Source organism: Pinus tabuliformis, chromosome 5_1, assembly GCF_031772625.1.
Source record: "Pinus tabuliformis cultivar Carrire ecotype Pingquan chromosome 5_1, CPIR1, whole genome shotgun sequence".
NCBI lineage: Eukaryota > Viridiplantae > Streptophyta > Pinopsida > Pinales > Pinaceae > Pinus > Pinus tabuliformis.
This window is the reverse complement of record NC_142305.1, coordinates 577379621-577443450: the sequence shown is the minus strand read 5'-3', so window position 1 is coordinate 577443450 and position 63830 is coordinate 577379621. Positions and strand designations below refer to the sequence as shown.

Genomic DNA, 63830 nt, shown 5'->3' with positions numbered 1-63830 from the left:
AGTTGAAGATAAAGTGACATAAAAATACTAATTCACCACCCCCCAGAATCTCAATATTTTTCCTAACATCCTCATCCTTCCTTGAGCCTCATAACAATATAACCAGTGATAGAAATATCAACATCATAAGTTTACTTCAAAGTTATGTCCCTTTCTCCTTGGTATGGTCTTCATTGTATATATGAGGGATAATCTAAAGGGGATGAGGTGATGAGCTTGAATTCTTAAGTAAGTTGGGCGAAGTTTGAGTTTGAAGGCTAATTCATGTTGATACATATGAGGTTTAAATCCTGTACCAAGTAGATTATCCTTAGGATTATAAAATTCGAGGGCTAGAAGGGTGTTCGCGGTTTGGAAGTAGTGCAACCAACAACCATTGTGTGCCACAATTGATGCAAATAGTGACTAGACACACTTTTATATGAAATATGGGCGTGGCCATACTAAAAACCAATTTGACAAGGGAAAAGTATGTAGTGTCTCAACATATAATATCAAGGGATCCTGAGGAACTCATGAGGGTGATTTTTAAGGCTATAATAGATGTATCTTAATATGTGAAGTCAAAAGAGTATATGATGGAAAAAACACATTATGAATCAAGTAATAAGAAGTAGCGCAAAGAAGGAGTTGAGTCGAAAACCAAAGACCACTAAAACCAATCATGAATCAATATAATATATCATCCCAAGGTAGGAAAACCCATACTCGAGGGAATAGTAAAGCATGGCTGCCAACAATATACTACACATACATGTAATGAAATTCAAGATCATGGCCACAAAGGAATACATGAGGGGTCCTTGTGTAACTTAATAGATCTTCACAACCAACAAATATAGTATGGATTGATGAGACACCATATATCAGTAATATGACTTGTATGCATGAGAATGCTTCTGTAGTCTTCATAATACAACTCCATCACGATTTGGGGCAGTATAAGACATAAGTTATGTGCTCTTGTGATGCCCTGAGGTCTTTGTTTCAACCCAATGGTATGATACCAATCCATATCAATACATGTGTTGAATTCAAATATGGGAGGATCCATGTGATTACCAGCTAATGAATTAAACCATTAACACATGCAAGGAAATACATCAATGAGAAAGATGAACCCCAGGGTACCAAGTAGAAATTAGCGATTTCAAATGGATGAGATGTTGTCAAACACTTGTAGAATCGACTGAACAAGAGCCAATGATGCAAGCTTGCATTCAATCGTTAGGAAGTCTGCCACTGAGGTTTTCAAGTCCCAAGTTGTTATTTGGTTTCTAGACACACTTCCTAAATAAGGAGATGACATCGATACGAAGAGGTCTATCGAAGGAAGGAATTCGTGTATCCTCCATGAATTGACATGAAACATGTATTCAAAGATCGTTTGATGTAGTAGAGTTGTAAATTCATACAAATATAGGGATGGCCAACATGGAAGGTCAATAAGACAAGAAAATGGATAACTCAAGTTTAAATTCCCTTGAACATATAATACAACATATGAATGACTTGGTAGAAAGAATCAAGAGAACGAATGACATAATGCAACAATGTAGGAGGCGAAAAATCACTCTCCATAGTGACAAGAATAATAACCAACGGCAGGGGTAAAAATATGCATGATGTGGTTCCTAAAAAAGCTATAACCCAACTGTAAGGCATCAACACAAATAGGTGCTATGTTCAGACGTAACATGGTTGACTTTTTTTTGTGAAATGAAACAAATGTTTATGATTTCCCTCAATTATTGTTGTAAGTATCCTTCATGGTTTTATGAGCATGAACAAGAGTTGGAAAGTAAACTTAGTAATGCTATTTTTCATTTAATTTTAAAGATCTTGAAAAAGAGATAAAAGTATACTCAATAGTGTCTTTTTCATAATTATTTACAAGCATGAAAAAGAGATAAAAGAAGGTTTGTTGTAAATAAACAAGTGGCATTAAAGGAAGATTTTGTCTCAAATTAATGAGACCAACCTATGTAAGAGGAGATGGAAACTAGTAATGGAAAGGCAAGGTCACTCGTAACAATGGTTCTCTCTAAGGGGTATAATGGAGGCAAGATGATGCATATGGAAAAATCCAAGGATGGCTATAAAGTCGGTAAGTAAATGATGAGTTAGTAGTAGGTGCCAAAATATGAGTTATAATATGCCCATGTGATCCAAAATAATATACAAATACACGAGGACCCACAAGGACATGGCCAAAATGATAGAAAAGAGAGACATGCAGTTCAATTCCAAGTCATGGTAGGTCTATAAAGGTTCTTGATCCTATGGAAAAATTACAACATGAAAACCAATAGATATAATGGGTGCTAATCTATAGTGCATGTGAGGCTAGGAACTACCATTAATTTATGATGTGCAAATAAGAATGGGTAATATCAGAAATTAATAGGATTAAAGCAAAGGAAAAATTTAGCAAGTGAAGGTTAATAATGCATATGATAGGGGAAAACCTGTTGCTATATTCCCATGAAGAAAAAATACCTCAAGGTTCAATAAAGACAATTTTTTTGCAAGTATGGTTGTCAATCATGCTAGCTCTTCCTTGATTTTGTATAGCTTTATGCTGGAATTTGGTTATGATATTTCAGTGGTTCAAGACATTACATTCCTAGTGAATCATGAAATGTAAATGTGTCTGGATATTGGGGGAATTTTGGAATTTTTTTATTTATAAAGAGATTGAAATTTTTGTATCATGAGAAAATTGCTTGAAGGTTTGGATTGAGCCTTTGTGCTTAATCTCATATTTGAAAACCTTTGATATCTATGAAAATGTAAATGGTTCTGGCCATGTATCCATTTGTTTTAATATGAATACTATATGTTATGTTTAAAAAAAAGGTGCAGTTTACCCTTGAATCAAAGTTATTTATATACAATTCATATTGTTTTTGTCAAAAACCAGTTTCTAAAATAGAAGCATTATCATCATTATTCCTATAATAAAATTATATCAATATAATATAATTGATGCATCATATAAATTATTTAAGGATAAAAAATACTATTAAATCAATAATAAATTACCATTATTGCTCGTCATTAAAAATATTGTTTTTGAATATTCTTCATCAACATTTCATATTTTGAAGGAACCCAAATAGGGGAGAGGATTATATTGTTGTGCAGGGGCCAGTAGTTGTTATAGTACTGGTCCCACACATCCATAAAAAAATCATCATAAACCGTAAAAAATTTATAAAAAAATGCACAAAAATAGTTTATATTAAGTTATATAAGTTATTAAATTATGTCCAAAATGGGACCATAGATTGATTGGACCAACAATTGTCAAACACCAAACCTTAACATCACAATATGACAGAACATACTATCCCGAATACCTCCAGCTATGAATTACCAATTAAGTCAAAATGCACTACAAAACATTCCATTGAATTCTATCCAGAAGTACACCTATCCCATCAAACACTCACTCGTTGACTTGCACTGGAGAAACACATCCCATTGCTGGGTAATACCTGCAAAAGAACAGGTGAAATGTGTGTCAGCCATATTTTCATGTGTGTTTAACCATTCAACTTAATGAAGGCAATAAATGACACCATTCAATTCAGGAATTAGTTCAGAGGATGCAATAAATGACACCAACCCTTTCAATTCAGGTATTAAACACACCATCCCTTTCAATTTAGGAATTAAACACAGGAAAGAACAAGGATCAACCATGAAAGATTATCAGCAATTGGATCATGTACAAATCAATCCAAAACATACATTTGAATTTGGGAGATGGAAGTCCATGCTAAACTTTCCTACCAATAAAATTCTACATCAAAAAACTATAAAACAACATCAACCCTGCTTATTTTCATTTGAAACATTCATTCTCCTGAATCTCCACAACATAGGTCGAGCATGATGTTTCTCCTCTATATACCTACTGGGCCTGTCTATTGTTGGGGTTCGGGTTCGGTTGAGTAGGTATTTGAGGTTGTCTTGGAGGAGCAGGAGGTAATGGTTGTGGTTAAGAAGGTGGTGGATGAAAAAGAGTGGGAGGAGCCTGTGCATAAGGGTGAAACGAATGAGCAACTGGAGGAGCCTGGTATTGAGAAGGATACAACTAAGGAGGGGGTGTGGACCAGGAAGGATGAGCAGGGGGACCCCAAGAAGGCATGGAAGTGGCTTGATTGGGGTTGTAATAGCTCTCGGATGTCCTTTGCATTCCCTGCTGGTAACGTCTGGGTCCATGTGGCCTCTTTTGGTTCATGAAATAGAGTGGTTCAGTGGCTCCTTCAGCCCCTTGATATGCAACTTTGATTCCGAGCAAGGAAGGGCACTGATTCATAGGATGGTCTTCTTCACAGACTAAACACACTTCTATAGAGTGAAATGGACATTCGTTCCTAGGATGATTTCCAGTGCACCTAGGACAAAAGATCGCCAAAGCCCTTTCGACTTCCTCTTGTTTCCTTTTGATATGCAAGGTATCCATTTGCATGGAAAGAGTCTGCCTCACCTCGCTCTTGAAATCTTCCAGCAGATTCTCAAGTTCGTTTCTAAGGGATGAACTAGATGAGGATGTACTGGCTAAAGGGTGACTTCCCCTGCCTCTCTTTCTAGCTGACCTAGAATGGTTTCCAAACACAATCTTTATGTTGTCATAAGGCAGTTGGTAGATGTCTCCCTCAGCCAGCAAATGGAGGGTATCTAGAAGGTCTTCAGGGACTCCTCTGAGCAGAACCAACTTTAGAGATTTGGGGTCAAGTGTGCACCTGTCCCTTTTATAACTGAGTTGAAACCTTTCTTCGTAGTCTTCTAAAGATTCATCACTTCCCATAGTCATTCGGAAGATTTCTTCCTTCGTATCCTTTGACCTACAGTAGTCCCGATATTTGTTGTTAAAGGCTTGCTGCATCTGAGCCCAAGTTGTGATACTATTCCTAGGTAAACCCATGAACCAGTGTAATGCTACATCCTTGAGGGTAGAAGGAAATAGTTTCAACTTCTGCTCGTCTTCTGCATAGTCATAGGTCCGGCAGAGAACAACAAATTCAAACAAGAAGGCATCAGGATCTTCGGTAGTTAATCCATGGAAGTGAGGTAAGGCTGAAGGGCTTATGATTTTCATTTTTGTGTCCCCATTGGTTTCTCAGATAGGAAAGGCACCTTCTATTCTTTTCCCATTTCCTCTAATGTTTCTGTTTTCAGCCATGGTCTCAGGAGGAATGGTTTCTTGCTCTTCTTTTGTTTTAGGATCTTCGTATATCTCTGGAGGTTCACCTATAGGTTCTTCTGTATCATTGCCACCAAAGAAGAGAGAAGGGTGACTCAGTGATGTGGTGGGGGTGTTGGGTAGGAATTTTCCTGAATTATCTATGTTCCTACGAGGCATGAAAGGAAATCTCTCCTTTTTTTTTTTTTTGCTTGTACCTACAAAAACTGAAATGGATTGGACAACAAATTGCAACTAATTGAAATACCTTGCTGAAATAAAAATTGTAGAACTGAAATGAAAGCAAGAAATGCCTAATCTACGCTTGTTGAAATGAAAGCAGGAAATTCCTAATCTACGCTTGCTGAAATGAAATTGCAGAATTGAAATGAAAGAAAAAAATGTCTAATCTATTTTTGCAGAATTGAAATTGCAGAATGGAAATGAAACAACTACTCTACTTTTGCTGAAATAAACTACTTAGCAGAATGTTGCAATAGAAAATAGAAGAAAAGCAGTAATCACAAAATACTCTGACGCTTCCCCAGCAACGGCGCCAAAAAGAGTGGTGAGCTCCAGTATTGCAACAATAATGCTGCAACTCCTAGGGCTTCCTTCATTACTTTTATCAACCTGGTAGTTCGTAACAAACTTGGCAGCAACAACGTTGTATGCACAAGTACTAGCTCTTACTGCAGGGTGTCACTTGATCAGCTGGTGCCAGTTCGCTAGGAGCTTAAGCCAACTTCTATGAGTTTGTTTAGTCAATTTAGTGTTGTCTAAATTGCTATCATAAATTGTCAACCCGGGGCTCGTAAGCTGATGAAGTGAAGGTGTACTATATGTACTTAAGCAACCTCTTAGGTCTTTTTTTCGTTTGGGGGTGTTGTTTATGGTCAATTTATCTTCCTAAGATGGAATGGAGGTTTTATAAACAGATGAGTGATAGTGTGTGTAAGGTGATTTCTAAATGAGTGAGTGTGTGTTATTGGTGGTTTCTAACTACCTTCTAAACTTGCAAAGAAAGTGCTTGAAAGAAATAACTTGAAATGAAACTGAAAGCAAAGAACCACTTTCTAATGGCACTAGTCACTACTCATGCTGCTGCAATAAAAAGATAAGAAAAATCACTTTAAATACCAATTATAATGTTCATCTCTTCCTAACACTCTGCTTCCAACATATAGTACTATGTGAAACACGATTAAGAAGTAGTTAGATATAAGTCTAAAAAGTAATCAAGCTCTAAGATGACAAATTATAACACCACTGTGCCTTTCTCCAACATTCTGCTTCCAACATACATTGTAATGTGTAACAAGTGAAGAAAGAGTTAGTGATATAAGTCAAAAACTACTCAAAGCAAGCTGTAATTTATTAGTATTCTGATCTCTTAAAGATGAACAATTTATGATAAGGAGACCATCAATATGTTAGCATACAACTTGAGAAACTAAACTAGAAATCAAGCTAGAAAACATAGTAAAGGCAGCAACTATGAATATGACAACTGAAAATACCATCAGAGATAAAGCAAATACAACAAAGACACACAATCCCGGGCTAACACCTGCAGAAAACAATCCTGATCAGTTTAAAGTAAATGCTAGAAATGAAATGACAGCAAAAGTAAATCAAAACTGTACATGTGTTAAAGAAAAGGAAAATTGCTGAATTCGAAAGAAGGAAATGGCAAGAACATAAAGGTAAATTTACTGTACAAAGGCTGTTATTAATGGGGGCCCTCCATCCACAAAACCCAAGGAAAGATCAGCTACTTGAAGTCAAAACAGCACAGTCTTCTATTAACTCATATGCAGAAATTACAATAAAAAGTGCTGAAACAGCAGCTCTAAAACAGAGTTTTGGTACGCACTAAAATTGCAGCAATTACATAAACACAGCAACTAAAAAACTAACTTTAAGCGTATGCAGACGCTGGATTTATAGGCGTATGAACAACTGCCTACTGCGTAAAACATGAAACGAGAAATTAACTAACAGTCATGCTAATTAAATGGTTCAGCAACACGTAAACAGGTTCGTGTGATTTTCTGGAGGGTACGGTCATCATGGAGGTTGAATCCAAGGTTGGATCCTATCTCCCATAACCTGCGTAGCGTGGAGGAATCGCCATCTGGAGTGACGTGACCTTTCAGCTTACGCAGCACCGTTTGAGCTGGCTTTGTTGACCGAAGTTTGTTCCACGTTGACCGGAGGTGTGCGTGGCATTGCTAGCCGAACCAATAGCATAGGAACCTTTAACACCTTCATTCCCATGTGCCCATGTGATTCATTTTTCAAAATGACACGTGGAACATAGAGATCAATGAAAAGGCTGCGGAATGACTAGATAGCTGCGGAATTGCTGAATGGCTGCGGAATTGCCAGACAGCTGCGGAATCTCTGTGCATATGTCAAAAATCTAGACAAATAGTCAAACATTAGCAAAGTTAACCAATCATGCTTAAAGACATCAAATGTAATGATCTGGGTAGGTTTATGAGGAAAATAGGTTAAAAGAGAGGGATAAGTGAGGAAAAGCTGTAGGTAATGATAGATAATTAGCTGCAAGTTAGAGGCTCTACATACCCCCACTACGAGGGTGTTGCATGTCCTCATGCAACGAAAACATTGTTTAATCTACCTGCTGAGATGCCTCTGCTAAGACATCTAGTCTTCTCCTCTTCCTCTGTGTAGCCACATTGACTCTTGGTTTCCTCACCAAGCATCTGAATTTTAGATTGACCAAAGCTCCGCTTAGCTTCCTGCATTTCTTCTTTAGCTTTCTGTTTTTCCTTTGCCAAAGGCCTAGATGAAGCATGGTATTATCGTGGATCATCTTGTCCACCTTAGCTTGCTCCTTCAATTTTTCATTCTCTTGTATGATGTGGCGATTTAAAACTTCAAGCTCAAAATTTTCCTGTTTGAGTGAGTGGATTTGCTGCTCAAGAGGTAGAACAGTGCTTGGACTAGCAGCAACTTGTTCTAATGTCTCCAAGTAATTATAAACCTTCTACTGATCTGGGTCAATCTCTGGTGACCTATTTGGGCTAGGCTCATGCTCAAATTCGGGTTCATGCTCAAAAGGACTTTCCTCACGTGGAGGACTAGTTTCAACCTGCTCAACATGTGGAGGGATTTTCTCAAAGTCAAGTCTTGTAGCAACCTTTTCAGGTGTGCTCAAGTCAATAATGAGTGACTTTTTATCCTTTCTGGTCCCCACTTTGCCTTGTAACCTGCTGCTCCTCCTCACGGTGGTGATGCTCTGTTTTTCTTTTTGTTGCTTTTGCTTTTGTTTTTGCATCTTCTTGGAAAGGGCAGCCTCATGAAGTTGGGCCAATCTATGTGCCAATGGCTGAGTGTCCTCTTCACTGGAATTTTCAGGAGTAAGGTAGGTTTCTTGGGCTATAGCTTTTCCTTTATCTTCCTTTTGTCTCTTCCTACTCTCCTTTTTCTTTTGAGCAGCTTCTTGGACAATTTCTTTCAGGGTTTCTGTAATGATTTCTTGGGCTGTTTGGTCAATATCTACAGCAGGCTCAGGGTCATTTTCTTCTTCAGAATGATGTGCAACAATTTCTTCTTGGACAACAATTTCTGGGGTAATTTCCTCTGTTCTTTTCCTTCTACTCTTTTTAGGCACTTGAGGTGAACCACCAGAAGCTTCCCCTATCTCTTGGAAATGATTCCTTACAAGAAATCTTTCCCATGTGTCTCTTTTTGCTTTCAATTGTTCTTCAACTAGTATCTTGACAAGCCCATGGTGGTACAAATGTGGCTCAATGTTTCTTGGGTTTCTTTGGACTATTGAGCACATTTTTCTAAGGCTTGAGAGTAAAAAGTATGGAAGGTTAATGTCATGCTCTCCTAAGAAATGCATCATAACTTTGGCATGATAGACATACAAAACTCCAAATCTTCCTTCACATGTAAAGAATTTCCGTACTAACAGAAGCAAAGTTGTCCATTCTTCTTTGACAAGACTAACAGGGATTCCCTTTGTAAAAATGCTAGTGTCCATACCTAGATTTTTCAGAATTTTCTTCCATTGCTGGTCTTGTACTGATCGGTTTTTGAACCATCTCTCCCCAGTTTGTGGTAGTGAAGTGGCCTGTGCCAAACTGCTTTCGGTGACTGTAAATTTCAGATCTCCTATCTCCACTTGGTTGTCTTTGTCTCTAAAAGAACGTGCAAAAGCCTTCGTGACCTCTCTATGATAACCCTTGAATTTTTGGATGCACTGGAGCCAATTTGCCTTCTGCAAAGCGTCTTTGACTTGGGGATATCCTTCCAGAAATTTAGAGCCCTCTGGCTCTGCCCTCAAAAGTTTACCCATGAACTCTCTGGCTTGCCTTACAGCTCTGTTTTAATACTTTGGAGAAAGGGTTATACGGCTTCAATAGTGGCTTCAACACAATAGATTTACGGCTTCAACACAACAGCCGTAATACACTCACAACAGTGGTCGAAGTTTAGCAGAGGAGAAAACAGAGTATGGTTACGGTGGCAGAGTAGTGAATAAGGCAGAGCAGTGGAAAACAAGGGAAATGCGGAAGTGAATCAACAGCGTGAATGAGATTATGCGTAGGAGGGTTATGAATAATGGGAAGAAACGGTTAAGTCCCTTAGACATCGGTCATGAGTGTACATTTGGCTGCGGAATCATAACGCAGAGAGCCGTAGTACAATTGTCTACGTCACTCAGGTACAGGAATTTAAATGGAAGAGCAGCCGTGCTTGAGTTTTAAAAATCGTGATGAATAGGGACTGTCAAGGTTGAGGGATACGTGGATTTCCGGTCGAGTAATGGAAAGGACTGGTAATCATTACATTAAATGGCTGAAAACACAATCCGTAAACCATGCAAAATGTTATAACCGTAAGTTTAGAAATTAGATCATACCTCATGTATCCGCGCTTTGATTACTTTTGCTCATCTGTGCTAACCTTTCATTGTTTATTGCTGCTACATGACCTTTTTTTCAATTTTTGCTGATGACTTTTGGACTGCAGATTCCTTCTTAAATAGACTGTGTTTTTTTTTTTTATACAGATGCAGAAAGTGTATCGGCTGCGGAATTGGGATGTTGGCTGCGGAATTGCTCCTCAGCTGCGGAAACTGCAGTGATACCCTTCTGTCTGCACAAAACAACTTTAGCTGTGTGAAATAAATCTGACAATGACTTTATTGGTGAGATGGAATGTAATGGATGGATGGATGGAAAGAAATGAGGTGGAGTGAGAATGATTGGATGAATGAGATGGTGAGTGAAATGGATGAAATAACGAAATGAGATGGAACAAGGAGGAGAGAGAGATTTTTTTTTTTTGGAAAATGTGAGGTGTCAGGTGACCCTGATTTTCACCTCAGATTTTCTGCATAGGACTGCCAATCAGAGAGTGGTTTTCAGGCCTATACTTTTATTCCTTTTTTTTTTTTTTTCAAAAACCAAAGATTAGGCTGATGGAGGAGAAGAATCCTTCTCCACCAACCTGATTGCAGAATCTTCTTTAAACAACTTGACAAATTCCTCTTTTGAGAGTGGCTTCTGGTAGATCTTCAAGCGATGGCCATTCACAATAAGAGGAGTATGAAATTCATCAATAGTTTTCACTCGAACTGCTCCATTGCTAAAGACTTCATCAATCTCATATGGCCCAAGCCAATGAGTTTGAAATTTTCCTTTGAAGTCTTTAAACTTTGAATCAAACAATAGAGCCCAATCTTCTTTCTGAAACTTTCTTTCTTTGATATGACGATCATGCCATTTAGATCTTTGGTGCTGAACTAGATCGGTCCTTAGAATTGCATCTTGTCTTATTTCATCTAGCTCATTTAGCTGGTCCATTCTGTGTTTTTGGGCTTCCGAGAGGCTCATCCCCAATTGGACTGCCACCTTGAAGGTCTTGATTTAGAACTCAATGGGGAGCAGGACTTCCTTCCCATAAACAAGTTCATAGGGAGAATGTCCTGTGGTGTTCCTCCATGTAGTTCTATAGGCCCATAAGGCTTCAGGAAGCCTTTCCGCCCAATCTCTTCTATGAAGATGAACAGTCTTGGTGATAATGCCTTCAAGAACTTTATTGGTAGATTCCACTTGGCCATTTGATTGCGGATGGTATGGAGTAGATGTTCTGTGCTTGATCTTATATTCCTCCATCAGCTTCTCCATCAATTTAGATGTAAATTGGCTTCCCTGATCTGTCACAATTTCCCTTGGGACACCAAAACGAGTGAAAATATCCTCAAAAAGAAATTGAACAACTGAATTTTCAGTGGCAGAAGGCAAAGCTTTTGCTTCTACCCACTTAGTAACATAGTCAGTACAAACCAATATATACTTCTTTTGCTTTGATGGTGGATTAATAGGTCCAACGAAATCTAGAGCCCATTTCTCAAAGGGTTCGATGCATACCTGTGGCTGTAGTGGCATTTCATTTGAAAGAGTTGGTCTCCCAAGTCTTTGGCAACTGTCACACCTTCTAACATACTTCTTTGCATCTTTAAAGAGAGAAGGCCAATAATATCCTAGAGAAAAGATTTTATAGGTTGTCCTCTTGTCAGCAAAGTACCCGCCGCATGGTTCATCATGACATGCCTTAAGGATGTCAGGCATTTCATCTTCTTGAACACATCTTCTGATTATACAATCTGGCCCTCTTTTGAACAATTCATTAGAAATCCAAGAATAATGTGAACTCTCCTGAATAATTTTCCTTTTCTCATTAGGAAATAAGTGTAGAGGTAGCTTCCCTGTAACTAGATAATTAGCAATATCTGCATACCAAGGAGTCTTGGTAGTTACTGCAAACAAGTATTCATCTGGAAACTTATCTTCTACTGGAGAATCTTCATTAGTGTTTTGGATTCTAGACAAGAAATCAACTACTATGTTTTGTTTTCCAGGTCTATCTAACACAGTAATGTTGAATTCTTGTAAAAGTAAAATCCATCTTGTAACTCTGCCATTAGTAACAAGTTTGTTCATTAAATATCTTATGGCAGAGTGATTAGTATGGACAAAGTTTTCATAGCCGGTTATGTAGTGTCTAAACTTATTGATCGCATGTACCACAGCTAAGAACTCTTTTTCTGTAACAGTATAATTTAACTCAGTGGGAGTCAAATTTTTATTGGTGTAATAAATGGCATAAGGGATCAAATCCTTTTGTCCCAAAACAGCTCCTAGAGCTGTATCTGAAGCATCAATAGAAATGTGGAAAGGGAGTTTCCAATTTGGCCCCCTTAAGATGGGTACTTCAGATATTCTAGTCTTTAAAGCTTCAAAGGCAGACTGACACTCAGGATCCCATTTGAACTCACAGTCTTTGGTAAGAAATTTGAAAAGAGGAGATGCTATCTTAGTGAAGTTTTCAATAAACCTTCTGTAATATCCAGTAAACCCAAGAAAACTTCTAACATCTTTCTGGCAATTTGGAACAGGTAACTTGGAGATGACTTCTACTTTGGATCTATCAACCTTAATCCCATCTCTTGAAATATGATGTCCTAAAACAATCCCTTCAGTAAACATCATAAAACACTTTTCATGACTTAAAGAAAGATTTGTTTCCTTACATCTTATCAGTACCTTTTCCAAATTTTCCAAAGCTTCTTCAAATGTATTACTGTAAACTGTAAAATCATCCATATAGACCTCTACACAATCATGGATCAGATCTGAAAAGATACCTAATACAGCCCTTTGAAAAGTAGCAGGTGCATTGCATAATCCAAAAGGGAGTACTCGGTAGGCAAAAGTTCCCCATGGATAGGTGAATGTGGTCTTATCTTGATCTTCAGGTGCTACCTGAATTTGATTATACCCACTAAAACCATCCAAGAATGAGAAATACTTTTTACCTGCTAAAGTGTCGAGTACCTAATCAATAAAAGGTAGAGGGAAATGATCCTTTAAGGTTGCCTTGTTCAATTCTCGATAATCAATGCAAACTCTCCATTTACCATTCTTTTTGGGTACTATAACCAAGGGAGAAACCCATTGGCTATCTGAAATGGGGTAAATGAAGTTTACCTTGAGTAATTTCTGGAGTTCTTCTTTCACGATTTCCCTAAGGTTTGGATTCATCCTTCTTTGTGGTTGCCTAATAGGTCTGCTGTTTTCTTCAATATAGATGTGATGAATACAAGTCTTGGGATCGATTCCTTTCATGTCAGTGTATTCCCATGCAAATGCAGTGGAATGTTTTTGCAAAAGTTTGGTTAATTATTCTTGTTGTGGTCTTTCCAAGTTTCTGTTAATGTTCAATGTTTTTCCTGGAAGGATTTCAACTGTAGAACTACCAAACTCTTCCATTGAGAAGAGAGACATCTGTCTAGAGGAGAGATATTCAATGTCCGCATCTAACTGAAACTGTGTAGAGTCATATTCTAAAGGTATTTCAAAATTTTCTAATGTATTTAGAATTTGACTGTCTTCACTGATCTCAGAGATGGTTAGAACAGGTTGTATAGTATCCTCATCATCGACCCACTCATCTTCACCTATTTCTGTTATTGCCTTTGCTGGAGGATACAAGTTGAATTTCTTGGTGGAATTACCATCTGATATATACATGTCCCCAGACCTACAACTGATAAAAGCATCAGATGTTGCTAGCCAAGGTCTTCCTAAGATAAGAGGATGTCCTCCTAGATTGTTCTTGGGAGTTAAAATCATAAAATAAACTGGATATTCCCAAGAGTCTAGGGAGACTGGAATGTCTTCCAATACACCATCAGGTTTGATGATTGATCGATCTGCAAGTTGCATTAGAGTAGGTGTAAAGAGAAGGTTAGGAAGCTTTAACTGATCCATGGTCTATCTACTCATGATGTTGATAGCGGCTCCTAAGTCAATCAAAGTATTTGGGATTTCAACCCCATTAATATGAGTTTTGACAATAGGGCTACCGGGATCTACATACTTTTGCATGGTAATCTTACCCATCATAATGTCTGCAATTTTTCCAACCAGATGTATCCTTTTGGTATCTCTGGTTCTCTTTCCTGTTTTCTTCAAACTCAACTCCTTTATTGTCCTTGCTAGAATGGGAATTTCCTTAATGGCTTGTAACAAGGGGATCTTGATACAGACATTCTTCAATTCATCTAGAAAACTATAGTCAGGCAACCAAATTTGCTTTTCCACTCCTTTGTCAATTTGTAATCTTTCAGGAAAAGGAGGTGTAGCTGAAGATGTAGGTTGCTCAACTATGGGAGTTGTAGAGGTTGATTCTTTTTCTTTTTCTTTTTGGATATTTTGGTTTTGAAGTGATACTTCAAAACCCTTATTGAATTTGAGAGATTCTTCCTCAGAAATTCTTGGTTGTTGAACACTTGTAGAAGGTTGATCTAGGATTCTACCTGATCTGAGTTGTACTTCATTGAGAGGAACAACCATATAGGTAGGGAATGGTTGACCTTCCATCATGTAAGCATTTTGAGGGTTCTTATTATTTGGATTTGGTAATGGCTGAGAGGGAAGTTGATTTGACTTCTGTTGGGATTGAAGCAAGAGTTGAGAATTTTGATTTTGTGGAGGAGGTTGTTGTTGTTGAGGGTATGGCAATGATAATTGTTGACCTTGATTTGGAAGCTGTGGAGCTTGCTGATTCTGAAAAGATGGAGGATATTGATAGAATTGAGCAAGTCTCCCATAAGGATTTTGCATGCTTTGCATCCATGCTTGAAAAGGATTTTGAGGTTGAGGCCAAGGTTGTTGCCAAGGATTCCAATTTGGTTGGGATTGAAAATTCATAGAGTTGTTAAACCCTTGATTCTGTTGCCTTTGCCAAGGTCTCCTTGCAACAAAACAGAGAGATTCAAGTGTATTTGGATCCTCTTGAAAGACTGCTTTGAGGCCAGGAATTGAAGGACAATCCTTGGTCTCATGAGTTTCTGAGCAAATTACGCATGTTTCTACAACGTGTGCATCCAAGGGACATTCCCTTAAAGCATGTTTCTTTCTACATTTCGGGAAAAAAATGGCCAAAGCCTCAGCTTCTGCTTTTTGTTTATTGTGAATCTTAAGGGTATCTAATTGTTCACTAAGACTCCCTAAGATGTCAGTTTTGAATTCATCAAGCATATTGCCGATTTCAGCCCTACTTACTGATCCCGTTGCAGATTTATTTGCTCTAAGGAGAGAAGGATCTCTAGGCCCTTTTTGAGTTATTGATTTGCCCCTTGAGAGATGGATACATAGTTCTGCTATATCATTGAGTGAAAGTTGAGATATATCCCCTTTCCCCATCATATTCAAGATATCTATCCATTCATCCCTAATGGCTTTTAATAGGAGGGCTTTTAAGGTCTCTTCATCCAAATTACTCATTTTTGCTCTTTTCAAGTTATATTGAAATCTTTCAAGTAAATCTTCTAAGCTCTCATCTTCTCTTTGTATCATTTTAAATACCTCATCCTTGTGATTAGTAGGCATACAATAGTCCAAATACCTATCCAAAAATGTTTGTTTCATCTCATCCCAAGACCTAATGGATTGAGTGAGTAACCCCATGAACCATTTCAAAGCTTGATCTTTCAGTGTTGAAGGGAACAATTTGAGTTTCTGAGAGTCATCCAGATAGTCATAAGTTCGACACACAACTTCAAACTCAAATAAAAATGTTTCAGGGTCCTCAGTCCTTAACCCATGGAAATTTGGGAGGACAGATGGCGATATGTTTTTCATAGTAGCTCGGGAATCCTCATTAACAATGGGAAACCCAAATGAGTTATCCCCATCTCTATTTCCTCCTCCAAGGGGACCTCTACCTCCTCCATTATTATTGTTGTTATTTCTCCTCCTCCTCTACCTCTACCTCTACCACCTCCTTCTTCCTCTGCCATGATGGTTCCCCTAGGGATTTCAAAATCTTCTGGTTCCTCTACAAAGGGTGAATGAGAAGAGATTTCTCCTTCTTCTTCAGATGATTCTACTTCCTCAATTACAATTGGTCTTTCTGTAGGAGAAAGAGAAGGGTCTCTTCCTGGTTCAAATTCAATAGAAGGTGTGGGAGAGTCAATTCTTGGCTCTTGAATTTCAGGAATTCTAGGGCTGGGAGTGTCGGTTGGAGATGAGGGAGGTGTCTCTTATCTATCCCTTGAAGCAGATGGACTTGTAAAAATTGAACTTCGAGCTCTAGCTAAAAACCTTCCCCTAGAATCTCTAGCTCTATGCATGTCATTTTTTATTATTATTTTTCTTCAAGTCAAGTTAATAGTTCTTTTTCTGATCTTCCAGGTCACTCTAGGTGCAAGAAGAGAGCATACTCAAGAAACTACTAAATCAATAACTTTCTCTTTTCTGATCCTCCAGATCACTTTGAAGTGCAAGAGGAGAGCATAATTTGATAGGTTATCAACTTCTTTTCCTTGAAATTTTATGTTTTTTTTTCCTCTAAGAATATGGCTACTTAATTTCACTTCCCCGGCAACGACGCCAAAATGTTTAGTCAATTTAGTGTTGTCTAAATTGCTATCATAAATTGTCAACCCGGGGCTCTTAAGCTGATGAAGTGAAGGTGTACTATATGTACTTAAGCAACCTCTTAGGTCTTTTTGTCGTTTGGGGGTGTTGTTTATGGTCAATTTATCTTCCTAAGATGGAATGGAGGTTTTATAAACATATGAGTGATAGTGTGTGTAAGGTGATTTCTAAATGAGTGAGTGTGTGTTACTGGTGGTTTCTAACTACCTTCTAAACTTGCAAAGAAAGTGCTTGAAAGAAATAACTTGAAATGAAACTGAAAGCAAAGAACCACTTTCTAATGGCACTAGTCACTACTCATGCTGCTGCAATAAAAAGATAAGAAAAATCACTTTAAAGACCAATTATAATGTTCATCTCTTCCTAACACTCTGCTTCCAACATATAGTACTATGTGAAACACGATTAAGAAGTAGTTAGATATAAGTCTAAAAAGTAATCAAGCTCTAAGATGACAAATTATAACACCACTGTGCCTTTCTCCAACATTCTGCTTCCAACATACATTGTAATGTGTAACAAGTGAAGAAAGAGTTAGTGATATAAGTCCAAAACTACTCAAAGCAAGCTGTAATTTATTAGTATTCTGATCTCTTAAAGATGAACAATTTATGATAAGGAGACCATCAATATGTTAGCATACAACTTGAGAAACTAAACTAGAAATCAAGCTAGAAAACAGAGTAAAGGCAGCAACTATGAATATGACAACTGAAAATACCATCAGAGATAAAGCAAATACAACAAAGACACACAATCCCGGGCTAACACCTGCAGAAAACAATCCTGATCAGTTTAAAGTAAATGCTGGAAATGAAATGACAACAAAAGTAAATCAAAACTGTACATGTGTTAAAGAAAAGGAAAATTGCTGAATTCGAAAGAAGGAAATGGCAAGAACATAAAGGTAAATTTACTGTACAAAGGCTGTTATGAATGGGGGCCCTCCATCCACAAAAACCAAGGAAAGATTAGCTACTTGAAGTCAAAACAGCACAGTCTTCTATTAACTCATATGCAGAAATTACAGTAAAAAGTGCTGAAACAGCAGCTCTAAAACAGAGTTTCTGTACGCACTAAAATTGCAGCAATTACATAAACACAACAACTAAAAAACTAACTTTAAGCGTACGCAGACACTGGATTTATAGGCGTATGAACAACTTCCTACTGCGTAAAACATGAAACGAGAAATTAACTAACAGTCATGCTAATTAAATGGTTCAGCAACACGTAAATAGGTCCGTGTGCTTTTCTGGAGGGTACGGTCGTCATGGAGGTTGAATCCAAGGTTGGATCCTGTCTCCCATAACCTGCGTAGCGTGGAGGAATCGCCATCTGGAGTGACGTGACCTTTCAGCTTACGCAACACCGTTTGAGCTGGCTTTGTTGACCAAAGTTTGTTCCACGTTGACCGGAGGTGTGCGTGGCATTGCTAGCCGAACCAATAGCATAGGAACCTTTAACACCTTCATTCCCACGTGCCCATATGATTCGTTTTTCAAAATGACACGTGGAACATAGAGATCAATGAAAAGGCTGCGGAATGACTAGATAGCTGCAGAATTGCTGAATGGCTGTGGAATTGCCAGACAGCTGCGGAATCTCTGTGCATATGTCAAAAATCTAGACAAACAGTCAAACATTAGCAAAGTTAACCAATCATGCTTAAAGACATCAAATGTAATGATCTGGGTAGGTTTATGAGGAAAATAGGGCAAAAGAGAGGGATAAGTGAAGAAAAGCTGTAGGTAATGATAGATAATTAGCTGCAAGTTAGAGGCTTTACAGAGTTCTCAGAAGAAGCTCTAACTGTGATGAAAGGAAACTAACTCTATAGGGGCTATTCTACTTGCAGAAAGAGAAGGAAAACTAAAATGAAACACAAAGCCTAGCAAACCCTAGCAAACCCTAGTTGTGCAAGAGAAGAGATGGAAACTATTGAAATGGATGCCATTGACTACTGAAAAGGTAAATTTCATTTATTCGAGCTACTTCCGAAGATATATGAGAAGAAATCATCTTTTTTTACTCTTGAGTATTTTTATGTGGAATTATTATGTTTGTGGTTTGACTGGTTGTGACTGTGCAGAGGTTTGGTGGCCAAGGAAGATGGAGTTGGTTTTTGTAGAAGGTGAGGAAGGTGTGGAGAGGTCCTAAGAAGTCCCTAGTACCCTTCTAGAGACTTCCATTGTGATCAGACTTCGAAAAATCACTCGCATGAACTTCTACAGGAGGCTGCAGGGGATCTACAGGAGGATCTACAAGAGGAGGCCGAAAGTGGTTTTTGGAGGTTTGAAGGTGGAAAAATGATGGGAAAAGGGAAATGAAGGCTGGATGAAGGTGTTGAGGGGTCTAGAACTTTGTCAATGAAGATCAGGAATGAAGGAGATGGTTGGATTTGTTCAAAGGGCAAGAAAGCAATTCTATGGAAAAACGCAGAAATTAGGGCAGATTGGCGAAATGTGGCAAATGAGTGGGGAAATATTGAGAGATGAACTGGTACAGGTTGTGTTATGGAGGAATGATAATCTGGAATGTTCTACAAGAGAACTGCACACTTACTTCTCAAACTGACCAAAGTAAGAACCGAAAAACATAGTTTTGTCTATTTTAACCTAAATTCTGACCTAAAACTAGAAAAATGTTGAACATAACTTTCTGAACAGAAGATTATGTCAAAAAACCATGGTAAATGAACATGAAATGATCTAAGCATGTGAATCCAAACTAATATCAACTTCTCCAATTCAAAATATCACACTAACAATTGCATTGGAGGATTAAAAACTGTGTTTTTGGTGGCAACAATAGTGCCTTGACCTCAATTCATGGTCCCAAGGAGGGAGAAAGGAGATCAAGACCTGTTGGTGGCCTTTCTAGATATTTTTATATTACTATAGCAAACTACTTAAGCAACTTGAAGCAAAAACAACTATTCTAACCATCAAAAGCAACCTATTTTAACAAAGCAAGATTAACCTAAACAACATAAATTATCTCATGAATGCAAGTAAAAGCATATAAATACATAGAGGAAGTGCTGGACAACTTGGTTTGGGCTCTAACCCAAGAGCTTCAGCCCTCTAGAAAAGATTAGTGCTGGTTCAAAACTGGATTCATCTTCATTGATTTAAAATAACAGTTACATCACAAAACTGTCTTCAAAAAGAGCTCGAAAATGATCTGGGTACAAAGCTGCACAAAAGTGCGAAAATATATTATGAAATGGATAACCTACTGAGGCTTGAAGCCTTCTTATTTATATAAGTGGGGACTCCCAATAGTCCTCCTAAACTTAAGGAACTCGGCTGCCTAGAACTGAAGATAACAACAACCCTACTTGACTTGCTCGGCTGCCCCTTGGAATCATCAATGTGGGCCTTTGTAGTCCGAGATGTTGATGAAGAATTTGAGGAATGGGGTCATTAATGAAGGCAACACCCCTCCTATAAGTCCTCATCCCTGTTTCCTCGAGTTTGGCTGTCATTTTGCTTATAAATTCCTGGTCCTTGTCCAAAATTGTCCAAACAATATGTAATAAACACTCATTAGACTACATGGCAAAGTGACCATCCCCATTCACTCTATTGACATAAATATATTCAAAAACATGCACAAAAATATTGAGAATGGTGGATTAAATTAAAATAATAGGCATAATGAGCCCATATAGTTACCCATTTCTGGGGCTCATCAATTAGCATTTTATTTATGAAAATAATGGAAATTAGGAGAAAATGAAGGTGAAAGGTCACAGGTTGCGAGTGAGGAGGAAAATTAAGGAAAATAATGGAAAATTGAATAAAATAAAGGCCTCATTAATAAAAAGGCTTCTGAGGATGAGTTGGTACCTTTTGTTAGTTCCGTTTTGTAGCTCTCTCTCTATTCTCTCTCTCACACTCGTGGACACTTAGAGTTTTCTTGGAGCACTTCAGCTTTGGATCAATGAAAGTAAAGAAGGCAAAGATGAAGTAAGGATCAAGCAAGGAAGAGCAAGATCAAGTATCTACAGCTGGATTATTTGCAGGTATCGATTTGCATGTGTGAATTCCTTGCTAGATTTGTAATCCATAGTACATGCATGTGTGTGTTTAGTTCTCTTGCTGTCATTGGCATGGGTTTTTCCAGGTGTGATGTTCTTTATCTTTTCCTTTGCCATTTCAGGATAGCCATGGTGTGATGGGTACTATTGTATTTAGTTGAGTTTGATTACTGGATGGTTTCGAAATTGAGTGAGGTGGTGTCTGAAAGAAAGAACATGTGGCGTAGGAATCCTTGAACTAGAATGGGATTGACGCAAAGCCGTATTTTTTATGCCTTGGTGGGCCTAGGAATCCCATACCGTTGTATGGCGGGATATACAATAGAGCCTAGAGATTTGTGCCCTTGATCAGGCCTAAGAATCCTTGACCGGTGAATGGCGAGATATACGATAGAGCCCAGAGGGTGGAGTCTTGATTAGGCCTATGAATCCTAGGTTGTTGTATGGCGGGATATACGGTAAAGCTTAGAGACTAGGAGACAAGCAAATTCCTCATGATGTAGGTAGATAAATATGGTGGTATCCATGTTTTTTTATGGCCTAGTGATCTGGTGAGGATTGCAGTAAAGCCTGAGGAAACTTGGTTTGGTTCGGTTTTGAGTCCTACATTCATGCTTGGAATATGGCACGGGGTGATTGGTTGAAAGAATGATTTGGTTCAACCAATATATGGTCAGGTGGTTCGTGGAAGTCCCATACTTGGTTGGCTTTTGCATTCCTTAATAAGATCTCTTTCTCTTTGGTATTTCATTAGTGAATATACACTTATATGTGGATTTTATGGATGTTATATCCTTTTTATTTATGCTGGTTATATGATGATTATGAGTATGTTTTATGGCGAACTTGATGTATGGATTTTATCATGTTTTGATTTGCAAATGAAAGTATAACGAATATATAACCTAATAAATGGTAATGCAACTATTGTGATATGGAAATACTGCTTCTTTATGAATCTCAGATGAGTAAGAGGCCACTATGCTCAGATATGTTGTTATGACCTGTAGATTGATTATTTGTGACATGTTTGATGAAATGCTTGCCATAGTTAGTAGGGTTCCATTCAAGTCATTGATCAAGTGTTTGCATTATTACTTTTATTCCAATGTCATTTATCATTTCTAAAGGTTTCATGAAGGTCTGGGTAGTGGCCTCAGTCCTTTCCTTTAAAAAGTGGCACATAATATGGGGTCATTGGCTCAAAACTAGCTGAAAAATTCCACAGTCACTAGAATTACCTTGCTGTGGGAGCAACTAGAAGGCCTCAGTCACATGCATGGCTTGTCATGGGAGCGGCTAGGGGTCCAGATTAGTGAAATGTCAATTTTCCAGATTGGTTTGGTTTTGTGCACTCCACTTCCTTAAATGTAATTTGGGAGTTGAATCACGTCATAATAGCCTCTCGTCACATATTTACCCCAACAGACTGGTTAACTTGGGTAAATATGGGAGGAGGGTGTTACATAGACCATTGGGAGGAGGCTTACATAATCAAGGATAAGGTTGTATTTCTCCTTCTTATTCAAGGTTAATACAAGCAGTTGTTTCTTTCCTATTTTCACTTGTTATGATGCTCTTTTCAAAGATCCTTGATCTTTTGCATAGTTTACAACTGAATACTAGATTATCATGGTATTCTATGCTATGTTTCAATTTCCATTGACTTTGTGTTTTACTCTTTATCTTTGTTGTGCTTTTATTCCTTGTTCATTTATGTTTATGCATATATATTTTTTGAGGCAATGAGGAAAGGATTTTGAAAGCATCAAAAGGACACCCACAAACATTTTGTAGAAAAGGTAAGAGGCTCTTACACATTTCATACATCATATTTCAGTTATAGATTAAGGAAATGTAGTAGTTATTTGTTTTTTTGTTTCTAGATTTGTCTTTGAATATATGGAGATCACTCTTGTCCGCAAGAGAGATTTATCCACCATAACAATTACACCACTCCATGCGATGATAGTAAGTAGTAAGATTTTCCAATGGGGGGAGAATTAGTAGAAGGATTTTGATGAGTTGAAAATAAATATCAGTTAGGCACCTACTCTCACCTTAAACTTGTAGAATCCTTTCAAAATAGAGACAGATGCAAGTGGGTATACCATGGGAGCAATTTTAATGCAAGGAGGAAGGCCTACATATTGTTTTTATGAAATATTTCATTGGGTATTTCTAAACTATCCTACTTATGACAATGATCTCTATTCCTTGTTATAATTTGTTAAAAAGTGGAAACATTATTTGATGGGCATGGAGGACCATCACCCACATAGATCACCGACTGCTACAGTAGTTGCAAGCCCAAAGTAGGCTATAAAAAAGAAACATTACAAGTGGATGGGGGTTTTATAATAATTTCATGTAGTCATTAAGAAAAAGTTGGGTATCACAAATAGGTTGGAAGACATGCTTTCAAGGCCATGCAAATAAAAAATTATAGTTTTGGGATGTCTGATGTACATGGATCCTTTCATAGATGATGCATTTAAAGAGACATACATAGAATAAGTATACTTCAAGGAGGTGTTTTAGTCGCTATAACACCATATTCATGTAGAATATGGTGACACAAAGCTTTGTGTTCTTAAAGTTAAGCTACAACAACTTATAAGAGAGGCCCACACCTATACAGTTGTAGGACATTTTGGAGTTAGAAAGACAATTGGAAACTTAGAGAAGTATGGGTACTTATCTAGAATGCAATAAGATGTAGTATACTATATTGAAGGATATGTGCTTTATTGTACCAACAAGCTCAACAATAGGAAGCAAGGTATATACCATGTCTTATTGGTATCAACTAGACATTGGGAAATAATTTCCGTGGATTTTGTGGATTTTTTTCCAATAACAAGGAAGGGACATGCCTATCTATTTGTGGTACTTAAAATTTTCAACTAGATGTGCATTCTCGTGCCATGTAAAATGACCATTAAAAGACAAGAAGTAGAAAACATGTTCTTTGAATGGGTTTAGGTGCACTTTGGGATACCAAGGAGCATACTTAGAAAGAGATAATATATTTCTCAATGCATTTTGGAATACAATGTAGGAGAATATGGACACCAAATTAAAGAGAATGGTACAACATTTCATACACATATAGGTGGGTAGATAGAAGTAGAAAAAAGATTTTGGTGTAGCTTTTGAGGTGTTTAATCCAAATTGGATCATTATGTTGTTTATCATCCATCTCAATGCATTTGGAGTGGAAAAAGTGGAGGAATCAGTTCACAGGACCATTTTTATTGGTGGGACACAGTTTGGTGAAACGAGGTTTGGAACCTTCCAGGAGCATTTTGAGGCATCAAACGATGTTTTTTGTGGGGTAAAACTTTGTTGCTTAAGTTTCGCACCTTTTCATGTTATTCTACACACAACGATTTCCAACATCAATCAGAGTCCGTATGCAAAAGGTATGCCACTTAGAAGTTGACCTTCATGTTTTCAAACCTATAGTTCTGGAGGATGCCGCGTTAGCCCCCGTTATTCATGGAAAAGGGGCTAGCCATGTGTTTGTAATGTAAAAGACTCTATAAGAGTTTATTTTATAACTCTAGTTAAGAGTTGATGTAGTTAAACTTAACCACTAGTAGGTTATTGGGTTGTGTTATAACCGGGCCACTAGGAGGAAGAGGCATTCCATTCTTTCGAGAGCATTTTGTTCCATAGTTGAGCAAAGATAGCCAGGAGAGATAGGAGGTAGAGAAAAAAGAGAGGATCTATGCTCTGTAGCAGCCCATGGGCCATAGGCATTACTTCTTTGTATCTGCAGCCATATTTCCAAACAGAGAAAGGGAGTGAAGCGGCCTCACCTTGCAGTTGGGTTTTCTCCCGAAAGGATTTCCAGAGATCATATCTTGTGTATTGTGTGTGTGAAAGATTATTTTGTCATTCTCTAATTTTCTGCTTGATTTACTTTTACATTCATGCACTAATTACAGTTAATTTTATAGATCTAGAAATTAAATAAAACTATAATAGTGTAGAATCTTATATTTTTATGATAATATTATTAGATCTATTGTGATGAACTGTCCAGTGGAATATCCACGGTAGTTTACGGATCATTTGGTATCAAAACACGTTTCTTTAGGTATTTTATGGAGATTGCAGGGATCTGTATCAGCGAGGCTGAAAATCGTAAAACCCTAATCATGGGCGATGAATATGTAAATGAACCTCGTGATCCTGCAGAGTTGAGATTTTGACGGCTTGAAGAACAAGTCGTGGATATAAACTACAATGTAAACCTCCTCATTGTGGACCTAAGCAATAAGTTGGGCATATTTGGAGAAGAAGGGGGTTCAAATGTGGAGGAAAAATCAGAAGGGGGATTGGGAAATCAGGAAGATGTAGAGAACCAGCCGAAGAAAGAACCCAAAAAATATCAACCCAGTTCGAGTGTCGTGAACCAATCCTTGTTTAAAGTGGAAGGAGAAGTCGATATCAAGACATATCATGACACGGTAGACGCTTTGAAGCTGAACCACTGGTTGCATCAACTGAAAGTTTACTTCAGTGTCCAAAAGATCGAGGAAGGGAAAAAGATCTCATTCGCGTGGCTAAAATTGGAGGGCCATGCACTGACTTGGTGGGAGAGCCACATAGAAACCTTGAGGTTGGAGGGAGAACCTCCAATGACTAAGTGGGAGGATTTCAAAACCCTCATTAAGTCACAGTTTTATCACATTGGGTACATGGAAGACTAGTGGATCCAGTGGCATTACTTAAGGAAAATACCGAGCCAAAGCATGCAGGAGTACACCACAAAATTCAGAAAGATGGTTATATGTTGGGTATCTCTCCAAAGAACCCAGATGTACTCCTCAAGTATTTGGGGGGTCTGCACCGCCATATGCGTGTGCAAGTGATGTTGTGCAAGCCCAAAACAGTGGACGAGGCTTGTATACAGGCACAATACTTGGAGAACATAGGCCTAAAAAGAGCGCAATCAAGTGGATGGAAGAAAAAGGAGAATCAAGATGCTTCTAAGGAGGGGATGAAGAAACAAAAAGGGGGAAAAGATAAAAAGATGACAGCCACAACAAACCAGTGCAAAGATCCTAGCAACCATTGTAATCGCTGCAACATTGATGGCCATACAGTGGAGAAGTTGCATGCAGAGCTAAAACCAAAGAACATGAAGAAAGATAATAAGAAGAAGAATCTCATGGCCACTAATTTGAGCAACCAAGTTGAAAGAAAATTAGACGTGGATGAGGAGATCATTTTTACATCAGTGCAGAAGGAGGTGAACCTCAGTAGCCTTCAACAATAAGAAGAGAAAGAAATGACCAGACTCTTCCATGTAAAGATACAGGTCAAGAAGATGAAGATTGATGCTCTATTTGACTCAGGGTCACAGGAAAATATCATTGAAGTAGATATAGTCAAGAAGTTGGGGTTGGAAGTTCGTGATAATCCAAACCCATATCAACTGGGATGGGTACATAAGGATGCAGAGTTGAAGGTAACAAAATAGTGTAAAATTAGATTTGTTATTAGTGTTGATTTGATTGATGAAGTAGATATGGATATGATTCCCCTTGATGTATGTGCAGTCGTGTTTGGGAGTCCATACATGTACATGCATGATGCAATATTCATGAAGAGAACTAACTAGTATCGGCTCATCAAGGATGGAAAATCACTCATCATCAACAAGCACAAAGGTAAGTCAAAAATTTCATTGGTAAGTGCCAACCAAGTCAAGAAATTGATCAGTTCCAGCAAGAATTATATTTTATTGTTTTTAAGAGAAAATCTATCTATACATGAGTCAATAAGAGGCAAGGCATCCGTAGAGGGGTGCACTAAGAAACAATTTTTTTTTGTAGGAGTTGTTATAGGAATACAAGGATGTGTTTCGAGAGCCTAAAGGGCTACTCCCTAAGAGAGAAGTGGAGCACAAGATCCAGCTATTTCCAGACTCCCCATTGCCAAATATTGGGTTGTACAGGTAGTTTGTTATAAAAGCAAGTGCGGTGAAGAAACAGTCGCAACAACTCCTAGAACAGGGTGTCATTCGACCGAGTACATAACCGTGTGGGTCACCCATCATCATTGTGCCAAAGAAGGATGGGACTTGGTGGATGTGTATAGATTACAGGGTGTTGAATGAAATCATGCTTAAGAACAGATACCCCTTGCCTAGCATGGAAAATTTTAGGGGCTAATATTCGCAAGTGGGCTAATTTTCCATGGTTTTTCCAAAAAAAGATTCGCCAATTTCCATTTTTTTCTAAAGATGATTTGCCCAAATTTTATAGTATAAAAATATTTTACCTTAATATTGGAAAAATTGTATAAAGGCTATATATAAAACTATTATAAATTTGCATTTTTTTACAAAGATATCAAAAAACAGTTTATATTTTTCAATTTGGGGACTAATAATATTTGTCAAAGTTTCTAAACTTGAAGAAAATTTTTCATCCTCAAAATTTTCCTTGCTGCCTAGGATAGACGATATGCTAGATCAGTTGCAGCAAGAAAGGTATTTCACCAAGCTGGACTTGAAGTATGGATATCACCAGGTTTGAGTCAAAGAAGAAGATACATGGAAGACTGCCTTCAAAACCAGGAAATGTTTGTATGAGTGGTAAGTTATGCCATTTGGCCTATGTAATGCACCAACTATATTTATGAGATTAATGAATGATGTACTATTCCATTTTATAGATTCATTTGTTATTGTCTATTTGGATGATTTACTGGTATATAGTGCTACCTGGGAGGAGAATATTTCACATTTGATGCAGGTCCTAGAAACATTGAAGAAGCACCAGTTTCTAGAAAATCTCAAGAAGTTTGAGTTTGCGCAATAGTCCTTGGTGCATTTGGGATATGTGATTGGTGGAGGAGAATTGAAGATAGATCCTTCAAAGATGGAGGCCATCATGAAATGGTCGGTGCGTACTAATGTTACTGAGGTTAGGAGTTTCATTGGAGCATCATAGTACCTGAGGAAATTCATAGCCTCGTTTTCAGTGGTAGCAGCACTGCTCCATGCCATAACAACAAGTGGCAAGAGTTTCCAGTGGGGAAAAGGGCAACAAAAGGCTTTCGATGAGATAAAGAACAAGATCAGTGAAGCACCAGTTTTTGCATTACCAAACTTGCAAAAACCCTTTGAAGTGGATATAGATGCGAGTGGGTATGCTATGGGAGTTATCTTGATGCAAGGAGGAAGGCATGCTTTCTACCATTCTGAAGTATTAATTGGGGCAATTCTTAACTACCCTACCTACAATAAGGAGCTCTATGCCATGGTGTAAGCTATGAAGAAGTGGAAGCACTATTTGATGGGAAAGGAGAAAATAATCCACACGTATCACTAGCCATTACAGTACTTGCAGGCCCAGAATAAGCTGCAACAGACCAGGCATTACAAGTGGATGGGGCTTTTACTGCAGTTTCATTTGTGATCAAGTATAAGAAGGGCAACACAAACAAGTTGGCTGATATGCTTTTAAGGCCACCCACATTAAATATTACAACTTTGGGGACTCTTATGCACATGGATCCATTTACTCATGATGCATACAGACAAGCTTATTCAAAAGATGAGGAATTCAAGGAGGTGTATCAGTAGTTTCAAATTCAGAGTCATGTGCATGATGGCAACAACACCATTGACTACCATCTCCAGGATGGGTTACTCTACATGCTAGATAAGCTATGTGTTCCTAGAGGTGAGTGTTTGCAGCTGATTAGAGAGGCTCACACCTCCAAGGTTGCAGGGCACTTCGTTGTAGGGAAGACTGTGGCTAACTTGCAAAGGTATCTGTATTGGCCTAAGATGCAAGAACAAGTATCTAGGTTAAGAAGAGGATGCATGATTTGTTGTACCAGTAAGCCTAGAAATAGGAAACAAGGTTTTTATCATCCCTTAACTATACCTACTCGTCTTTGGGAAAGCATTTCCATGGACTCTGCGGGAGGTTTACCGACAACCAAGAAGGGACATGACTACCTATTCGTGGTAGTTGATAGGTTCAACAAGATGTGTGTTCTGATGCCCTATAAAAAGACCATCAACGGACAAGAAGAAACAAACTTTTTCTTTGGACAGGTTTGGGTACACTTTGGGATACCAAGGAGCATCATTTTAGATAGGGATACGAGATTTATCAGTGCATTCTGGACTACATTGTGGGAGAAGATAGATATGAAGGTTAAGAGATCTACAACATTCCATCCACAGACAGATGTGTAGACAGAAGTAGACAATAGGACTTTGGTGCAACTTTTGAGGGGTTACAACCATAAGAATCTGAGGACCTGGGATGAAATATGGTACACATACAAAATTCTTATAACATAGCAGTCCATGCTTCTACATGAAAGTCCCCATTTGAAACTTGTTTTGGATATTTGCCACCTTCAACTTTGGATATTGCATACGGGCAACAAGGAGGAGTGAAGGAAAACAATACAATAGATGCTTTGAGGGATGAAAAAACTATAGAGAATATCAGGCAGATCCATCTACAGGTACAGGAAACACTGCAGAAGTCGCAGGTGAAGTATAAGACCAAGCATGATCAGAACAGAACAGAGAAATCATTCAAGGTGGGAAACAAAGTATGGTTATAGTTGAACAAGGAGAGGCTACAGGGGTCTGGTAAGAAAATTAAGGCTCTAAGTTATGGTCCTTTTGAGATACTAGAAAAGGTGGGTGATAATGCCTATCGACTCACTTTACCACCATATATGCACATTTAATCAGTTGTAAATGTAGAGAATTTGAAACTCTATGAGCCTTACATGCTAGATCAGGAAGAGGAACATGTCCTACCTTCTATGGAGGATTTGGCACTTAGGCAGAGTTGACAGAAGATATAGTTTCGTAGAAGAGGTCCAGAACTACAAGACAAGGGCAACAAGACCTTTGACAGATTGGGTTGAAGGGACAACTTGCAGGCAAAGCTAAATGGTACACCAGAGAGAAGGTGGAGGAAAATTTTCCTCACCTCATTTAATAAAATATTTTGGGGAACAAAATCCTCCCAAAATGGGGAAGTGTGATCTGAATTGGATCATTATATTTGTTTTCATCCATCTCGATGCATTTAGAGTGGAAAAAGTTGAGGAATCATCTCACGGGACCATTTTTATTGGCAGGACCCAAGTTGGTGAAATGAGGTTTGAAACCTTCCAGGAGCGTTTTGAGGCATCAAATGACGTTTTTTGGGGGTAAAACTTTTCCCCTTAAGAAAATCACCTTTTCATGTTATTCTACACACAGAAAGATTTTCAACGACGCAATAATCACGTCAATTGGAGTACGTATGCAAAAGTTATGTAGAATTTTGTAGAATTTTTTCTACAAATCAGCTAGCTCTGATACCATGTAGAACTTTTTCTACAAATCAGCTAGCTCTGATGCCATGTAGAAATTTTTCTACAAATAAGCTAGCTCTGATGCCATGTAGAACTTTTTCTACAAATCAGCTAGCTCTGATACCATGTAGAAATTCCTACATGTAGATCACCTAGTAATGCAATGTACTAAAGAAAAACACTTGATCTACTTCTACAAGAATTGAGCGGAAGCTTAATCGAACATGAGAAACATCAATAAGAACACGTATAACTGATAAGAAAGAATCAATCACACATAACATAGAAGATATAACCCGGGGAAAGCCTCAGCCTAAAACCCCAACTTTGTATTATCATACAAGTGGAAATATAGCCAGTATTACAAAAAGAATCAACTCAAAAGCTATCCTGCTCTCTCTGCAATACCTCTGCTGCTCATAGACAGTCAAAGGTTTCTCACAAACCTTCTCCTCTACCCTCCAAGCCTCATATTTCTATGCATAGTTTTTCCTGGGTCCTCCAGCTACAACCTATGTGATTCTCACCTCACACACAACACTGACCTCTGAAATAACTGCACAAACCTGAAGGAGATAAATCCTCATCATGGATGAGCTTCCTTTATAGGAAAAATATTCATCCAACTGATAGTACACTGTCCCTTCTCTGATCTCAACTAGGTCTCTGACAAAACTGACATGCATCAGTTGTCCATGAGTGAATAGACAGTTATCTGAAAATAATAGTTGTCACATACATGCAAGCATCAACAAACTATATCTCATTAATTTAAAAACTTGTTAAATTAATCTAACTGAACTTGACTAAGTTAAACTAAGTCAACTAATCATCTCAATATAGAACTCATCCTTAATTCCTCAATCAGTGGAGCAAATCAAGGACACATTCCCCAATTAGTGGAGAAATTATTGCATGTTCTCACAAAGACTTCAAGTTTAATTTTCCATAATTAATTAACTCATGGAGATTAATTAATTAATAGTTTAAACTGTTGGTAAGACTAAATTCGAATTTACTTCCTATAGATAGACCAGGGACTGCTATAAATAGGAAGGGACCCAGAAATGCTATTTTTAGAACTTTCTATTTTTAGTAGTTTCACCTCTTAGCCAAGGTGGCCAAAATTCTCATTGGAAAAACTGCAATTTTTAAAAGTGCTATTTTTAGCAGTTCTATGTTTAGCACTTTCTAAATTTAGCATTTCTTGTTGCACATTTTTCAACACTCCCTCTAACCAAGAAAGGCTTCCTCTCAAACCTGATCTTGTAACTCTGGAATGTTCTACATGCAACACATCTACCAAGTGCGGTTGCTCCAGCAACACTCGGAACAAAAAACTCCCAACTGACCACTCTGTTGGGCAAGAAACATACTCTGATGCTGAAACTCTACCTGCTACTGACAAGTTCTCCCTCTCTGACCTCTGCGCTACTACAACATCTCCATGCATCTCGCATCGTTGCACCCTTCTCTGTGCTACCCTGCACTGTGCAACACACTTGTGCCTCTCGCATTGCTACAGCCTGCATGCTCTACGCTGTCCTGGGATTCCCTGCACTGTAGCTCTCTCTGCCACTCCATTCGCATCTGTCTCTACCCAATCAGTCAGTTCCTGCTACTCCACATTGGGGCTCCCGTAACAAGGTCTCATCCAAGAGGTTGGGTACCTCAAGGATCCTGTCCCTCCTCCTTGGGACGATCACTCTATATCGCCCCACCTCCTACTTGGAGGTATGGATGCATGTGATCCCTCTGCCCACTTGGATCGAAATTTCCACCCACTGGAGGTCTCTACATGAGTATAAGTCTCTACTTGATCTCCACTCAGCTTCCCCTGTTGTGGCTGCTCCACAACGTCCTGCAGCTACTGCACCAATCGTGGCTCCTCCACAATCGTCTGAGACTTCTTCTGGTACTGCATGTTGAGAGGTAATTTATTCTCCCTCTCAACCACCAAGTATCTAACCTTTGCCTTGCTCCTCAAGGCTTTGCATGCATCTTGTACCTCAAGTGCATACAGTTTCTTGGCTAGCACACCAATCTGTTTCCATTTTCCCGATGTCACGAAATTTTCTAGAAAAAGAGCTGATTTTTAAATCAACTATATATCCCTCATCCGAACTCCGATTAAGTCGATTTTTTTTTTTTGAATTTGGGTATTTTTCCACAAGGAATCCAAATCTACTATTTTTTTCTGAAATTTTTTTTACATAAATTTACAGATCTGCTCGGCAAACTCTCGGCCCAAAACTCAAAACTTTGAAATCTCCTCTCAGTATACTGTTCTCTCCTTTGATCACTTTTTCTTTGATACCATGTAGAATTTTGTAGAATTTTTTCTACAAATCAACTAGCTCTGATACCATGTAGAATTGTTTCTACAAATTAGCTAGCTCTCATACCATGTAGAAATTCCCACCTGTAGATCACCTGGTAATGCAATGCACTAAAGCAAAACACTTGATCTACTTCTACAGCAATTGAGCAGAAGCTTAATCGAACATGAGAAAAATCAATAAGAACACATATAAATGATAAGAAGGAATCAATCACACATAACACAAAAGATATAACCCAGGGAAAGCCTCAACCTAAAACCCCAACTCTGTATTATCATACAAGTGGAAATATAGCCAGTATTACAAAAAGAATTAGCTCAAAAGCTATCCTGCTCTCTCTGCAATACCTCTAATGCTCATAGACAGTCAAAGGTTTCTCACAAACCTTCTTCTCTTCCCTCCAAGCCTCCTATTTCTATGCACAGTTTTTCGTGGGTCCTCCAGCTACAACCTCTGTGATTCTCACCTCACACACAACACTGACCTTTGAAATAACTGCACAAACCTGAAGGAGATAAATACTCATCATGGATGAGCTTCCTTTATAGGAAAAATATTCATCCAACTGATAGTACATTGTCCCTTCTTTGATCTCAACTGGGTCTCTGACGAAACTGACATGCATTAGTTATCCATGAGTGAAAAAATATTTATCTAAAAATAATAGTTGTCACATGCATGCAAGCATCAACAAACTATATCTCATTAATTTAACAACTTGTTAAATTAATCTAACTGAACTTGACTAAGTTAAATTAAGTCAACTGGTCCTCTCAATATAGAACTCATCCTTAATTCCTCAATCAATGGAGAAAATCAAGGACACATTCCCTAATTAGTGGAGAAATTATTGCATGTTCTCACAAAGACTTCAAGTTTAATTTTCCATAACTAATTATCTCATGGAGATTAATTAATTAATATTTTAAACTGCCGGTAAGACCAAATCTGAATTTACTTCCTATAGATAGACCAGGGGCTGCTATAAATAGGAAGGGACCCAGAAATGAAATTTTTAGAAGATGTTATTTTTAGCAGTTTCACCTCTCACCCAAGGTGGCCAAAATGCTCATTGGCCAAATTGCTATTTTTAGAAGTGCTATTTTTAGCAGTTCCATTTTTAGCACTTTCTAAATTTAGCCTTTACTGTTGCACATTTTTCAACAAGTTATGCCACTTAGAAGTTGACCTTCTTGTTTTAACACCTATAGTTCGGGAGGATGTCACATCATCCCCCATTATTCATGAAAACGAGGCTATTCATGTGTTTGTGATGTAAAAGACTCTAGAAGAGTTTATTTCGTAACTCTAGTTAAGATTTTATGAAGTCAAACTTAACCACTAGTAGGCTATCGGGCTATGTTATAATCAGCCCACTAGGAGGAGGAGGAATTCCATTCTTTCGAGAGCATTTATTCCACAGATGAGAAAAATAGCAAGGAGAGATAGAAGTTTGAGCACACAGGGAGGATTTGTGCATTGTAGCAGCCTACGGGCCACCCACATTACTTTTTGTATCTGCAACCATATTTCTAGACATAGAAAGAGAGCGAAGCGACCTCACCTTCTACTTGTGTTTTTTCTTGAAAGGGTTTCCCATAGAGCATATCTTGTGTATTGTCTGTGTGAGATTATTTTGTCATTCTCTACTTTTCTTCTTCATTTACTTTTACATGCATGCACTAATTACAATTAATTTTATAGCTCTAGAAATTAAATAAATCTGTAATAGTGTGGAATCACATATTTTTAATATAATATTATCATATCTGTTGTAACGAGCTGGCTAGTGGAATATCCACAGCAGTATACAAATCAGTGTTACAAAAAAAACAATTTGAAGACCTGTGATGAAAGTACAATCCATATACAACCCGTTGATGTTTCAATCAACACCCTCCAAAATTTTGCCTACACTTGAATTTGGAGCCTATTGAGGATCTTACAATCTGCCACCTCATGGTTACTTCATGGTTAATTGGCGTTATGCTAAATGTCTAATTCTTCTTCTTGGATTCTAATTGTCAAAGTTTCTTGCTCACACATGCTCTGTCCTTGATAAATGCATGAGCGCACCTTTCTTATGCAAGCCTAGATAGTTGACAATCAGTGCACACTTTCATTCGACAATTTCCTTCTCACTTTGGTTGTGATTGTACTTCTATTCTAGTTAGTTTTCCTGACTATTTCTCTTTCGCACCTTCGCTTTTATAAGTGTCACTTTCATGTTCGTAACTGTCGTTTTTGCTTTCTTTCACTTTTACAAGTGTCGTTTTCATGTTATATTCACTTTGACATGTATCACTTTCAATTTCTTTAACTTTTCCAAGTGTCATTTTCATGCTTTCTTAATGTCACAATTGTCGCTTCCAACCATTTTCACTCCTATTTGTGTCACACATTTGCAAATAACTAGAGGAAGTTATAGCACACTCTTATGTATTATATGGTCTTATATATCATAAGAATATGTGCTATACACATGCCTACAACTTAGCACACTTTTTGGTCACAATCAACACCTTTGTTGCAACTTGTGTTCTAAGTGTCATAATGTGGCATTTCGACTGTCACACTTAGAAATAAGTGTCCCTTTGTTGTTACCTCGAGGTGGCTACTATTCATGAGTCTTATGTATTCCTTTGGATTGTATTGATGGAATTCATGTGTGTGATCCATGTTTGAGTCGTTTTTATATGCTTTTTCCTCTCTTACTCTACTGGTCCCACACTTGGTCATTTTGGAGCTCTTCTTGGTCCTCCTACCTAGTGCGAGTTCTGAAGGCATTAAGCCTCTTACCAGTTGATGAGCACAACCTATTCATGAGTCTCACTTATGCAACCTTTCCCACCAAGTCTTGTGTACTAAGTCCTTCTCAAGGCCATCTCCAATGACTACACATTAAGAAATATTCTAGGTATGGCCACCTAACCATTCTTGCTTGTATTAACTCACTACATTGATTTTTGATCACCTCTTCCTTGCATAGCACATAGAGAACTCCTGGTTGACAACAAGGACCTCTTCCATCCCCTTGCAAAAATAAATTGCATAATACAAAGGCCCTCCTACCACCACAATGCATTGAGAACCTTCTTGGGAAAAGTGACTTACCTTTTGTTGCCTTTGTCAGTGAACTACGCAATCTCCTTCGAAAATCATCCACTGTTGTGCCAAACTATGCTAGCATAGGAGGCAGAGCATATTCCTGATGAAAAAATAGTCACCATTGAGAAAAACTATGCTGGTGTAGAGGCCTCCCCTTAATCCTAGTGTAAGGGGTAGTGACAAGGATTAGTATTGCTTCCACAGTTGACTATGATCCCTCTCTGCACCCAAGTCTTGTCCTGTCTAGCTTCTCTTAGTGCAGGGTGCAGTTTCAACAAACAATGAGCCTCTATTGAAACAACTTGTGATGTCCTTTAAGCCTCCTCTTCCTTCGAGCACATAACACAGTCTCAAGCAACAAGCCTTAAACCCTTGTTCACTAAGCTTCCCCCCTGTGCTGAACACTGACTCAAGTCTCTCTCTCTCTCTTATCACATGGCATAGTCCTAGAGCTTAGTAAGGCCTCCTTTTAGTCCTTGTCAAGTCAAACCATGCTTTTACTATCTCATATTCCTTTGAGCCTATCACATGGCGTAGTATTAATCAACAAACTCATCAACCTTGTTCCTTGTGGTTGCCCATTGTGATGGACCTTTAAAAACTCCTCCTCATAGTGCATGGCATAGTCTTAGTGAAAAATGGTGTTTTCCTAATCCATTATTGAGATCAACTGTGCCTTCCTCATCAAGCCCTTCCTTCTCAGTCCTTTCACAATCCTATCATAAGCAAGTTCTTTCATGAGCAAGGTACATATATGATAGGTGATTTTAAGACTTATTTTTCCTTGTCATGAGTCAACTTCATGGGTATATGTACTTTCTAAGAATGACAAGATAATGCTCAAGAAATATTTCAAGGAGAAGAGGCAAAGAAGCAGTTGCAGAGAAGATGCACAAAGAGAAACCATAATGAAGGCATGAAACAAATCCTCAACCATGAAAGAAAGGAGACATTGCATGATAAATCAGAAGGCCTTGATGTTGATGCAAGACCCTTTGGAGAGTTAAGATGAAAACAAAGTAGATCCTTCATGAAAATGAAGTGTTGATCGAATCTATCATGAAGAAGTCAAAGACATAGCGACAAAGAAAACAACTTGGCATTGCCACAACATCATGAAATTCAAGTCATGGCTTGTACCAGTGTCATCACAATGTCATATGTGTCCATGTGTCTTTCTATATTACTTATGGATATGATGATGTAATTATCGAAATGGAAATAACAAAATGTAATGTGTAGAAGTCCCAGAGTCATATGTGGAATATGAAAAGTCACATATGGACAAACAAGTTATTAGGAAAAGTCCAAAGGTCACATTAGAAGTCCAAGAGTCATGAGTTTAGTTCAAGAGTCTTAGGGGATATGAAAGTTCATTCCTCTTGTTATAAAAAAAGCCTCATAACTCAAGCAAAGGGATTTTGGAGGCTTAGGCTTTGGAGAGCTAGTCTCAGCTTCTCTAACTTGACATAGGAGAGAAATCTATTATTTGGAGAAGTAAGAAGTGACTTAATGTTGCACTATTGGAGCTAGTGTCTCATCATTGTAATTGTGTACTTGGATATTTCACCTAATAATTTAAGCTCAATGAGCCAACACATTTCAATGTATGTATCGTGAATATTGTCGGATTATTCCTTGGATGTTTGTGGTATTTGTTATATTCATATATACTAAGGCAATTGAAGTAATTCATTGGCTTTGGTACTTATCTTGTTGAATGCGTGTTGTATTCACTTTAATGATCATGGTTCCTATGTGAAATAATTCACTAGATAATTACCGAATCTTTTCTTGCTCTCGTCTGCCTCTCTTAGGATATTACAATTAATTTCCTTCTAGAGACTCACTCATGTCTCCCGCTCATGAAAGTCTCCTTTTACACATTGCAATTGGTGTTTCATAATGTCCACTTACTTGGTTATTCAAAGGTTATGTGTATAATCTCTTATGATATCCATTGAAACCAAGGAAAACCTTAATTTATTGTGGCCAAGCTGATACTTCAGATGGGGCTCCTACTCCAAACGGTGCGAGATCTAATTGAGAATTCACATTGGGGAGACCCCTTGTATATTGGTAGTATCCAGCACCATGAATACAACCCTAGTATAATATAGAAATCCACGCTTCCATTATTGAGTCACCTTTTAAAACTATATTTGGATATTTTTCACCTACAACCTTGGATGTTGTATATGGATAACAAGGAGGAGTGATGTAGGACCTCATAGGAAATGCATTGAGAGTTAATAAATTTGTTTAGAATATTAGGAAAATCCATTTACAAGTTTTTGTTGGGAAAAGTATCCAATACGGAATGACCCTATCCCACTCTAAGGGTGATAGTACCTCAGCAACAACTGAATGCAAAGCTATTCAAGATTACTTCTTTACGAGATGAGAGAGAGAAGAGAAGGATGATCTACTAACCGTTATCTTGCGCTTAATAGTCGATCCAGTCCTCACTCCTTGCTGCTTGCTCCTAGCTCCTTGCTCTTTCACCGGCCCAGCTACACAAAGATCCTGTAAGAGCACAAGAAAAGGAAACTACAAGAAGCATACATCCATAATCGATTCAGGGATTAGCATAAATCAAATATACAAGCATCTATTCACCATAAAGACACATGCATATAGAAGAACCTCAAATACTTTATTAATGGAAGAAGTAAAGTTCTGAGAGGGTTACAACCATAATAGGCCCAATCCAGCAACACCTTCTAGTAGAAAGAAATCTCCTCTTCACCTCCTTCAAGCAATCACCCAATAGTTCTATACACAAACAACCAACACTTCCTTACTTGCACAAAATTCCAGCCTCCTTAGACCTCATGAGAGAGCTCTATATATAGGAGATTTGGAGAAAGGATGAGTCAGCTTGAGGCTGGCATGAAGCTGACTAGTGTCCTCTCCCACTTTAGTTAATCTTCAGTTCTTGAGTCCACTTGGAGATTCTTGCTTCCACTTGGAGATCAAGACCCTCTTACTCATCACAAGGCGAATTCCTTGACCCAAGTGTCAGTTTGGAAGCTTCCTGGGCAGTTGACACCTTGCAGAATGACTGTGCCACTTGGTCAATCTCGCCCAGCGCATGTAGCCTTCATTAGTTTTGACATTCAGCACAGGTACAGAGTGGAGCAGTTGACATTCTGCGCAGATGCTCAGTGGAGCAGCTGACATGATCCAGAAACTGCTTTTTTTTTAGTGTTTTCAGGTGGAGAACTGATTTTCAGTGCTGTGGTTTGCTGACCTTGTTCCTCTAGGGGTAAGAAAAACATGTTTAGGGACTTTGGATCCCTCAGATTATTGACATTTCATGCTTCATGCTGTTAGGCACAAAAATGTCTATAACACAAGTGCAAGAGATGTCAAACAAGTCATAGGAGAAATATAAGTCCGGACATGATCAACACAGAATAGACCAAACATTGAAAGTAGGAGATAAATTTTGGTTATAGTTGAACAAGAAAGACTACAATGCTCTAGTAAGAAGATCAAGACTCTATAGTATGGTCTTTTCAAGATATTGGAAAAGTTGGAAGATAATGCCTGCATATCTAGTCTACCTCCATTCATGCACATATACTTAATAATGAATGTGGAGAATCTAAAAATCCATGAACCTTCCATGTTGGATCAAGAAGTGGAGTAGGTTCTACATTTCATAAAAGACTTAGCACCAAATGCTTTAGAAAAGTTGGCAGAGCACACAATTTTGTAGAAGATGTCCAAAACTATAAGATAGGGGTAGCAAGACGTTTGGAAGATTTGGTTGAAAGGAAAAATTCTAGGCAAAGCACATTGATACTTAGGGAGAAGGTAGAGGAGAATTTTCATCACCTTATTTAATAAATAATTTGGGGACTAACGTCCACACTAAATGTGAAGGTATGATGTGGTTTGAATCATTATATTATTTTTCATCTGTCTCAATGCTTTTAGAGTGGGAAAAAATTGAAAGAATAAACTTGTAGGGTCATTTTAATGATAGGTCTCAGTTTCGAAAATGAGGGTTTGAAACCTTTTAGAGTTGTTTTGACACATAAATAGGCATTTTTTGGGGTGAAAACTTTCCTCACTTATGTTGGGACTCCTTGATACTAATCTACACTCATAGACTTTTCCAACAACATAGAAAAAATGTCAATTAGAGCTCGTATGCAAAAAATTATGGCTCCCACGACCTACCATGTTGACCACCATGGTATGATAAAGATGCCACATCAGTCCCCATTACTTACTCGTATAGGGATATCCACGTGTGGAATTTCAAGAAAAATTTAGAAGGTCCAAAATTATAACTCTAATTGACGGTCGAGGAAGTCAAAAACTTGTTCCTATATGACTATTGGGAAATGTTAAATATCGAACAACTAAGAGGGGAAATATTAAATATCGAACAACTAAGAGGAGAAGGAGTTTTGTTCTATTTCATTATATTGTTTTATAGTTAGATAGAGGACCTAGGAGTGGGAATTTAGTTAGCAGAAAAGAGGAGGATAAGATTCTGTAGTAGCTTTCCAGGCCACATCTATAAGGTATTTCCACAAGGAGTGCCTCTTTCTTTATATTTACATATTATCCATATTAAAGAAAAGTGAACAAAGTGGCCTCATCTTATGCTTATTTGTGAATGGTGTATGTGTATTTTTATATTTATAATTTTCACATTTCTACTATTTTTATGAACTAAGCATAAAAGCAATACTTAAAAGAATGTGATATATAAAGGAAATAAACCTTCATAATAAAATTTCAATATTTTATCAAATATGTTGTGATGAATTGATCCAATAGAATATACACAATAGTTTAGATACTATGTATACTCTAACAACAAAGCACAATTCATTAATAACAAATATATAAGATACAAAACATCATATAAAATCACTTTTCCAATTCTCTTTTTTTTTTTTAATTCAATTATTTTTATTAAGCATAAAATATATGAAACACCTCAAATTTTTATATATAAATAATAAATTCTTTTTAAAAATAATAATAAATTTCAATCACATTAATATATATCTTTTAAAGCTTTTAACACAATTTACAAATATTTTCCATTCATTCCTTCATAATTATATGTCTTTGAAATAATATAATATAGATATTTTTATCATTACATATAATACTTTCCTTAAGCCTTTAATACAAATTGTGTTTTTGCTATTAGAAATTGCATTAAAATACATTGTTACAAAATATTTACTCACATTTACTCAAATTATAGTGCAAAATTTTATAATTGAATTTTTAATTAGTGTTTTTTAAAATTTTCATTTATTGTGTTTTTTTATAAATTCTACTATAATTTAGATGAAAAATTCTTATACATACAATTATATATTAATAATTATAAAATATTCATTAATTATTTTAGAAAAATAAAAATATTATTAAATATTTAAAAGATGTAGAAACATTATTTTAATATTTTAAAAATAGATCTCACACTACTGATTAAGTATGAGCACCATTAATAACAAAACATGTCTGATTGAATCAAACAATCTCAATCTTAAAATATTTTTTCCTTTTGAATCCTAACCACAAAATAGGGTTATTATTGTGAATACTCTAAAATACAACTTAACATAAATTAACCACACAACTCTAAAATCAAGAATTTGAAATTCTTATTTTAATAAAACTTTACCAAATGAGTTTGAAATTCTTACTTTAATAATCCAAACGCTTTAGCTGATTTCACCGTGTCATTGATCATGTCTTCTAAACCGTATTTGTAGGAAAAACCCATGTCCAAAAGCTTTTTAGGCGAAGTTGGCACATAAACACTACCATTCTCTTCATCACTACCTCTGCAAAAATAAACCAATTAACTGAAGTTATTAGTCAATGCAAATATATAAAAATATGTCTTAAAAAGGTGGGAAGGGCAGATTGCCTACTTGAATGGTAGGCAGAGTTCTGGATGAAGTTTATGAACTATATCTGCCAGCTCAGACACAGTGAGGGAGAACGCCGAGCAAATATGTCGCCCTTCTACATGGGGTTGCTCCATCAAAAATATATGAGCCTCACATACGTCATCTATATGAACTAATGGAATGGATCCCACAAGGGACTGTGGAAGCTCGGAATTACCTGTGGGTTTTAAACCAAACTTGTCATTTCAGATTTTTACGGCCCCAAATAAATGGAACCCTGTCTTCAAAAGAAAAACTAAGCGTGAAAAATCGAATACCTAATCCTGCCATATCTATGAGAAATCGGCATGAAAACGGAAGTGTAGAAGTAAGGCAAGGGCCACACACTGTACTCGGTCCAATTGTCACAACCTCCATTTCGCTCTTTGACCCATACTCAATTGCTGCTTGCTCCGCCAAAGTCTTCGCAACGGAATAAAACTGCACGTTTTTAAATAATAATGAGTATTCTTATTTCGATTTGCATTGTTGGTTTTGAGAAGAAATGGAATTATACCCACCCCAATAGGATGCTGGTGTTTCCTCCTCATGAAATCTACAGGAGTCCATCTAGATTCATCCAGACTGTAGCCGCTGAGAAATTCTCCCTCCTCGTTAAGCTGACTGGCTGCTGCTATCGACGAAGTATAAACCACGCGCCTCACCGATTTAGCTCGTGAGCAGGCATTCAACACATTCATTACTCCCTTCACAGCAGGCCCAACGAAATCATCCTACCCCACAATTTACAGAAAACTGTAAGATCTTCTGCTCCATCTCAGTGCAACTTCTAGGATATCTTATGCACAGTAATTAGATTTAGTATTTCAAAAATCTACAATCAAAATAAATATATCAGCTCCCATCAATCATGGTAAAGCTTATGACCAGAAAAATAAAATTAACAATAATTTACCTCTGTGAGTTTGGAAAAGTCCATAGGACTGGCCACGTGGAACACCCCTTGACAGCCCTCCACCGCAGAATCGAAGGCGTGCTCTTCGCACAAATCTGCCTGGAAGAGCTTCAGTCTCTCTGCAGCCCCAGGCAGGGACAGCAGAGGCCCAATTTTTGCCTCATTTTCTGCATGCAAATTTCAGACCGGACAGGGGTTAAATTTGAAGGGTGACTCTACCCATTTTTATGACGTTATACCAAAATGCTTCAAGGCTAAAAAGATTTTGAAAAGTGAGAAGAGATGCGTTGTGAGTATATCCAATCCCTATCCCTAAAAAAAATATAGAAAGACCGAAAAGAAGTAAAACAAGGGCTTCGAAAAATGATAGCGAAATATTTAGCGATGATGGATGGAACAGTCAAATATGAGAGAAATCAATCATGCTCCGCCTAAACAGCAGAGTTGTTTAGAAATTAGGGAATCCCAAATCAATGCCAACATTATGACATCACCCAAATAGTAATCTAGAAAAGCTCTTCCCATCACTGAAAAGCTCTTCCCCATCACTGAAAAGAAACTGCAACACCAGTTCAGAGAAAACCCAACTCAATCTCTTGCACAACGCTATGGAATTAGTTTTGAATATGATTATATAGAGGGAAAAGCCACAGTATCCATCACATTTCAATGAAGTGCGTCCATTATGAATTGACCGAAGTATGGTCAATTCGGCGAAGCAGAAAATAATTGTATTTCTTGTGTTGTTGGGTCAACAGTGCAGATCAATTTGCATGAGAATCTCTGTGGTGTTAAACACTAGCCTACCAAGTTTGAAATATACCCCCTCGCATCGCACCTTGCTCTGCACATTATAATATTATAATTATTTCACAAACTTATCGAGATGCTCGGCAACACAATCTCTGAAATGCCCTCATGCTTTGAATCTTCGGTTATGGCATCCTGAAAGCAAGGTATATCCCATCAACTTTTCTGAAAAGTCATTCAGACTATGAAACTATGTCACAGATATTTGAATACGAGTGTGTACACAAGTGTGAAAACCGAGACTTACAAGTTTGGAAATATGCTGACCCCTGTCACTTGAATTATAGTATGCAATTCATAAACTTATTTCTACCCTTCCGGCTTTGCTACGAGATTTTCACGTGTTAGCTTTAGTTCGGGCCACTCAGAAGCATTGAGACCCCAAGAGTTGTGTGTATGTGTTTTTTTTTTAACCCACCTATGATTTTTCTAAACACATAAAGGACAAAGGGTTTCAGCGATACAATGGATATGATCAAAATTTCAAGCAGTGACATATAAAATCCGATAGACAGGCGAGCTCCACTTTCGACTCTACCGTTCGTCTTGGGCCGATGGTTTCAGCGTGGAAGGTCAATGAACGCCACTGAAACAGTTTTATAAGTAGTTGTATCGGACTATCAATTTCGACATCTGGATCTGGTATATTGTGAGGTTGCTAGCATAAAACGGTGAGTAATCTCCATTTTGAGTTTACATCTCTGAAAATACTAATGGTGGGTCATTGGAACACTGCAAAACCCTCATTAGGGTACAAACAGCTTCAGAAATCCACACTTCGGTTGGGATTACTGAAAAATCGGCACCTGATATCGGTTAGATTGAATAACATCCATATAGTTTGCAGAGATATTGGAAATTCCTCATTTGAGCAGCACGAGCTTTTTAAATCCCAATTCGGGTGTAGAGATATAGTGAGATCCCAATTTGGGTTTATTTGAATAGAAGAATCCTAAATCGGGTGTACTGGATATGTTAACCATCATCATCATCATTAAAAAAATCCCTTCATGTACTTTGATAAATCTCAAATTAACGAAACCTCTATACAAACCTACACTAGTTGATACAAAAATCTAACCAGACCTAGCATTAAAATTTACGCTTTAGACGAATGTAAAGAAAATAGTACGTGGATCTCTAAGAGTGGCGTTGACAGTGTAGCCTCTTTGGAGAAGATTCTTGACGAGCCATGATCCGATGTATCCCCCTGCTCCTGTAACGCACACCTTCACACCACCTTTCCCTTCTTGGATTTCCATTTTTTTTAATGGTGGGAACAGGGAAGAATGAATACGCGATGAAAAATAATATTGCAGATAGATATGAATATGCAGGCTCCAGATGTGTATTTGCAGGAACTTGCTTTTGAAAGCAATTTCGCTTTATCCAAAATCCAAGAAAATATGAGGACGTGAAGTGTTGCTTCTCTGGGCTAAAATCTAGGGGCTTATCCAAAACGTTTGTGGAAAAAAAACAAAGAAGAGGCCATGGCCTCTTCAAAGAATACCCTCTTTAAGTCGTTTGATAATAATAGTCAGAGTCTTAAAACAATACTTTTTTAAGGCGGTCGTTATAATCAATTTTTTTTTAATGTTTAAGTTTAAGTTATTTAATTTATATAATTTTAGTAGGGACAGTTTTTTTTAAGGGTTGGTGTTTAAGTTACTTAACTTATATAATGTTAATATGGGTAGTTTTCTTTTAAGGGTTTGAGTTTGAGTTATTTAATTTATATAATTTTAGTATGAGTATTTTAGGCTGTAAAATTTATTTATATTTTCAAAAATATATTTTAAATAATAAAAAATCACATTTTTATTTGAAATAATAATAACAATAAAAACAATAATTATTTATTTTTATTTTATTTTCATAACTGATGATGATAATAACGACAACAATAATAAAAATAATAATTATTTATCTTTATTTTATTATGATGGAGTCAAAATGTTTAATTATTATTTTTATTTTATTTTGATGGAGTCAAAATGTTTACAGAATATTACATAGTATGTGTTTTTTTTGGACAATAATGACCCAATCGTTGTATTTATAAAACATTACATATTATGTTTTGTTTTATTTACAGTAATGACCTAATGACTAAGCAAGAGGAGAGACAACTAAGTGAAGTTGTCTGCTCATTGAATCTAATCAATAAGGCTAAGCAATTATTTCTAGGAATATACACCAGATGTGGGGGAGTTAACAACCCACCTCAACCCTTACTTGATTATATTACATTATGTTACACATTTCTACCATACTAGGATGGAGAGCACCTCTTGGCACAAAGTTTCTTACTTTTAATAATTTTTAAATAAAGTTGAGTTGAGAGGGATCTACCAAATCTCTCACAGCTTAATAGATCCCGTGTTTAATTCCCCCCTTTAAATAGGTTATATTCCACATGAATAGCATGAGTCAATACCATGGGTTCTCATAAACTTGGAGCTCAAAAACCACCGGTAACTTGAGCAAGTCAAGTGTTACTTAACTACCCAAGAAATAATAATAATAATAATAATTTTTATTTATTTAACTTTAGATCGGGAGTTAAGATTGATTTAAGCTGGTTATTTTCTCCTTTAAAGAGTCCAAATTCCACATAAATACCATGGATTCTCATAAACATAGAACTCAAAAACCACTAATAACTTGACCAAATAATTTATTTTTTTATAAAATAAAATTATTGTAATTTTATTAAATAAAATGTTCACAAAACATTGTACAACATCTTTACTATACAAGAACTCCTCCAAAAATTATATATATATATATATATATATATATAAATTATTAATTTTATCATTATTAAAAAATAATATATATTAAAAAAATTAAATATTTATTTTAATATAATATATATCTTTACTAATTTTTAATAATTTAAATGTATACTTGGTATTGATAACTTTATAATGGGATAGACATTCATCCATCATGATTTTGATCATGAAAGAACTTGGAATGGATTTTTATAACATATTTATGTTCTTTCCCCATTTTTAACAATTTTTTTTATAAAATATGTTAAATGTACTGTTATTAATATTCTTTTAATAAGATATTTATTTGATATTATTGATGATAATCATAGCTGAAATTAATTGAGTTAATATTAAATATTCTAAGAATTAGATTACCTTACTTGACATTTTATTTTTATACTGTGAAACAAAAAAACAAAAAACTTTCCAAAATCACTATATTCGAAAGTTTGTTATTTCAATGATCAACTTATTGTGCCATATTTACAGATGGTATTTTAGAAAAATATATGTCATTACCATCACTGAGTGCATGAAGTTCGTAAACCTTTTAGATGTAATTCCATATTTTAAAAAAATTACACACATTTGTAACTGTCAGGTTCAAGGAAGCCTACCCCAGCTAATAGGTCACGTGACATGTCAATTAGGTCAAAACAAAGTATGTGCACTCAACTTCACCAAAATGTATAGACATTTGACTTAAATAAAATTATTTTAGGTTCTCCCATAGTGCATGCATGCTCTTGGCTTATAGGAATGTGCATGCAATCTTACTAACTTGAAATGGCATATTGAGAAAATTGCGTGAGATGTGTTTTTGGGTGTTATTGAAATCAACTTTTTGTGGTTTAAATTAATAGGACTTTGAAATTTAATGGGCAAATCTATGCTAGTGGTGGTGAGAAGCCATATAAAAGGAAAAATGTGGTTTTGGGACCACTATTGGAATGCTTTATTGAGAGAAAATCTTATTGTTTATTTATTTTTGGACAGTGATTTGATATGCAATGCACTATTTCGAGAGTTCCTTTACTCCCTTACGCTTGGTATATCATGAGAGAGATATCAATATTATATAGTTCTAACAACATCAATTATGTTAGAGACATTTTGGACAGTAGAAAATAGTGAATATCATATTTTTTTTTGCTCTTTTTTGGCTTTCAATGACACGAGGGAAAGAATATTTAGATGTGATGTATTTGATCTATCCATTACAACTTTCGATGGATGGGTCTCATTGCCTACAACATGCTCAAGGATAAAATGTGCCAAATTCGATGGATGGGTCTCATTGCCTACAACATGCTCAAGGATAAAATGTGCCAAATTAGTCCTGAGAATTTACTTTTAGGGCTCATGGGCAATCACATAGCCATAAATAATCATAAGGGGCCCACAAATGGAAAATTTAGCTTGCAACTGAGATATGAGAATTATTCCATTTATCAGTGGACTATACATGGGTCTTGACTCTAGATTTATGATTTGGTGATGTAAATCCACATGCTTAGGCTCAAATGATTGCTTCTAGGGTTCATAAGATGAACACATGGCCTAGTACTATCACAAATGCCTTATAAAGTGGATTGTTGGCCTATAAGTTCAAGTTGAGAATAATTTTGATGTTTGACATAACATTGATGGGTCACATAGTTTAGGTCATGGTTTATGTATGAATTATAGAGCTTTAGATCATAGGAGGTAATGTATTTGGTGATCCAATATGTTCTTTATATATATAAATTGGCGATAGCTTCTTCTAGGACTCAAAATTCATATATAGGGCCCCAACCATCCATACAGTTGATGTGAAGATGTAAGTTATTACCTATGGTTAGAAGTTTGACATTTTGTATGTAAAGGATGTGTCTTGTGATCTAGGCCATGTTTCAAGACCAAGAATTAGCGACATAGACCCTATGCATTATAGAGATACAATGCCTTATAAATGCTTACATGCATAATTTTGACATTTAGTGTAGAATGGATGGGTCTCATGTTCCCATGGGGATTTTTTCTGCCCAAAACCAAGGACTTAGGCCTAATAATTATTTATATATCTCATGGCTAGTGGAGAAAACCCTCCTCTAGATAAGGGATCCCTCCCATGAGTTTACCAACAACTTGAGGGAGACAAAAGTTCAAACTGCAATATGGCTTCCCACTATATTTGACGAATAAACATTCTATAAGCTACAAAAGAAGGTTAAGAGTATGGTGTGCACCTTTTTTCAAATGGTTCCCCTTGCTTGGAATTAACAAGTGTAGCTCTGACTCTTGTGGCTTATTACTTACACATAGACAAACAAGCAGCCTTTTCCCAAATCCTACTAATATACTAGATCATTAGTGAAACCAAATCTAAACTATTCATTCAACATAGATTAATAATAATATAAAGCATGCATGTATAATCAACAAGAATTTCAAAGAGGGAAATAATATAAATCCTTTTCATTAAGTAGAATAAATAACAATACAATGTATGAATCAAGTTACCTTGACTCGGACATAGTTCTCCCTTACTCCTTATCCTATGTTGGTATCATGGCTAATCTGTTGTCCTTGATGGAAACATGCATGTCAAATATCTCCTTGATGTCAACCTAGTGATAATATGATGCTTTGGAACTAATGTAGATATCAGGAATATTTGTACAAGTATTTCATAAATGAGAAAGTGTATTGGTAGCCTTGTTACAGGTTTCACTTGAGAAAATATGAAAATGTGAAGTTTGAAAAGTATACGCGAACCCTATTAAGAATAATCACGTACATACATAGGTTTTATGAACAAAAGTCGTGTACGGAAATCCTACCCATGGAAACTAAAAAACCAGGAGCCTTTACCATGGGAATCACCCATAATATTGTGACAACAACATCTATTTGATCTTGTCAATAATTACCAACAACATTACCAAGGGATTTTCCTGTGGTATTGGCAAGGTAAATAGCTATATAAGGAGAAGAAGATCAAGAAATTAGAAGGTGCAATGTAATGTATTTTTCACATGTGATCTAATCTGTAACAAGTGTTCACCGGGGAGAAATGAGAAGGCTCAGATCTAATAGATATGAAAGTGTTTTGAGAAATAATGGATGTGCTTAATTGATTTGTTTATGTTTAAGTATTTAATAATGCAAGATCTGTGGTTATATTGGAGCTATGATCTGAATGAGCTCTGTGATTTTGACATTATGCAGTGATATGTGTTTTACATGGGTTGTGTTTGCAGAGATGATTTAATTCAATGAGTCGAGAACTGTATGCGAATTGTTTTTCTTGAATACTGCGTACATATGCATATCTTCTTCATAATAGTCGCACATGTAGAAATTTTGAATAATATGACACATATTCACAGAGATTATCCTGATCATACAATTATAAGCGGAACATGTATAATACATAATCTCCTCTACGTTGATCATCAATTTACAGAAGAAAAAACATTCACAGGCACATATAGAAGCATCAATCAAACTCATTAACACAGTATGTATCCCGGGGAAAGCATCTCGCTAAAAACCCCACACTATCTGTATATTATATAGATTGAATCATGTAACATTACACAACATAATACTTCTCACAAGTATCTCCACCTGTTACACACAATACAGCTCAGATCTGATCTACAAATCTCCCCCGCTGCTTGCCTGCCTCCACAGCTCAATACCTGCTCAAGAACTGATGAGAATGGCTTCCAAAACTCGTATTTCACCTCAAAATAACCACTCACACTTTGTTGGACGTGAGCACAAGCTATAATGTGGGCAAATATGTGAGCAAACTCATTGGCATACTCAATCCCTTTATTGTGCAAGATCTGGTGCACAACTATAGTCACAACTGATAGCAATCTGATTCTCTAACACCTATCTCTGCTAAACTGAACATGCACTGACATGCAACTGAGTTAACTGATGTATTCTATAGTTGTATTATGAGTTAATAACTTGTGAATTAATTAATAACTAATTCACCCAACTCATCTCTAGTCTATTTGCCAGTTAGACTAAATACAACCAGTTTAACAAAGCTAAACTGAACACAACTCCATCAACTCCACCAAACTCAACTGATTGAGTTCTAACTGAAGTCATGCATGCAAATATTAGTCATCCCATAGGTAACCACGTATTTCCCTCTGGGATCTGCATGTACCACATCTGTAGCTCATCCTGAAGTGCTCCAAGAGAATAAGATCAAGTTTATAGTCCAAATATTATTATGAGACAATAATATTTGACTTTTCTATTTTTGACTTTGATCACTCACACTGTGATCACTCACACTTTCATCAAAAATAGAAGTCCATCTATTTTTTTCCCAACTTGATCAATCATCCATAAACAACAACCTGCAATCCATAGACATGATCCATATGTCTAAAAATAGACATAGTCTAAAAATAGACTTGCTCCAAAAATTTGCCTGCGGGCCCACTTAGTGAAGGCGACTCTTTTCACTAAGCTCCATCATCTTGTTGCACTCTCAACAAGCATTTCTTGTTGCACACTTTTCAACACTCCCTCTCTACAAGAAAGGCTTCCTCTCAAACCCGATCCTGTAACTCTGGAATGTTCTCCATGCAACACATCTGGCCAGTCCACTTGCTCTGTCATCAAAGTCTCTGACTGCTATTGCCTCTGTCGACTGAAACTCTGCATCTCTGTGCTCTTCAGTATCTGACTGCTCTGGCCTCTGTCACTTTGATCTCTGACTGCATCCGTGCTGCTGCTGGTTCTATCTCCCAGCATTGCATCCGCACTGCACCTCCCAACTGACCTCCCTATTGGGATAGAAACACCCTCTGATGCTAAAGCTCTACCTGCTGCTGACAAGTGCTCCCTCTCTGACATCTACGCCACTGCAACATCTTCATGCATCTCGCACCATAGCACACCTCTCTGTGCCACCTATCACTGTGCAAAACACTTGTGCCTCTCACATTGCTACAGCCTGCTAGTTATGCGCTGTCCTAGGATTCCCTGCACTGTCGCTCTCTCTGCCGCTCCATCCGCATCTGTCTCTACCCAATCAGTCAGTTCCTGCTACTACACATCGGGGCTCCCGTAGCAAGGTCTCATCCAAGAGGTTGGGTACCTCAAGGATCCTGCCCCTCCTCCTTGGGATGATCAATCCACATCAACCCACCTCCTACCTGGAGGTATGGCTGCATGCGATCCCTCAGCCCACCTGGCTCGAAGTTTCCCCCTACTGGAGGTCTCTGGATGAGTAGATGTCTCTACGTTATCTCCTCTCAGCTTCCCCTATTGTCGCTCCTCCACAACCTCCTGAAGCTGCTGCACCAATCGTGGCTCCTCCACAATCGTCTGAGACTTCTTCTGGCTCTGCATGTTGAGAGGTAATATACGCTCCCTCTCAACCACCAAGTCTCCATCAGTTGCCTCGCTGTTCAAGGCTTTGCATGCATCTTGAACCTCAAGAGCATACAAGTTCTTGACCCGTGAACCAATCTGCTTCACCTGTCTAGTGATGATGTGTCTAAGGAAAACCTTTCCCTTACTAAAGACCACATCATAGCCTCTGTCTTCCAACATCACGATCGACACCAAGTTTCTCTTCAGTCCTAGTACATACTTGACATCGGTCAAGGTAAGGCGAGCTCCATGCTCCCTCTGAAAAATAACCGTGCCTACACCTGAGACACTATACTTCTCATCATTACCCATCCCTATGAGTATCTAGAGATCTTTCTCCTCCAAAGTACTGAACAAACTTTTGTCACCGGTCATGTGGAAAGAAGCTCCACTGTCAAGAAACCAATCACTTCCCACCATGGATGAAATCATGCATGCGAAGAGTGTGAAGTCCAAGTCAAACTGTGAGGCAAGTGAGGCTGCCTCACCTTCAGATCCTTCCCCGGATCCCTTCTTGGACTTCTTCTTTGGGCAATTAGTAGCATAATGACCCAACTCATGACAAAGAAAGCATCTCACCTTTGCCTTGTCAACCTTCTTCCCATCATTGGAAGAACTGGATTCGGAAAGAGAAACCTTCCTCTTCCCCTTCTTCGCCTTACTCGCTAAGGCACAGTTCTCCTCATCCTGCATGGATGAAGAACCGTCTCTGGTGCTCCGTCTAATCTCCTCCTGCACAAGATCCGACCAAAGTCTCTCCCATCCTGGCAGTTTCTCCCTTCCATTCACTGAGTCTTGGTAGCTATGCCAACTCTTAGGACTCACCATCCTCATCCGACAGCCACCCCCACACTTCCCAGCTCATCCCGGCATTGGGTGAACTTCGTGAGATACTAGGGCATACTGTCTCCATTCTCACACTTAATGTTTCTGAGTTTCACTCTTGCTTTGGAATTAAATTCGAATACCACCAGCTCAAAACTCAACCGCTTCCGATCTAAAATTTGTGAGAACAAGGTATTTCTTGTACAAAGATTGACTGTCTGGGCATTAACCGAATATCTCACCTTCTAAAAGAAGGATGAATCCAGAGGCTACCTGGCCCGATTACAGATTCTTCCTGAAGAAATAAAATGTAAACACTTTCTGAATAATAGATCTGATGATCAATCCTCGCTTGATATCCTGTAAAAATCTCTTCTACAAATCAAGCAGCTCCGATACCATGTAGAAATTTCCTGCAAATTCTCTACAAATCTAGCTCTGATACCATGTAGAAATTTTGAATAATATGACACATATTCACAGAGATTATCTTGATCATACAATTTTAAGCGGAACATGTATAATACATAATCTCCTCTACGTTGATCGTCAATTTACAGAAGCAAAAACATTCACAGGCACACATAGAAGCATCAATCAAACTCATTAACACAGTATGTATCCTGGGGAAAGCATCTCGCTAAAAACCCCACACTATCTGTATATTATATAGATTGAATCATGTAACATTACACAACATAATACTTCTCAAAAGTATCTCCACCTGTTACACACAATACAACTCAGATCTGATCTCCAAATCTCCCCCGCTGCTTGCCTGCCTCCACAGCTCAATACCTGCTCAAGAACTGATGAGAATGGCTTCCCAAACTCGTATTTCACCTCAAAATAATCACTCACACTTTTTTGGACGTGAGCACAAGCTATAATGTTGGCAAATACGTGAGCAAACTCATTGGCATACTCAATCCCTTTATTGTGCAAGATCTGGTGCACAACTATAGTCACAACTGATAGCAATCTGATTCTCTAACACCTGTCCCTGCTGAACTGAACATGCACTGACATGCAACTGAGTTAACTGATGTATTCTATAGTTGTATTATGAGTTAATAACTTGTGAATTAATTAATAACTAATTCACCCAACTCATCTCTAGTCTATTTGCCAGTTAGACTAAATACAACCAGTTTAACAAAGCTAAACTGAACACAACTCCATCAACTCCACCAAACTCAACTGATTGAGTTCTAACTGAAGTCATGCATGCAAATATTAGTCATCCCATAGGTAACCACGTATTTCCCTTTGGGATCTGCATGTACCACATCCGTAGCTCATCCTGAAGTGCTCCAAGAGAATAAGATCAAGTTTATAGTCCAAATATTATTATGTGACAATAATATTTGACTTTTCTATTTTTGACTTTGATCACTCACACTGTGATCACTCACACTTTCATCAAAAATAGAAGTCCATCTATTTTTTTCCCAACTTGATCAATCATCCATAAACATCAACCTGCAATCCATAGACATGATCCATATGTCTAAAAATAGACATAGTCTAAAAATAGACTTGTGCCAAAAATTTGCCTGCGGGCCCACTTAGTGAAGGCGACTCTTTTCACTAAGCTCCATCATCTTGTTGCACTCTCAACAAGCATTTCTTGTTGCACACTTTTCACGTGTGATCTAATCTGTAACAATTGTTCACCAGGGAGAAATGAGAAGGCTCAGATCTAATAGATATGAAAGTGTTTTGAGAAATAATGGATGTGCTTAATTGATTTTTTTATGTTTAAGTATTTAATAATGCAAGATCTGTGGTTATATTGGAGCTATGATTTGAATGAGCTCTGTGATTTTGACATTATGCAGTGATATTTGTTTTACATGGGTTGTGTTTGCAGAGATGATTTAATTCAATGAGTCGAGAACTGTATGTGAATTGTTTTTCTTGAATACTGCGTACATATGCATATCTTCTTCATAATAGTCGCACATACTATTTGAAGTAATGCAAGTTGATTAAACTAATTGGTTGTTCCTGGTTCTGATAGATTGACATCATTGTGATGTATGAAAGGGTTTAGACAACAATTTTTTTTTTTGGTTGATGATTATATTGAGGGTTGATGAGAATTTGTTGGCTTGGCATTTGGAATCTTGATAAACTTGTTAAAGAGATGGATTGAATGGTTGTAGCATCTTGATGAACTTATTGCAATATGTATTCACAGGTTGAGTTTGATGTGGAGAGAGTTTAATAGGGAATATGTTTTAGCATTCAGTGATTTAAGATCTGTATGCAGGTTTTATGCATAGGAAGTGTGTATATACATAGATCCATTTTATGACAGTCACATATATAGATATTATGAGTTGAATTTTATTAGGGTTTGTAATGTTTCTTGGCTTTTAAAGTTGAATAATCCTGCATTATTTGTTGTTAGTTGTCAAGGATTTCTTGATTAAGATGGTTGATATTTGACAATGTTGATTGATGGTTGGTTATTGAGTGGATTGGTTTGGTATGTTGGTTTGATCACTGACAGTGTTACAAAAGTGTGATTAGGTATATCTATGATCTGGTTGCGTGATTCAATATTAGTATTCAATGATTCAATATTGGTCTTTCATGAATCAATATTGGTATTCAGTGGTTGGTTAAATATTCAGTGATTTGGTGGTTCAATATTCCATGAGTCATTCAATGTTCAATTTTTTAGTGATCAATATTTGGTATCTTAGTATTTGGTTTGAGCTTATTATTGGGTGTGGGTCTAGTGTGAAAATTTGATGAAAGGTGGCCTACATGCTTTAATGTGTATTTGAGTCAGGTAGATCCAGTATGAAATAATATGAAACATGGTCCACAATGGGTGTTGAGGTTTGGAGACTTCAGTGAGGGAGTTAGAGGTTCCTTCCATAGTAGCTGGTAAAATTTTTGAGGGAGTAGGAGCTTCCTTCCAGTAGGAGCCAGTAAACTAGATCAAGGGGTTGTAGCTCCCTTCCAGTGGGTGTTGGAGAATGAGTGGAGGTTGTATCCTCCTATAGATAGGAGCCTACGTGCTAATAAGAGTCTATGCCAGTACAAAATGTAATGAATTTTTCTTTATAATAAGAATAAGAAGACAAAGAAGATAACAACAGTGGCTTTATCCCACATTGGGTTTTGACCTAAAATCCCGGTGTCCTTATGTGTTGATGTGTTGATTATGTGTGATGTTTAATTTTCTCTTACTTCTCATGGTTAATGGCTAATAAAATAATGATGCACTAGTTAAGTTAAATCATTGATGGAATTTGTGAAAAATTAGTAATTTGGATATATGCAGATCTAATTAGTTAAAAATGCGTACACACGTGGGTTGTCTGAATAAAAATAATGTACAAAATTATAAATTTGAAGTTGAAGATAAAATGACATAAAAATACTAATTCACCACCCCCCAGAATCTCAATATTTTTCCTAACATCCTCATCCTTCCTTGAGCCTCATAACAATATAACCAGTGATAGAAATATCAACATCATAAGTTTACTTCAAAGTTATGTCCCTTTCTCCTTGGTATGGTCTTCATTGTATATATGAGGGATAATCTAAAGGGGATGAGGTGATGAGCTTGAATTCTTAAGTAAGTTGGGCGAAGTTTGAGTTTGAAGGCTAATTCATGTTGATACATATGAGGTTTAAATCCTGTACCAAGTAGATTATCCTTAGGATTATAAAATTCGAGGGCTAGAAGGGTGTTCGCGGTTTGGAAGTAGTGCAACCAACAACCATTGTGTGCTACAATTGATGCAAATAGTGACTAGACACACTTTTATATGAAATATGGGCGTGGCCATACTAAAAACCAATTTGACAAGGGAAAAGTATGTAGTGTCTCAACATATAATATCAAGGGATCCTGAGGAACTCATGAGGGTGATTTTTAAGGCTATAATAGATGTATCTTAATATGTGAAGTCAAAAGAGTATATGATGGAAAAAACACATTATGAATCAAGTAATAAGAAGTAGCGCAAAGAAGGAGTTGAGTCGAAAACCAAAGACCACTAAAACCAATCATGAATCAATATAATATATCATCCCAAGGTAGGAAAACCCATACTCGAGGGAATAGTAAAGCATGGCTGCCAACAATATACTACACATACATGTAATTAAATTCAAGATCATGGCCACAAAGGAATACATGAGGGGTCCTTGTGTAACTTAATAGATCTTCACCACCAACAAATACAATATGGATTGATGAGACACCATATATCAGTAATATGACTTGTATGCATGAGAATGCTTCTGTAGTCTTCATAATACAACTCCATCACGATTTGGGGCAGTATAATACATAAGTTAGGTGCTCTTGTGATGCCCTGAGGTCTTTGTTTCAACCCAATGGTATGATACCAATCCATATCAATACATGTGTTGAATTCAAATATGGGAGGATCCATGTGATTACCAGCTAATGAATTAAACCATTAACACATGCAAGGAAATACATCAATGAGAAAGATGAACCCAAGGGTACCAAGTAGAAATTAGCGATTTCAAATGGATGAGATGTTGTCAAACACTTGTAGAATCGACTGAACAAGAGCCAATGATTGAAGCTTGCATTCAATCGTTAGGAAGTCTGCCACTGAGGTTTTCAAGTCCCAAGTTGTTATTTGGTTTCTAGACACACTTCCTAAATAAGGAGATGACATCGATACGAAGAGGTCTATCGAAGGAAGGAATTCGTGTATCCTCCATGAATTGACATGAAACATGTATTCAAAGATCGTTTGATGTAGTAGAGTTGTAAAGTCATACAAATATAGGGATGACCAACATGGAAGGTCAATAAGACAAGAAAATGGATAACTCAAGTTTAAATTCCCTTGAACATATAATACAACATATGAATGACTTGGTAGCAAGAATCAAGAGAACGAATGACATAATGCAACAATGTAGGAGGCGAAAAAGCACTCTCCATAGTGACAAGAATAATAACCAACGGCAGGGGTAAAAATATGCATGATGTGGTTCCTAAAAAAGCTATAACCCAACTGTAAGGCATCAACACAAATAGGTGCTATGTTCAGACGTAACATGGTTGACTTTTTTTTGTGAAATGAAACAAATGTTTATGATTTCCCTCAATTATTGTTGTAAGTATCCTTCATGGTTTTATGAGCATGAACAAGAGTTGGAAAGTAAGCTCAGTAATGCTAATTTTCATTTAATTTTAAAGATCTTGAAAAAGAGATAAAAGTATACTCAATAGTGTCTTTTTCATAATTATTTACAAGCATGAAAAAGAGATAAAAGAAGGTTTATTGTAAATAAACAAGTGGCATTAAAGGAAGATTTTGTCTCAAATTCATGAGACCAACCTATGTAAGAGGAGATGCAAACTAGTAATGGAAAGGCAAGGTCACTCGTAACAATGGTTCTCTCTAAGGGGTATAATGGAGGAAAGATGATGCATATGGAAAAATCCAAGGATGGCTATAAAGTCGGTAAGTAAATGATGAGTTAGTAGTAGGTGCCAAAACATGAGTTATAATATGCCCATGTGATCCAAAATAATATACAAATACAAGAGGACCCACAAGGACATGGCCAAAATGATAGAAAAGAGAGACATGCGGTTCAATTTCAAGTCATGGTAGGTCTATAAAGGTTCTTGATCCTAAGGAAAAACTACAACATGAAAACCAATAGATATAATGGGTGCTAATCTATAGTGCATGTGAGGCTAGGAACTACCATTAATTTATGATGTGCAAATAAGAATGGGTAATATCAGAAATTAATAGGATTAAAGCAAAGGAAAAATTTAGCAAGTGAAGGTTAATAATGCATACGATAGGGGAAAACCTGTTGCTATATTCCCATGAAGAAAAAATACCTCAAGGTTCAATAAAGACAATTTTTTTGCAAGTATGGTTGTCAATCATGCTAGCTCTTCCTTGATTTTGTATAGCTTTATGCTGGAATTTGGTTCTGATCTTTCAGTGGTTCAAGACATTACATTCCTAGTGAATCATGAAATGTAAATGTGTCTGGATATTGGGAGAATTTTGGAATTTTTTTATTTATAAAGAGATTGAAATTTTTGTATCATGAGAAAATTGCTTGAAGGTTTGGATTGAGCCTTTGTGCTTAATCTCATATTTGAAAACCTTTGATATCTATGAAAATGTAAATGGTTCTGGCCATGTATCCATTTGTTTTAATATGAATACTATATGTTATGTTTAAAAAAAAGGTGCAGTTTACCCTTGAATCAAAGTTATTTATATACAATTCGTATTGTTTTTGTCAAAAACAAGTTTCTAAAATAGATGCATTATCATCATTATTCCTATAATAAAATTATATCAATATAATATAATTGATGCATCATATAAATTATTTAAGGATAAAAAATACTATTAAATCAATAATAAATTACCATTATTGCTCATCATTAAAAATATTGTTTTTGAATATTCTTCATCAACATTTCATATTTTGAAGAGAACCCAAATAGGGGAGAGGATTATATTGTTGTGCAGGGGCCAGTAGTTGTTATGGTACTGGTCCCACACATCCATAAAAAAATCATCATAAACCATAAAAAATTTATAAAAAAATGCACAAAATAGTTTATATTAAGTTATATAAGTTATTAAATTATGTCCAAAATGGGACAATAGATTGATTGGACCAACAATTGTCAAACACCGAACCTTAACATCACAATATGAGAGGACATACTATGAATTACCAATTAAGTCAAAATGCACTACAAAACATTCCATTGAATTCTATCCAGAAGTACACCTATCCCATCACATCACATTTCAATGAAGCGCGTCCATTATCAATTGACCGAAGTATGGTCAATTCGGCGAAGCAGAAAATAATTGTATTTCTTGTGTGGTTGGGTCAACAGTGCAGATCGAATCTCTGTGGTGTTAAACACTAGCTTACCAAGTTTGAAATATACCCCCTCCCATCGCACCTTGCTCTGCACATTATAATATTATAATTATTTCACACGCTTTTGGACGATATGCTCGGCAACACAATCTCTGAAATGCCCTCATGCTTTGAATCTTCGGTTATGGCATCCTGAAAGCAAGGTATATCCCATCAACTTTTTAGAAAAGTCATTCTGACTATGAAACTATGTCACAGATATTTGAATACGAGTGTGTACACAAGTGTGAAAACCGAGACTTACAAGTTTGGAAATATGCTGACCCCTGTCACTTGAATTATAGAATTATAGTATGCAATTCATAAACTTATTTCTACTCTTCCGTCTTTGCTACGAGATTTTCACGTGTTAGGTTTAGTATTGGAGATTTGGAACTAGAAAGTATTTTACGTGTAAAAAAGCCAAATACAGATATACGGGCGTCTGGGTACTGTAAACAGGAAACAGGAAATTCATTGATTAACTGTGTTGAAATATATATTAAAAAAATCCCTTCATACACTTTGATAAATCTCAAATTAATAAACCAATGCAAACCTACACTAGTTGATACAAAAATCTAACCAGAACTAGCATTAAAATTTACGCTTTAGACGAATGTAAAGAAAATAGTACGTGGATCTCGAAGTGCGGCGTTGACAGTGTAGCCTCTTTGGAGAAGATTCTTGACGAGCCATGATCCGATGTATCCCCCTGCTCCTGTAACGCACACCTTCACACCACCTTTCCCTTCTTGGATTTCCATTTTTTTTAATGGTGGGAACAGGGAAGAATGAATACGCGATGAAAAATAATATTGCAGATAGATATGAATATGCAGGCTCCAGATGTGTATTTGCAGGAACTTGCTTTTGAAAGCAATTTCGCTTTATCCAAAATCCAAGAAAATATGAGGACGTGAAGTGTTGCTTCTTTGGGCTAAAATCTAGGGGCTTATCCAAAACGTTTGTGGAAAAAAAACAAAGAGGCCATGGCCTCTTAAAAGAATACCTTCTTTAAGTCGTTTGATAATAATGGTCAGAGTCTTAAAACAATATTTTTTAAAGGCGGTCGTTATAATCATTTTTTTTTAATGTTTAAGTTAAAGTTATTTAATTTATAAAATTTTAGTATGGGCAGTTTTTGTAGGGGTTTGAGTTTAAGTTACTTAACTTATATAATTTTAATATTGACAGTTTTTTTTAAGAGTTTGAGTTTAAATTATTTAATTTATATAATTTTAGCATGAGTATTTTAGGGTGTAAAATTTATTTATATTTTCAAAAATATATTTTAAATAATAAAAAAATCACATTTTTATTTGAAATAATAATAACAATAAAAACAATAATTATTTTATTTTATTTTATTTTGATAACTTATGATGATAATAAGGACAACAATAATAAAAATAATAATTATTTATCTTTACTTTATTCTGATGGAGTCAAAATTTTAATTATTATTTTTATTTTATTTTAATGGAGTCAAAATGTTTACAGAATATTACATAGTATGTGTTTTTTTGGACAATAATGACCCAATCGTTGTATTTATAAAACATTACATATTATGTTTTGTTTTATTTATAGTGATGACCCAATGACTAAGCAAGAGGAGAGAACTAAGTGAAGTTGTCTACTCATTGAATCTAATCAATATAGGCTAAGCAATTATTTCTAGAAATATAGGAGTTAACAACCCACCTCAACCCTTACTTGATTATATTACATTATGTTACACATTTCTACCATACTAGGATGGAGAGAACCTCTTGACACAAAGTTTCTTATTTTTATTAATTTTTAAATAAAGTTGCGTTGAGAGGGATCTACCAAATCTCTCACCGCTTAATAGATCCCATGTTTAATTCCCCCCTTTAAATAGGTTATATTCCACATGAATAGCATGAGTCAATACCATGGGTTCTCATAAACTTGGAGCTCAAAAACCACCGATAACTTGAGCAAGTCAAGTGTAACTTAACTACCCAAGAAATAATAATAATGATTTTTATTTATTTAACTTTAGATCGGGAGTTAAGATTGATCTAAGCTGGTTATTTTCTCCTTTAAAGAGCCTAAATTCCACATGAATACCATGAATTCCAAAAACATAAAACTCGAAAACAACTAGTAACTTGACCAAATAATATATTTTTTTATAAAATAAAATTATTTTAATTTTAATTTTATTGAATAAAATATTCAAAAAACATTGTATTGCAACATCTTTACTATACAAAAACTTCTCCAAAAATTATATATATATATATATATTAAAAAATAATATATATTAAAAAAAATTAAATATTTATCTTAATATAATATATATCCCCACTAATTTTTGATAATTTAAATGTATACTTGGTATTGATAACTTTATAATGGGATAGACATTCATCCATCATGATTTTGATCATGAAAGAACTTGGAATAAATTTTTATAACATATTTATGTTCTTTCCCCATTTTTAACAATTTTTTTTTATAAAATATGTTAAATTTACTGTTATTAATATTCTTTTAATAAGATATTTATTTGATATTATTGATGATAAACCTTATAGAAATTAAAATTGATAATGTCATTTTATCTAATAGCTAAAATTAATTGAGTAAATATTCTCAGAATTAGATTACCTTACTTGACATTTTATTTTTATACTGTGAAAAAAAACAAAAAAAAACCTTTCCAAAATCACTATATTTGAAAGTTTGTTATTTCAATGATCAACTTATTGTGCCATATTTACAACCTTTCCAAAATCACTATATTTGAAAGTTTGTTATTTCAATGATCAACTTATTGTGCCATATTTACATATGGTATTTTAGAAAAATATATGTCATTACCATCACTGAGTGCATGAAGTTCGTAAACCTTTTAGATGTAATTCAATATTTTAAAAAAATTACACACATTTGTAAATGTCAGGTTCAAGGAAGCCTATGCCAGCTAATAGGTCACGTGACATGTCAATTAGGTCAAAACAAAGTATGTGCACTCAGCTTCACCAAAATGTATAGACATTTTACTTAAATAAAATTATTTTAGGTTCTCCCATAGTGCATGCATGCTCTTGGCTTATATGAATGTGCATGCAATCTTACTAACTTGAAATGGCACATTGAGAAAATTGCGTGAGATGTGTTTTTGGATGTTACTGAAATCAACTTTTTGTGGTTCAAATTCATAGAACTTTGAAATTTAATGGGCAAATCTATGCTAGTGGTGGTGAGAAGCCATATAGGAGGAAAAATGTGGTTTTGGGAGCACTATTGGAATGCTTTATTGAGAGAAAATCTTATTGTTTATTTATTTTTTGGACATTGATTTGATATGCAATGCTAGCATTATATAGTTCCAACAACATCAATTATGTTAGAGACATTTTGACACGTTTTCGTAGAAAATAGTGAATATCATATTTTTTTTTTGCTCTGCTTTGGCTTTCAATGACACAAGGGAAAGAATATTTAGATACATGATGTATTTGATCTATCCATTGCAACTTTCGATGGTTGGGTCTCATTGCCTACAACATGCTCAAGGATAAAATGTGGCAAATTAGCCCTGAGCATTTACTTTTAGGGCTCATGGGCAATCACATAGCCATAAATAATCATAAGGGGCCTACAAATGGAAAATTTAGCTTGCAAGTGAGATATGAGAACTATTCCATTTATCAGTGGACTATACATGGGTCTTGACTCTAGATTTATGATTTGGTGATGTAAATCCACATGCTTAGGCTCAGATAATTGCTTATAGGTTTCATAAGACAAACACATGGCCTAAAACTATCACAAATGCCTTATAAAGTGGATTGTTGGCCTATAAGTTCAAGTTGAGGATAAGTTTGATGTTTGACATAACATTGATGGGTCACATAGTTTAGGTCATGGTTTATGTATGAATTATAGAGCTTTAGATCATAGGAGGTAATGTATTTGGTGATCCAATATGTTCTTTATATATATAAATTGGTGATAGCTTCTTCTAGGACTTAAAATTCATACGTAGGGCCCCAACCATCCATACAGTTGATGTGAAGATGTAAATTATTACATATGGTTAGAAGTTTGACATTTTGTATGGAAAGGATGTGTCTTGTGATCTAGGCTATGTTTCAAGACCAAGAATTAGAGACATAGGCCCTTTGCATTATAGAGATATATTGCCTTATAAATTCTTACATGCATAATTTTGACATTTAGTGTAGAATGGATGGGTTTCATGTTCCCATGGGGATTTTTTTTGCCCAAAACCAAGGACTTAGGCCTAATAATTATTTATATATCTCATTGCTAATGGAGTAAACCCTCCTCTAGATAAGGGATCCCTCCCATGAGTTTACCAACAACTTGAGGGAGACAAAAGTTCAAACTGCAATATGGTTTCCCACTATATTTGACGAATAAACATTCTATAAGCTACAAAATAAGGTTAAAAGTATGGTGTGCACCTTTTTTCAAATGGTTCCCCTTGCTTGGAATTAACAAGTGTAGCTCTGACTCTTACGGCTTATTACTTACACATAGACGAACAAGTAGCCTTTTCCCAAATCCTACTAATATACTAGATCATTATTGAAACCAAATCTAAACTATTCATTCAACATAGATTAATAATAATATAAAGCATGCATGTATAATCAACAAGAATTTCAAACAGGGAAATAATATGAATCCTTTTCA

At 36.6% G+C, this 63830-nt stretch overlaps 1 protein-coding gene across 1 annotated transcript; it reads right to left on the bottom strand.

Moving 5' to 3' along the window:
- Positions 1 to 3357: 3357 nt before the first annotated feature.
- LOC149166152 (putative anthocyanidin reductase) lies at positions 3358 to 44652 on the bottom strand. The gene is made up of 7 exons (XM_089431294.1): positions 44333 to 44652; positions 42391 to 42557; positions 41996 to 42208; positions 41753 to 41915; positions 41457 to 41652; positions 41226 to 41366; positions 3358 to 3500 (listed from the first exon to the last, which is right to left on the bottom strand). The coding sequence occupies exons 1-7, from the start codon at positions 44460 to 44462 to the stop codon at positions 3452 to 3454; spliced, it is 1059 nt and encodes a 352-aa protein (XP_089287420.1). The 5' UTR covers positions 44463 to 44652; the 3' UTR covers positions 3358 to 3451.
- Positions 44653 to 63830: the final 19178 nt, after the last annotated feature.

Excerpts from the sequence above, each read along its gene's own strand:
- LOC149166152 (XM_089431294.1), bottom strand. The coding sequence starts at position 44,462 with ATGGAAATCCAAGAAGGGAAAGGTGGTGTGAAGGTGTGCGTTACAGGA. Across the intron at positions 41,916-41,995 it reads AACACCAGCATCCTATTGGG|TTTTATTCCGTTGCGAAGAC; the intron begins GTGGGTATAATT and ends AAAAACGTGCAG. Across the intron at positions 3,501-41,225 it reads AAAGCGTTTGGATTATTAAA|GTATTACCCAGCAATGGGAT; the intron begins GTAAGAATTTCA and ends GTTCTTTTGCAG.